The 70,836-nt window shown below is 42.9% G+C and overlaps 4 protein-coding genes across 4 annotated transcripts; all 4 read right to left on the minus strand.

Moving 5' to 3' along the window:
- Positions 1-389: 389 nt before the first annotated feature.
- LOC307213425 (uncharacterized protein) lies at positions 390-18,063 on the minus strand. The gene is made up of 14 exons (XM_079971302.1): positions 16,381-18,063; positions 15,077-15,222; positions 14,520-14,609; positions 14,277-14,400; positions 13,633-13,727; positions 11,716-11,872; positions 10,136-10,263; positions 8,323-8,566; positions 7,191-7,336; positions 5,445-5,534; positions 5,200-5,323; positions 3,008-3,102; positions 1,685-1,841; positions 390-529 (listed from the first exon to the last, which is right to left on the minus strand). The coding sequence occupies exons 1-14, from the start codon at positions 16,580-16,582 to the stop codon at positions 399-401; spliced, it is 1,929 nt and encodes a 642-aa protein (XP_079827428.1). The 5' UTR covers positions 16,583-18,063; the 3' UTR covers positions 390-398.
- A 6,203-nt stretch (positions 18,064-24,266) lies between these two features.
- On the minus strand, positions 24,267-36,627 carry LOC307213454 (sulfotransferase 6B1-like). Its single transcript, XM_079971375.1, has 7 exons — positions 35,987-36,627; positions 31,865-32,010; positions 31,242-31,331; positions 30,115-30,241; positions 28,138-28,232; positions 27,519-27,675; positions 24,267-24,576 (listed from the first exon to the last, which is right to left on the minus strand). The coding sequence occupies exons 1-7, from the start codon at positions 36,180-36,182 to the stop codon at positions 24,446-24,448; spliced, it is 942 nt and encodes a 313-aa protein (XP_079827501.1). The 5' UTR covers positions 36,183-36,627; the 3' UTR covers positions 24,267-24,445.
- A 3,932-nt stretch (positions 36,628-40,559) lies between these two features.
- LOC307213455 (sulfotransferase 6B1-like) lies at positions 40,560-50,758 on the minus strand. Its single transcript, XM_079971376.1, has 8 exons — positions 50,423-50,758; positions 49,514-49,758; positions 47,988-48,124; positions 46,919-47,008; positions 44,438-44,564; positions 42,570-42,664; positions 41,452-41,608; positions 40,560-40,940 (listed from the first exon to the last, which is right to left on the minus strand). The coding sequence occupies exons 2-8, from the start codon at positions 49,713-49,715 to the stop codon at positions 40,813-40,815; spliced, it is 936 nt and encodes a 311-aa protein (XP_079827502.1). The 5' UTR covers positions 49,716-49,758; positions 50,423-50,758; the 3' UTR covers positions 40,560-40,812.
- A 9,282-nt stretch (positions 50,759-60,040) lies between these two features.
- On the minus strand, positions 60,041-68,507 carry LOC307212817 (sulfotransferase 6B1-like). The gene is made up of 7 exons (XM_079970247.1): positions 68,215-68,507; positions 67,050-67,183; positions 66,489-66,578; positions 65,527-65,653; positions 62,779-62,873; positions 61,598-61,754; positions 60,041-60,587 (listed from the first exon to the last, which is right to left on the minus strand). Exons 1-7 carry the CDS (start codon positions 68,414-68,416, stop codon positions 60,457-60,459), a joined length of 936 nt encoding a protein of 311 aa, XP_079826373.1. The 5' UTR covers positions 68,417-68,507; the 3' UTR covers positions 60,041-60,456.
- Positions 68,508-70,836: the final 2,329 nt, after the last annotated feature.

The following is a 70,836-nucleotide window of genomic DNA, read 5'->3' on the forward strand; positions in this document are numbered from 1 at the left end:
AACTTCTTTGGACTCCCTCACGTCTCCCACTCCCACTTGCATCATTGTGAAACTTTTTCCAGCAATTTATCAATTTGTTTACGTTCTTAAATCTCATTCCTTTAATTTAATCTAATAATTCTCCAAAAGGTTTATATTTTCCTCAATCTCACTCATCATCCAGATTACGTCTAGTTTAGTGGTGCTCAATTATTTATGATCTGGCGTCCTTCTTAACATTCAACCAAATTACAGTGTTTTTGTAAATAAATCCTAAATTTCTTCCAGTCTTCTTCAACCCTCTCCTCTACCAGGTCTCGGATTCTGCCGGTCATCTCAGCCAGTTCCATATAGTCTATCAGTTGCATCTGCCATTCTTCCAGTGTGGGTAGGCAGCCCTTCAAATATAGGTTGCCTCCTCAGATCTTGCAGTAAACCTCATACTTCATCTTTGCTCCTAGTTTGCTTTTGGCTAAACACTCTTCAAACTTTCTGTCCATTTCTTGGTTCTGAGATTCTGAGAACAGGCTTTTCCAGTCACCGACAGATCCTGCAAATGTTTAAGATAAATGAATAGTTGTAACATATTTTCAGAAGGTATTTTATTAAGCTGGGGTCTCTTCAGTGGGGTGGATTTGCAGCAATGGCTTCGCAGATGCAGTGTCACTGCGACTTGCTTGAAAAGGGAGCAGATGGCCAAGAGGGGCAGCAAAATTATGGCAGTGTGATGGCAGTCTTTTACGAAGGAACTTTTCATTGCAGCTAAGTCAAATTTAACTTTAAAAGAGGATAGTGGATTGGTTCTCACTTCACAATAGGGTAGACAATTATGCAATGTCAAAAAAAAAAAGTGGATTTGCATACATTTGAATAGAAATACATCTCACCAGATTGAGGAATACCCCAAGTGACTTGCCAAACTTGGACTGGACAGCCCTCAATCAGAGGACACCTTTAGCTAGAGAACGACTAGGAACAGCTCTTAAAAATAGATAACTGTCTTCTGTAAGGTAGGACTCATGGGCATCCTATTCCACAATCTCCAACCATCTCTTGTGGGATGTATGTCCAAGTGATATTTGAAAAATCACCACCTGTTTCTCTTTTAAAATGTATTATCCAATTTATCCACTTCTGACACCAAAGTAGGAGACACAAAAGACAGGACTGCCTGATGGTGTGAGGGGGACCTTGGTATAGTTCCTTCTGATGGATCCCTCCCATGCCAAGTCCCCCATATAACATGGGTGCCCTCTTAGCTCTTGGAAGCAGGGGGCAGAATCAAATCTTTGTGGGAAATCTAAGTGGTGGCTCCCAGTTGCTCAGTGCTGTCCACTACTGGGGGGGGTATGTGGACAGGAGAGTCCAGAGCAAGCATTAGAAAGGGGTCCCAATGGGGCATGAGGAAGTTCCCAAGTTTGCTACATGTTGATACCAGAGACATGATGATGTTAGCTTTTTCTCCAGCATAATCCTCAACAATTTCTGAGCTGATTTTATTCAATCAAACATGGATTCCTTTTCCTTGCCTTGAAATCACAGGTCTGGACTGAAAATTAAACCTTGCAACCCTTTGTGGCATCCCTACCTTTAAGAAGGTTACGCAAAAAATAACTTGATAAGTAACTGTAGATAGTTGTGATCACTTAGCAGGCAACTATTGGTGAAGAATCTTATTAACTCCCACCATACTCTAGAAATTTACCTTTGCGGAAAAGAACATCTCCAAATGCTCCATGAGTTTCAGCAGATTTTTGCTTCATAGCTTTGAAGCTGCCTTTTTCTGCAACACTTTTAATTTCTTCTTCAGTCAGGGAAAACCCAAAGAATTTAGCTATTTTTTGCAATCCTGATTGTAGATCCTTTTGTTTTTTCATAAACAAGAGAGAGCATATTGCATATGTCAAAAACATTACATCTATAGTGGAGCAAAAGTAATGTGTTTGTTAAGTTAACCTATTATCTACTACTCAGTAGTCCAAAGATTTCACTACCCTTTTGTCAATCTCATTTAAATACCTATTTAGGCATATGGACATATGAAGCTATATGTTTAAATTAGGATTGTTGGATTATTATTTTTGTATGTCAGCTGGCAATGTTTTTCCCTTTCTTTTGTTATATTTTAAAATAACATTACTTAAAAATATAAAAATAAAAATGATGTTTTAACACTACGCTGAAGGTGGAAACCAATGTCATATAAAAAGAAACTCACTCAAGTGGGTTTTTCAGCTGTGATATCAGCCCTGCTTCCTCCTGGCCTTGTAATAGTGACAGGTGTAGAGTGACCTAGGTATCCGTTGAGAGGTATTCTAGCCTAATACATGCTTTTGCTTTCAAAACTCTGTCCAAAAGAAACCATCTCTTTGGCTTAGCTTCCAGCGTAGGCCACAAGCCTACACAACAACTGTGTTATGAGCATTTCAGGAAACAGTCAGGCATGAAATGGCATGTCCGTGTTCGGATTCCTGCTCCGTGTTTGTAGTCATGGGATTGTTGTCCATCATGTGACGGTGTATGTTTTCATTCCACAGAGTGGGAAGTGACGGAGACAGAATGTTTTGGTATTACTGTGTTCCAGAAAGTGGGACTATTGTCCTTGTTTTCTCTCTCTTTGCTATCTGATGAGAAAGAGGAAGGAGCTAAGTCAGAATGCTCCGAGTGTATTATATGTAAATAAACGTAGATTAGCCAAAGTGCTGTGCTACTGAGTTCTGTTAAGCAAACTGCAAATACTCTGCAGATCCCTAAGTGTGCTGATGCTTCTTGGTATCAGTCACTGTGATGTTCAGGCTGAAGAAAGCTTTGGAAGCTCTCGAACGACAGACCAGGAGGGAGAGAACATGCCAGTTGGGCATGTGTCTCTACCAGGGTCCTACACGAGAGTAGGACGATCCTAACAGTCCGTACGCACTCATCACAGACAGGACATTCACGTATAAAGTGTCCTTGTGCATTTATCTCTTCGACCACATTTCACAAAGAAACCTAGTTTTGATATCCCTGGGGCTAATGTTAACCTCACCTCCTTAAGTTCTTCGTAACATATGCCCATGACATTTTCATCATCAATGTACTTGTCCCATTCTGAGACATGGTCAAAGTAGGAGCCCCAACACACTGGATAAAAAGGAGAAGAAAGCTGCATGATATCAACAATTTAAAGCTTATCATTATAAGCAAATTCAGCTATACAAAATAGAATTGCTGGGGGAAGCAGCACTGTTTTCCACAACAAACACATTGAAGTAGAAATTATACAAATTAGAGGAGCATTTCATCAGTTTTTCCTTTCTGTGTGTGGGTTTAAGAGGTTCCTAGCGGTTTCCTTTTGGTGCGCAGAAGCTAGTAGCTTTATTTTTCAACTTTTTTCCCAAATAACCCAGACACAGCATTTTATGTCATTCTGAGTGGAAAGAATGTGTGACACATCGGTATCCTACCGGAGTAAGCTCGCCAAAACATCTTCACCATTTTTGTGGCATCATCCCTGGTTTCTTCCATGCCCAGAGCCCCCTAGAATTCACACATACACCTTAGATCCTTAACGCAAAAACTATCTGAGATCTTTAAGCTCACCACTAGCATACACACATAAACTCATGTGCATACAAACATGTGGGAACTCTCATTGGACTGGCATTCCCATTCATGGGGACATGGATGTTTTAAGAAGGCATGTACATGATGGCTGTCATGGTCTGGCTGGATGCACAGGAGTGGTGAGAGACACCAGCTGGGGAATCCCAAAGGGAACCTCCAAGTGATGACAGCTCAGAGCCCAGGGAATTGGTGGTGGGACAATGATGAGTTGTCAGAGGGAGAAGAGGGAGCAGGCTGGGAAGAGGGGGTGTCAGAAGCTGAAGAGGGGAAAGGGTTTAGTGAGCAGGAAGAGGCTGGGGCAGAGAGCAGTCCAGAATCAGAGACAGAAGTGGAGACTGGAGAGGAGAGGCGTCAAGAGGCAAAGATCAGGCAGGCTGCTGAAGAATCCAGGGGGTCTTCCCCTCCTGCTGCAACTAGGTACCCCCCTGGTCTCCCAGAACCCGTAGGGGTATGAAGAGGGCAGAGTAGAGGCAGGCAAGGTGATGGAGCCTCAGATTGCTTGGAAAGGAATTGGGGGAGGAGTAGTCTTAAGCAGATGCGGGAGGCGGGGGGACCTTTAGTCCTTGCAACTGCCTCATTTGGGCAAGATCTAATGGGAGGAATTGCTGTGCTCACTAGACCTGAGCTGTTTTGTCTCTTTGAATAAAGAGTTAACTTCACCGACACATTGTGAGTTATTGCTGACCTGCTCTCGATTCCTGCCCTGACAATATAGGATTTTAAAGGTTGAAACCAGCACATTGAAATTAGCTTAGCGCAGCTCATGTAGGTCTAGGGTCTGGATACTGATGTCCAGCGCCGAGGGCCTTCGAGAAGTGAAGTTACAGGGAACCAGGCAGAGGGCTTTCTCGGTTGTGGCGCCCACCCTGTGGAACGCCTGCCCATCAGATGTCAAAGAAATAAACAACTATCTGTCTTTTAGAAGACATCTGAAGGCAGCCCTGTTTAGGGACGCTTTTTATATTTGATGAATTATTGTATTTAATATTTTGCTGGAAAATGCCCAGAGTGGCTGGGGAAATCCAGCCAGATTGGCAGTGTATAAATAAATTATTATTATTATTATTATTATTATTATTATTATTATTATTATTATTATCAGGTTACATGTGGCCAAAGGTTAGCATCCAACAGAAGTTATGCCGCTAGATTCTGGAGTGATTGATGTTGCCGGTCCATCTTCAAAGGCAGAACCAGGTAAAAGCACACTAGAGTAGTCAAGCAGTTATCATACATTGGAGCCAACTCCTAGGGGCCGAGGTCTCCCTTCGCCCTCCCCCCATAAAATATTTGAGGCGGCCAGCTCCCACCCAAAGTTGATGGACATTTCCATTCAAATTGTGTCTGTGTGCTACTTCCTGAGATTGATTATGTGGGGCAGGGCTTACCTGCCCCTCCTGATATTTTATTCAAGTTGGCACCCTTCTTTCCATAGCATTCTTGACTGAGTCTAGGTCCTAAGTCTCTGGGAAAGGATGAAGCTGGCATATTAACCAGAGCAGACAGTACACACGCTCGGCTTCTGCTGCCACCTTGATATCGAAATGGGGTGCTGGATCCAGAACCTCTTCCCGTATATTATTTTTGACATTTGCTGTAAAATAAAAAGGATACCTTGTCCATTCATAAAATCTGTGAAATATGCATCCCATGTTGCATTAGGAAAGCCAGGAAAATTATTGTAGAAATGAAAATAAGACACCACTGTATCTTTGGGATTCCGAGTCAGCACCAGTATCTGAAACACAAAGATATAAATCACGCTTTAAGATTGTGCTCTTAATGCTCTGAAATAACATTTAAGTGAATGCTGTAGTAACGCAGTCTTAGCTGAAAGACTATAAGATGCATGTACTCACCTTGGCTTTACTTTTGAAAATAGATTTGGGTAGTAAATGAGGAGGGAGATGAGTTACTATCATCCTTCTGGAAGGTAATTTCGTCATCCTCTTAAATAAGATAGGAAATAAACACTGTGGTCAATTTTGAATTTAGTCAGTTCATTTCTTCGTTACATTGTAGTATGGATTGCAATGGAAACACTTCCTTCGAGATTTTTCACTAGATCTATTTTTATTTTATTTATTTAATCCCTAGCCTGCTTGGTTCATATATGTCTACATAACACACAAAGCACTCTTCCCAATTCTGATTTTCAAACACAGCTACCACTGTTCTGGGAAACATTTTTTGAATATGTGTCATGTAAATAAAACTCTTTGATTGTGTGCACAGTTATCAGTATTTTACAGTTAATTTTTTAAAAACCTGGTGTTAAAGAATGATGGATAAACTGCCAACTGACCAGGAAAAAGGAAAAAGAAACATGATGATGAGCTAGATTTCTGGCACTGGCAGATTTCTCAACTTACATAACAGTTTATTTGTGCTGCTGTTAGTACAAATGACACAGTGAAATCAACATCTGCAAGGGAAAGTGCATCTCCAATCTAAACCAAACAAAAATTGCAAACCCCCTTCCATGACTTCGGGTGAGGTTGTACCTCCCTGGTACATGTTATTATTATGCCCCATGTCTTCAATCTACTCTTAGGCTAAAAAGAATAACAGTCAGAGATGGGAATACATGCGACTGCACCATGAAATGACATGAAACAAGTTCAGAAAATAAATACATAAATAAACTTGCTTCAGAGACACTGTGTCCATCAGGCCATGAATACTTTGGCTTGGCCATCTATGCCCCTCAGGCTGACGCTACATAATCACCTGGCCAACTGCTACCAAGCCGCAGCTTCTTATACAGTGGTACCTCAGGATGCGAACGGGATCCGTTCCGGAGCCCCGTTCGCATCCCGAACAGAACGCAAGATGCGACAGCGCGTCTGTACGTGTGCGGGTCACGTTTCGCCGCTTCCGCACATGCGCGTGATGGCATTTTGACCAGAAGTAACACGCTCCATTACTTCCGGGTCACCGCATAGTGCAACCTGAAAACGCTAAACCTGAAGCGTATTTATCCTGAGGTATGACTGTAGTTAAAAATAGGGGAGAAGACAGAAACTGGCCACCTCATCAAAATATTACTCCCCTCATCCCAAAGTGATGCAATTCCCCCCCACCCCACCCCCCACACAAATATAAGCAAAATCTCCATGGAAGGTTTTCCCCAAACACCAAAATGTGCTAGGGAAAGCATTAAGGCAGATCCCCACTGTACATTTAAAGTATGTTCAACGCGCATTTGTAACAGAGCTCACAGAGCTACAATTCCCAGCAAACAAACAGTTCCCAACTGTAACAAACTATAGTTTTCAGGATTCTTTGAGGGAAGTTAAATGTGTGGTGTGGCTCTGCAGTAAGTTGAACAGATAAGTTGAACACCCTATTGATTGGAAAGAGTGTGTGCTGCTGGTTGACATGAGCTCATCATATATGGACGAAGGCCACTGTTATTTCCCTCTAGCACAGGAATCCAAATGTCTGCTCCTTGGGTGACAGAGATCTTCACGCCATTCAAGGGGGTCTGATGCTTCCTAAACTCATTTTTTAAAAGAGTGGTTCTCCTAGAGAATGAGCACTATCTGTCTGCTTTTCAGAGACTAATTAATGTCAGTGATGGTGCTGATTGCTGATGAACTAACCTTGATGGCGTCTAGATCCTCAAACTCAAGACGTGGAGGCACTGCCAATTCCTCTTCAATCACCATTCTTCTTCTTTTTTCCTCTTCTGTATATTTCCCAGCCCTGAATTCCAAGTCATGCAGCATGGTTTCAAGCCAGTTTGTACCTGGATGAGATGCAAAATGTCTGGGGCATGTGCTTCATGCTTCTTTTTAATAACTTGCTCATGGAAATCCCTGCTGCTCAAGGGCACTGTCCTCAAATAAAGAATTTGTCCAAAATGTATAAGTTATGATTAAATTGGCATTTAAAAGACGAAATTGTTAAGGATGTAAGGATATAATGGTAAAATGGGCCCAAGACTTCAGATATACAATAGAATTGGAGAAATGAGAAAATCTTTGGAAATATGATATCAAAGTTACAGCCTGCTATTTAAAGAAAGAAAACTTTTTTAAAATGATGTATAGGTGGTACCTCACTCCATCAAAATTGGTGAAAATGAACAAAAAAAATCAGTAGTAAGTACGGGAGATGTAACTATAAGGATGGGAATCTATTCCACACGTGTCTTTAGAAAGCATTCCAGACCCACCCCCCTCCCAGAACCTGGTGAGCCTTGAAAGTAGGAGAGCAGAGGGCTCAGAAGCAAAGAGCCCTCAGCACCACTCGTAGAATAGATGACGAATGAGGAAGTGGGAGAGAAGGAGAGGAGAGATTTACTCGGGGCAACGCCATTATTCCAAGAGGCTGCATTTTCAAGCCTCTCTCTGTAAATGTTGAATAAAAGGCAGATGGTAAGAACTTTTCCTTGTCTTATCCATTCCTGACAACCTGCCACAGGGGTTGGTTCCTCTGCCTCCTGACAGTAATGGAATTAGTAATGGTCAGACATGAATGTGTAGTCTGGGGGTGAAGCCAAATCAGACAGTTCTCCATTTTTTGGTGTATCAATAGGGAGAGTCATACTGTATAAGTACTTCTCCTATGACTCTTTCCTCATCATGGTTAGGCTATTATATTCCTTGGCTATATGTAACTGCACCTATGTAATTTGTTTTTCATACTGAATATGTTCCACGTATGGTTATGTTCTTCATATACTACCTTTCATAAGACATTTTTGTTAGGGTGGAAAAGATGGCTACTTACCTGTTTTAGGATATCCTACCAGGATCACATCATCCGTTCTGGCTTCAAAGGTTTCAAGAGCTTGGAAATTTTCTAGCTTGCAAACAGCAAGAGGATACAAAATCCCTTTATAGGTAAATAGCTTATCTTCTGGAGCTAGCTTGTCACCATCAACCAAAAACTTGTCCAGAATTTCAATACGTTTCCTGTTCGTGTTCATCTTTGTATCTGATGGATGGACACTTGATGAAGACTGAGATTTGAGCTATTCTGCCTGAACAGATTAATACTTATGTTGATCAGAAAAAGTTAATATATTACCAAGATTACGATTCATATCTGGTGATGCAGTTCACAGTGTAAAGTTACTGTTTAACCAAGATGCCTGTAAAGTACCTCTAGCCTTACATTTCCCATTCCATGTTCACAGCTGTCCTTGACATTTGGGCTTCTGATTCTTTCAGAAGTCATCAGCATCAAGAATAGTTTTGCTGGATCAGTTCAAAAGCCATCTTACCTAGCATCAGGTTCTCACAGAAATTGGTTTAGTGTCTTCAGAAAATAGTCATTGTGTGTGTGAAGCAGGCGAGAGAGACTCATTAGTAAGTGTGGTAAACAATGAAAAGTGCCAGTAAGTTGTACAGCAGCCATAATACCATGTATATGTCCGTTGATTGAAATTATAGCAGTGCAAATAAATGATTTTAGACCACCACTTCCAATGGTTTGTAAAATAGTGTTATTTTCCAAGAGCATTTTACAAGAAGATAAACAATGAGCCATACACAGTTGATAACCTTCATCCCATATCAGCTAGTTTCTTCTGCTTTTGTCTTAAGAGAGCTATTTATTTCTCTGGCTAAGTTTTCTTAAACTATTGCACACAGTAGTATGAACTACTGTGGCCACACCCTTGCGTAAAAGCTTTGCTTTAAATGCCTTATCTTGGCGTTCTGAGACCAAATGCCACCCTTCAAAGTTTAGCACCTCAAGCTCTGAGAATGAGGAAGTGAGTAGGAAGGAGTTAGCACCAATTAAACTGAGCTGACTGCAGCTTCTGGGAGCTTATGACTAGAGCCTGTGACCAGGACTCATAAACAGGGGAATTTGTGAGGATGTTGAGCAGGGAAGGCCCTTGGTGCTGTCTCATGGTATGCATAGACCCAAGAGACATGGGAGATGAGGAAGCTGCTGCAGTGACCTGCAACACCTGTACCATGTTTGTCTTCCTCCCAGAGAACATGCAAAAGTACACTTGTGGCAACTGGAAACTGGTTGCCTTGTTGGAAGAGAAGGTATAGCAACTTGAGGCCCACCTAGCCCTACTTTGAGCTACAGAGCAAGAATTTTTGAATAGAGTTGAGTGGACCATGCTGGACTAGTAACACAGGTGGGGTGCCCCTAGAGAGGAAGAAGATTGCCCACTGCAAGTGATGAACCCCTGGAGGAACATGACACACAGAAGAAGGGCTGTCAGGAGCCATGCTGCATCACTGGAGCTGCAAAATGGATTCCACACGCTCACCTCACAGTTTCAACTGGGAGCTGCTTTGCAAAATTCAGTTAAATGCAAAATCTGAAGGATAACCAATTTTTATACAATAGTCCATGCACAGAGATCAAGTCAGTTTGAATTAAGATCCACAAAGAACAAATTCCTCAAGCATCCATTATTTAATCAGGTCAACCTGATTAAATATCAAAACTGCTGGAATTGCAAGACACAGGAAACATTATGGCTTCCTCAATGTTCTGTACAAGTACACAAAGCTAATAGTATTTCAGGAGAGCATGGAGGAGGCAGGCCGGCCTTTGAATCTAGGTTGTGTCATCAGCTCTTGCAGTAAACCTCATACTTCATCTTTGCTCCAAGTTTGCTTTTGGCTAAACACTCCTTAAATCTTCTATCAACTTCTTGGCTCTGAGATTCAGAGAACAGGCTTTTCCAGTCACCAACAGATCCTGCAAACATTTAAGATAAATGACTAGTTTTAACATATATTCAGAAGGTATTTTATTAAACTGGGGTCTCTTCAGTGGGGTGGATTTGCAGTGTCATGGCCACTTGCTGGAAAGGGAAAGGGAACGCCAAGACAGCAATGAAGTCAATACTGTGTGATGGCAGCAATAGGTGTTCTGCTGTTGCTCCTGTGCAGCCCCACCCTTGCCACTTGCTTAGCCTTCCCTTCCCCTGAATAGCAGCAGTGGCTCCACTGTTGGAAGGCTGTGGTTTCACCTCTGTTCCACTGAGCCTGCTGCTCCTGTTTACTCCTTTGGAATTTGTTAGCTAAAGGAGGTAACTGACCTTAACAGAAAGGAACCATAATTGTTTGCTCCTCAGCCAAACATCACACAGCTGCTGTTAGGATTTACTATGAAACATGCACTCACCGTGCAAAAGTCTCTCACACAGGAGCTGTTAATTACAACTAAGTCAAAATTAACTTTAAAAGAGGTCAGTGCATTGTCAGTGCTTGACAATAGGGTAGACAGTTATGCAATGTCAAAAAAAAGTGGATTTGCATACATTTAAATAAAAATACTTATCACCAGATTGGGAAATATACCAAGTGACTTGTGTGCTCTTTAAACAAACCTTGGACTGGACAGCCCTCAAACAGAGGACACCTTTAGCTAGAGAATGACTAGGAACAGCTCTTAAAAATAGATCACTGTCTTCTGTAAGGTAGGACTCATGGGCATCCTGTTCCACAATCTCCAACCATCTCTTGTGGGATGTATGTCCAAGTGATATTTGAAAAATCACCACCTGTTTCTCTTTTAAAATGTATTATCCAATTTATCCACTTCTGACACCAAAGTAGGAGACACAAAAGACAGGACTGCCTGATGGTGTGAAGGGGACCTTAGTATAGTTCCTTCTGATGGATCCCTCCCATGCCAAGTCCCCCATATAACATGGGTGCCCTCTTAGCTCTTGGAAACAGGGGGCAGAATCAAATCATTGTGGGAAATCTAAGTGGTGGCTCCCAGTTGCTTTGCGCTGTCTACTACTGGGGGAAAAATATGTGAACAGGAGAGTCCAGAGCAGGCATTAGAAGGGGGGCCACAATGGGGCATCCCCAGGATGCTGCATGTTGATACCAGAGACATGGTGATGGGAGCTATTTCTCCATCACAAACCTCAACAACCTCTGGGCTGATTTTATAGAATCAAATACAGATTCCTATTCCCATACCCTGTGTTCTTGAATGATAAATAAAAATCCAGAAGAACTTGGATGCCTTGAAATCACAGGTCTGGACTGAAAATTAAACCCTTTGTGGCATCCCTACCTTTAAGAAGGTTACGCAAAAAATAACTTGATAAGTAACTATACATAGTTGTGATCACTTAGCAGGCAACTATTGGTGAATAACCTTATCAACCCCCACCCCACCTTAGAAATTTACCTTTGCGGAAAAGAACATCTCCAAATGTTCCATGAGTTTCAGTGGATTTTTGCTTCATAGCTTTGAAACTGCAATTTTCTACAACACTTTTAATTTCTTCTTCGTTCACGGAAAAACCGAAGAATTTAGCGACTTTTTGCAATCCTAAATTTGGATCCTTTCCCCCAGAAAACAAGAGATAACATGTCAAAACAGTATATTCAGTCCTTTCATTTTAGCTGTACGCAACAGTACATAGTACTGCCACCTTTGGGGAGGGGGAGGTGGCACGAGGGCTCTTGGAAGCATTTGTCCAGCTTAGGACAAGGAGGCACAATGCTCTGACAGGATCCTGGAGGCCTGCTGTCTCCTTCCGAAAGTCAGGCAGGGGAGGCTTCTTCACCCAAGCAGCAGCACCCTGGTAGGTGGGTGGGTGGACAAGGGAGCATCAAGCAGCTACTCCACCCTCACCGCCCAGACTTGGCATCAGGCCATGCCCCCCACTCTGGCTCCTCCCCCTGCTTGCTGGTGAGTACTGACACTTTTTTCAGTAAAAAAGCACTGATTGCATCTATAAGTGGGACAAAAGTAATGTGTCTGTTAAATTAACTTAGTACCATCTACTACTACAGGTCTGATGGGTGGGGTATAAATAAATTATTATTATTATTACTACTACTACTACTACTACCCTTTTGTCAATCTGATTTAAATACCTATTTAGGCATATGGACATATACAGTTATATGCTTCAATTAGGATCGATGGGTTAATTTTTATTGAACATGTTGGCTGGCTTTCCCCCCTTTCTTTTTGTTATATGCCCATAAAATAATTTAAAAATATAAAAGTTCTAACTCTACACTGAAGATGGAGACCACCCCAAAGAATTCAGCTTTTCTTCTTCTTCTTCTTCTTCTTCTTCTTCTTCTTCTTCTTCTTCTTCTTCTTGCAATCCTGAATGTTGATCTTCCCCCCACCCCAGAAAAAAAAAAAATCCAAGAGATAACATATTGCATATGTCAAAACATTACATCTATAGTGTGGCAAAATTAATGTGTCTCAACATCATCTACTACTCAGTAGTCCAAAGATTTCACTACCCTTTTGTCAATCTCATTTAAATACCTATTTAGGCATATGGACATATGAAGCTATATGTTTAAATTAGGATTGATGGATTACTATTTTTTTGTGTCAGCTGGCAATGTTTTTTCCCTTTCTTTTTGTTATATTTTGAAATAACATTACTCAAAACTCTGGCCAGAAGAAATCATCTCTTTGGCTTAGCTGCCAGCGTAGGCCACAAGCCTACACAACACTGTGTTATGAGCATTTCAGGAAACGGTCAGGCATGAAATGGCATGTCTGTGTTCGGATTCCTGCTCTGTGTTTGCAGTCATGGGATTGTTGTCTATCACATGACGGCGTATGTTTTCATTCCACAGAGTGGGAAGTGACGGAGACAGAATGTTTTGGTATTACTGTGTTCCGGAAAGTGGGGCTATTGTCCTTGTTCTTTCTCTCTTTGCTATCTGATGAGAAAGAGGAAGGAGCTAAGTCAGAATGCTCCGAGTGTATTATATGTAAATAAACGTAGATTAGCCAAAGTGCTGTGCTACTGAGTTCTGTTAAGCAAACTGCAAATACTCTGCAGATCCCTAAGTGTGCTGATGCTTCTTGGTATCAGTCACTGTGATGTTCAGGCTGAAGAAAGCTTTGGAAGCTCCTGAACGACAGACAGGAGGGAGAGAACATGCCAGTTGGGCATGTGTCTCTACCAGGGTCCTACACGAGAGTAGGATGATCCTAACAGTCCATACACACTCATCACACACAGGACATTCACGTATAAAGTGTCCTTGTGCATTTATCTCTTCGACCACATTTCACAAAGAAACCTAGTTTTGATATCCCTGGGGCTAATGTTAACCTCACCTCCTTAAGTTCTTCATAACATATGCCCATGACATTTTCATCATCAATGTACTTGTCCCATTCTGAGACATGGTCAAAGTAGGAGCCCCAACACACTGGATAAAAAGGAGAAGAAAGCTGCATGATATCAACAATTTAACACTTAACAGACTCTCTGTTAGCGTACTCACATAAACTCACCTGCATACACACATGTGGAAATGCTCATTGTATCTGCTTTCCCATGCATGTGGACACTGATGTTTTAGGAATGCATGTGCCTGCATGTAGGTTTTTAAATGTTGAAACCAGCACTTTGAAATTAGCCTAGATACAAATTGGGAAACAGCACAGCTCATGAAGGTCCACTATCACGAGTCGTGCTGCTAGATTCTGGACAGATGGACGATACTGGCCCATCTTCAAAGGCATCCCCAGCTAAAGCACATTACAGTAGTCAAGTCAACAGGTTGGCATAGCATTCATGGCAGTGTCTAGGTCCAAAGTCCCTAGGAAAGGATTCAGTGGGCATATTAACCAAAGGTTAACACTCCCAGCTTCTGCTGCCACCTGGACATCAGAATGGGGGGGGGGGGGCAGATGCAGGACCTCTTCCCATCCTCTGAACTACACTTGCATGGTTTTTTTTTTCAAAATAAGGATACCTTTTCCATTCATAAAATCTGTGAAATATGCATCCCATGTTGAATTAGGAAGGACAGAAAGGTTATTATTAAAATGAAAATAAGACACCATTGTATCCTTTGGATTCCGAATCAGCACCAGTATCTGAAACACAAAGATAAATCACGCTTTAAGAATGTGCTCATAATACTCTGAAATAACATTTAAGTGAATGCTGCTGTAAAGGAATCATAGCTGAAAGAATATAAGATGTATGTACTCACCTTGGCTTTACTTTTGAAAATAGATTTGGGTAGCAAATGAGGAGGGAGATGAGTTACTATGATCCTTCTCGAAGGTAATTTCATCATCCTCTTAAATAAGATAGGAAATAAGCACTGTGGTCAATCCATTCCTTTCTTCACTACCTTGTAAATTGCATGTAACAGAAACATTTCATTCTAGATCTTTCATTGGAGTATATTTTCTCTATTTATTTAATTCCTTGCCTGCTCAGTTCCTATGTGTTGACAACATACAAAGGGCCCTTCACAAATTATCGCTTCCAGGCATAGCTACCATTTCTCTGGAGAAAATTGAATATGCGTCATGTGATAAATACAACTCTTTTATTGTGTGCACAGTCACCCACATGTTTTTATATTTCCTGTAAGGTGCCCAGAGTACCTGAGGAATCCTAGCATGATGGGTGCATAATAATAATAATAATAATAATAATAATAATAATAATAGGTGTTTTTTAAAAAACCAACAACTGTGCTTAAAATGCTTTTCAGAGATGAAATAAAGTCAGTGATGTGCTAATTGCTGATGAACTAACCTTGAATGCATCTAGATTTCCAAACTCAAGGCGTGAAGGCACTGATAATTCCTCTCCAATAGCCTTTCTTCTTTCCTTTTCCTCTTCTGTATATTTCCCAGCTCTGATTTCCAAGCCGCTGAGCATGGTTTCAAGCCAATTTGTACCTGAAGCAGATGACTTATGTCTTATGTATGTACTTGAGACTGGCACACATGACCACTCTGGCTTCGTGCTGCTTTTAAATATTTTGCTCATGAAAATCCCTGCTGCTCAAGGACACTGCCCACAAATGTCCCCTGGTATCCTTTACTGGTGACTTCTCACCAATGAGAACTGCATGGGCAGAAAACCTCAGGGGATTGTGGTTATACAGGTAATATCCATGTGTCGCCCCTACTGACTGACAGATGGGGACTACAGCACTATGACTTAGGGATGGGTGAATTGGTCGGTTTTGGTTTCTCTCAAAGCTTGAGATCTTTCTGAACTTTTGGTGTTCTGGATTAATTGGACTTGTTGAGATGCCAGAATGTTGAAGTAATTGGTTTTATTTCTGAAGGAACCAATGCATTAGGAATTCAGCAATGTTCTCATTTTTTCTTTCTGAATATTGCAGATATGTGCTTCAGTTCATTGGTCATCCTGCTCCCTTCACATTACATGATAATTGATACTGATAAGTTGATATATGAATAAATTGACATTGAGGACATCTCAAAAAAGCAAACTTAATGTAATTGCACATACAATTCTGTCAAGACTCTTTTTGAATGGACATCTGGGCACAGTAACAGCCCCACAGAAAATAAATTGTGCTGTAGTTGCATGTACAAGCACAACAACTTTGCTTTTGTTGAAGTGTTTTATCAAACTACATGTGCACATTGCTGTCATCAGGGTGTGGGAGAGGGGAGAAGTAAATGATCTAAAGATGTGGAGAACAGAGCCGTGAAGTCCATGCATCAATTCTGAATTTTGGACATTCTATTATAAATGAACTTTTAATCCTGACTTTATTTTGACTAGATCAATAATGGAATTATCAATGATCAAACATGAATGTGTAATCTGGGGGTGAAGTCAAATCAGACAGTTCTCCATTTTTTTGAGTATATAAACAGGGAGAGTCATATAAGTACTCCTCCCATGACTCCTTCCTCATCGTGATTGGGCTATATAGATTCATCGTAAAATCTTGGCTATATGTAACTGCACCTTTATAAATTGTTTTTTATACTGAATATGTTCCATGTATGGTTATGTTCTTCATATACTGCCTTTCATAAGACATTTTTGTTAGGGTAGAAAATATGGCTACTCACCTGTTTTAGGATATCCTACCAAGATCACATCTTCCATTCTGGCATCAAAGGTTTCAAGAGCTTGGAAATTTTCTAGCTTGCAAACAGCAAGAGGATACAAAATCCCTTTATAGGTAAATAGCTTATCTTCTGGAGCTAGCTTGTCACCCTCAGCCAACAACTTGTCCAGAATTTCAATCCCATGTTTACTTCTCATGGCCATCTTTGTGTCTGATGGGATGGGCACTTCAAGAAAACTAATATTTTCTGTATTCTGCCCAAACAGAACAAAGTTAATAGATTACCACAGTTGCAATTTGTATCTGCTGAGGCATTCAGAATGTAAAGTTACTCTTTAACCAAGATTGCTAGAAGATGTCTAGAAAACATCTCTAGCTTTTGTATTCCCATTGCATGTTAACATAAGATTACCAGACGTCCCCGTTTCCTGGGGACAGTCCCCGGATTTAAAATTCAGTCCCCATATAAAATCCATTTTGTTGCTCAACCCCCTTTACAACTGTGCTTTGGGGCCCTGCAGATTTCTGTTCTTTCTCTTGAGCTACTTAATATTGACATTGCTGTTGGGAAACCTTTGCAGCTCGAGGGTCACATTCCTGCAAGATTCCAGGAGCCACATGCCAGTGCGGGGCAGGATGAGAGGCCAAAGTAGACAGAGCAATGAATGCAAATTTTTACCTTTCTAAAGTAGGTACACCCACACGTAGCCCACTTTAGCATTTATCCAGGTAAGCCAGAGTCATTATCAGAATCTAGCCAGATAGAAACCCTCATGAAGAGTATGAAACATGGCCTGTGAGGGGGGTCGTTTGAGGAGAGGAGTGTGTTGCTTGGGAGGGAAATGTCCTGGAGAGATTCCCAAGGGCCAGATAAAGAGGCTTCGGGGCCATATTTGGCCTGTGGACCTGAGGTTCCCCACCCCTGATCTACAGGGAACTCCCAGGAGAGGTCATCTAGAGATGTGGGTGGAGATATCACCAGTATATGGGTGACACTCAGCTTTCCCTCTCTTTTCTGTCAGATGCAGGGGAGGCTGTGGGTGTCCTGAATCAATGCTTGGGCATGGCAATGGGCTGGATGAAGGTGAATAGACTCAATCCAGGCAAGATGACGGTGCTGTAGGTGGGTGATTCATACACCCAGCTGAATGGGGTTCAACCTGTTCTGAATAGGGTTGGCATTCCATCTAAAGAATCAGGTTCATATCCTGGGGTCAGTTACTGATCCAGCTTTGTCATTAGTGGTTAAAGGGACCTCTGTGGTTTCTTTCTATCAGCTTCAGCTGAAATGCCAACAGCAACCATACCTAGGTTGAGATAGCTTGGCCACTGTCACCTCCTATTCAGACTATTGTGACATGGTATATGGCAGGTGGCTTTAAGGACAGCCCAGATTCTGCAGAATAACTAATGGAACTGGGCAGTTGGATCATATTGCACTACTGCTTTGGTCGACCAATTTAAGGTGATGGTTATTATCCTTTTAACCTGACTTGGGACCAGGTTACTTGAAAGATCAGCTTCTACCATATATACCCCCCTACCAGTCATGGCATGGCTATACATTATCTCCTGTAAGAGAGGCAGCATACCTCAGAAAAGCAGTTGCTGGGAAACAAAAATACCTAACAAGCTGTTCTCTCTACAGGGCAGTAGGAACACTAGTGAAATTGTATTGTGAGTACAAGCAACTGGAGTGTTGTTTTCTAGCAGCGTTTTACAAGAAGATAAACCATAAGGCAGCACAAAGAGTAATATGAAATTGAAGACTTTTATTCCATATCAGGTGGTGTCTTCTGCTGCTGTCTCAAGAGAGCTATCTATTTATCTGACGAGGTTTGCTTAAACTTTTACACACTAGGAAGGTATGAACTTTTGGTTCCACACCCTTACACAAAAACTTTGTTTTAAATGCTTTAACTTGGTTTTCCCGGAACTTAAACCCCACCCTTTGACATCTGGCGCCCCAGGGCCTATGAAACATAAGAGCTCTTGCCTCTCTAGTCTGCTGTGTGGTTTCCCACAGAAGCCTCTGAAGCCCCCATGGGAAGCCCACCAGCAACCACAGGAAGGCAACAGCCCTCTTCTGCTCTTGTTTGCCAGCAAATGGGATTCAAATGCTGCCCCTGACCGTGGAGGTAGAGTGGTAGTCATTTTGACTAGTAGCCTTATTCTCTATGAATTTGTCTAATAGCCTGAATTCTTGCCATCTCCACATCTGGTTAGTGTGAGAATGTTGAGGAAGGTAGGAGAGGATATATTGATTAAATATTATCCCTCCTCACTCACGCTACTTAAGCAAACAGCAGAGCACATTCCATTGCAGATTGCTGGAAGCAAGTTGATGATTTGTTAGAATCCTTTAAATTAAGCAATGTAGTCTGGCTTGTCTGGTCTGGCTTGTTCCTGGTAAGTTTCCCCTTTATTTCCCTTTTAAAATAATAATAATAATAATAATAATAATAATAATAATAATAACAACAACAACAACAACAACAACAACAACAACAACAACAACAACACAACAGTCTTCTTTAAAAGTAAGAGTAAAGTTGACTTACATTCAGTTCACAGCAGTAATCTAAAGGTAGGCTTTATCTTGTGCTTACATTTACATTTGTGTAGAAAAGAAGTCTGAGCTGGGCTGCAGACTTTCTGTCCTCTGTAAGGAAGAGCCAGAAGAGGAGGTCCACGCCCATCTACCTGGTCACACACAAGGGGAAGAGGCTCCAGAGCAGGTATGACAGGAACTGGAGCCACATTCCCCTGCGTGTCCACTCTAGGCAAAAGGAAAATGTTGCATTTGACTGCTTCAGTGATGATACATCCCACAGTTAGGTACTGTGCAGATTCCAGCAAACTGCTTTCACCAAGACTTCTGGGACAAAGCGATAGAACCTCCATTTCTGAATATGTGAAATCCAGTAGTTATTCATATCTGTCTCCATTCCAGATACATCCAGTCCAGATAAATTTAACTTTTAAATTTGTCATATGCAAAACATAATTTGCTCAAAAAAGTAGTCTTCAAAATCATTATACCAAATTTAAAAATGGAAATTAAAATTCTTAAACATTTTCCAGTTTAGGAAGTCTTTCTTCTTTCTGTTCTAGTAATTAGGTCAGGCATCCCGAATGTTTGAGGCCCTCCAGAGGTTTTGGGACTACAACTCCCATCATCCCTAGCTAACAGGACCAATGGTCAGGGATGATGGGAATTGTAGTCCCAAAACAACTGGAGCGTCGAGTTTGGGGGTGCCTGAATTAGGTGAATGATACCACACAAGTCTGCTCACCCCTCTTTGTGCGACAGTGTTACAGGGTGGCAGAGGCTTCACAGGGGCCCCGACGAGGGAACTGAAACAGTGGTGCCCTACTTGGTAGATGGTGGGGGCTTAAGCCCCCTCCGCCTATCAGGAACTGGATCCTAGCCTGCACCCAGCTTTGGTGAATGGGGATGCAGGCTGGGGACTTGGGCTGAGCCAGGGGGCAGAGTCGACAAAGCAGGTAGGCTTCCATCGGATCCACCCATTGGCCATTTAAGCAGCCCGCACCTGGGGCACTACCTGTTTGTTCCTTCGCTGGGTTTTCTTCCCTGCCCACCCTCCCTCAGTTTCAGCTGATAGTCAATGACTTTGCTGTGGCTATGGTAGTCGCTGTTCTTTATGGGGCCAGGTAGGAATTTGCCCACCGGGCTAATTGGCACCGACCTGGTGGGTTTGCTTACCTCATAGCAATTGTCACAACCAGTTTGGCATTGGGTCAATCCTTTGTTTTGGATGGAGGGGAGGTTGTAGTCTCTGCCTGCCCCTCCAAATTCTGGGGTATCCCGTTAAAGGGATCCAGGGGGAGTGGCCATGTCTGTGTGCCCAGGCAGGGTCAGGGCTGAAGGCACTCCCCCAGACAGCAGTCCCCATGGGTGTCACCCTTGTTGGAAATTCCATTCCACCCTTTGCTGCAGATACAGTGGTACCTCACAAGACGAAATTAATTCGTTCTGCGAGTTTTTTCGTCTTGAGATTTTTTTCGTCTTGCGAAGCACGGATTTTGGAAAAGCTTCAAAAATCACCTGTCAGAGCTGCCTCCAGGTCCCAGCTCACAGAGGACCAACGCTAGGCTGTAGTTATGTACAAAAGTCTTCATTGAGATTCAGTCTCCATTTTAAAGCCGCAGTGTGCAGCTCTACGTCCCGACCTTAGACCGGCGAAGTCCCGTCTGAGTCTCCTCCCCCTCCACACCAGTTTAAGACTCTCGCTTTGCTCCACCTCTTCCTAAGTTCCTTTCTCCTCTGGGCCCTCCTGCCCGCTAGGGTCTCATCCTTCCTGGACTCCTCTGACGCTGACCCTGACGATTCTTGCCCCTCCTTCCGGCGGGCTTTAGGACCTGGTTCCCTATCCGGGCTACCTTCTGTGCCGCTCGCCTGTACCTTTGAACTTGGCGCGCGCGCCCAGCCTGCAACTTTCCTCTTAACCGTTAACTCGCTCTCCGATGGAGGCGTGGTCAACCCTGACTCATCTTCTCTCGCTGGTGGTGCATATGTGGGCTCTGACACCTGGGACTCCTCCCCCCCACTACGCTGTGGTGGGGAAGCTGTTCCTGATTTCCAACTGCTGCTCTGGGAGTCCCCGCTGGCCCCTTGCTTCTGGGGTGTCCCCCTTGGGTCGCCCCTTGCCCTGCCCATCGGCGCCCCCTTCTGTGAATCTTCTGATTTGCTGGAGAGGCTCATGGAATCTATCGGGCTGCTGTCATATTCTCCTATGCTGCCCTCGGATTGCTCCCCCTCGCTTTCCATCTCCTCTCCTCCCTGCGCTCCCGCTGAGTCCCTGACATCCATCCCCCCCTCGAAGCCCCCCCTTCCCCCCTCCCCCTCTTCTGGCGTGGGTTCCGGGTGCTCCAATGCTGTGGGGGTGCATGCCGGATACCGGTCTTCCCCCCTGGCATGCTGCCCGTCCGTGACGGTTACATCGACGTCACTCTCCTCCGCTTCCATCTCGTTGCCGGCGTGCTCGAACCCAGGATCCTCCCCCAACCCGTCCATGCCCCCTTGTTCCCCCATTTCCTCTGGGTAGTCTGCGTGCCAGGGCCCTCTGAGCAGTCTCCTGCGCCACTCCTCCTCGGGTTGAGTGTCCCACCAATAAGAGCGTTCCGCACCCAAGTCTGAGACCGACCCCTCCGGCGAGGTAGTCTCTGGAACCGTCTCCTCAGCCGAGGAGAACCCCTGAAACGTACTGGCTGAGAGTGTGGGGGTGAAAAGATATTCGTCAAAATAATCCTCCGGCATGGGCCTGTGTGGGAAGAGTGCGTGGAACTCGTCTTTGAGGTAGTGCTCCTCCACCGCATAGTACGGCACCCAGCTGTTGGCGCTGGCCGGGGCACCTTCCCTTGCGATGAGATATTCGACTCCCTCTTCCCCCCATCTCGAGTCCAAAATCTCCGTCACCTCGTTGAGTGGCCCCGCCCTCGGCGACCCCCCTGTGATTTCGTCTTTCACAGCCCCGTTGAGCCCCTCCCAGAACAGGTCCCTGACGGACGCTGAGTCTTTTTCCCATCCCAGCGCGTTGACCAATGCAAAAAAGCGGGAATGATATTGCCTTACAGTGGCTCTGCCTTGTTTCAAACCGTGAATCTCTTTTCTAGCGACATCCACATCTATCTCCGATAAAAAACAATCGTCCATCGCCTTAATGAAGGCTTTAGCGTTTTGGAGGGCTGGATCATTATCTCTCCACAGATTGCGCAACCACGCTTTAGCTTCTCCATGGAGATGCGTTAGTATGAAGCCTACTTTCTCCTGCTCATCTCTAAAGTCCTTCTCCAGCAACTTTAGCGCAAAAACTACGTCTGCTCTGAAGTTAGGATATTGCTGCAGACTCCCATCGAAATGCGACACCAGGCTCCCCCCTCTCTTCCCGAGCCCGATCCCTTCTGATTTGGCTGCCGGTGGCCCCTGTTTAGTCAACATTTCCAACCTGTTTTGCAGATCCTTGCAGACAGCATCTGATTCCTCTTCTCTCCTCCTTGCCGCTCGTATTTCTGCGTTAAGTTGTACCACGGCATCTTGCAAAGCTGCCAGTCGTTCTTCTGTAGTCATCTTGTGCTGCTTTTGTGAGCTCGCGAAGCACCAATCTTCGCCCCTCGCTGCGTCCTCTCACGTTGCGAGGTTCTTTGAAATTGGAGACGGGACTTACTGTCAGAGCTGCCTCCAGGTCCCAGCTCACAGAGGACCAACGCTAGGCTGTAGTTATGTACAAAAGTCTTCATTGAGATTCAGTCTCCATTTTAAAGGCGCAGCGTGCAGCTCTACGTCCCGACCTTAGACCGGCGAAGTCCCGTCTGAGTCTCCTCCCCCTCCACACCAGTTTAAGACTCTCGCTTTGCTCCACCTCTTCCTCAGTTCCTTTCTCCTCTGGGCCCTCCTGCCCGCTAGGGTCTCATCCTTCCTGGACTCCTCTGACGCTGACCCTGACGATTCTTGCCCCTCCTTCCGGCGGGCTTTAGGACCTGGTTCCCTATCCGGGCTACCTTCTGTGCCGCTCGCCTGTACCTTTGAACTTGGCGCGCGCGCCCAGCCTGCAACTTTCCTCTTAACTGTTAACTCGCTCTCCGATGGAGGCGTGGTCAACCCTGACTCATCTTCTCTCGCTGGTGGTGCATATGTGGGCTCTGACACCTGGGACTCCTCCCCCCCACTACGCTCTGGTGGGGAAGCTGTTCCTGATTTCCAACTGCTGCTCTGGGAGTCCCCGCTGGCCCCTTGCTTCTGGGGTGTCCCCCTTGGGTCGCCCCTTGCCCTGCCCATCGGCGCCCCCTTCTGTGAATCTTCCGATTCGCTGGAGAGGCTCATGGAATCTATCGGGCTGCTGTCATATTCTCCTACGCTGCCCTCGGATTGCTCCCCCTCGCTTTCCATCTCCTCTCCTCGCTGCGCTCCCGCTGAGTCCCTGACATCACCAAAGTCTTCAAAAACCTCAAAAAAGGCTACCACACCGCGTGCTATGAGTTGCTCCTCAAAGTCAAGTCGCAACTGCACCCCCCTGAATGCATGATTTCAAGAAAAAGGAAACAAACTTGCTTGGCAGGGGGTTGGACTCGATGGCCCTTGTGGTCTCTTCCAACTCTATGATTCTAAGACGTTTCCGTCTTGCGAAGCAAGCCCATAGGGAAATCCGTCTTGCGAAGCAACTCAAAAAACGAAAAATTCTTTCGTCTTGCGAGTTTTTCGTCTTACGAGGCATTTGTCTTGCGAGGTACCACTGTATGTGGATTGTTACATGTCACATGTCTGTTTACATTCCAGCACAGATTGCTTGCATGAGTGGAACCTCCGCTCTATATTGCTTTTGTTTTTCTCTTTCTCCGAGAAGACGGCAAAGAGAGAGGCCATGTTTTCCTTTGTCCTGATTTATGTAGAATAAATGTGTAGCTTAGTATTGTATCCATGCATCAAGCCTGATCTGTTGTGCAGTTTACACTGCTGAGTAATGTGTTCTCAAGCATACGCTGCAGCTTGAGTCACAGACACATGCTGGAGGAGGAGGATGATGGATCTCCACAGCGGCAAGGCTGAGAGGGGAGCCACTCTGGCTGGGGCCAAGCCTGCTGGCTTTTCAACCCCCAATTCTGAGAACCCTATTTGATGTAAGTCTTAGGAACCCCCATCTGGATTGACTACACCTCACTTCCAGCCAGCCGGCCAGAAGTATTTTGATTGTCCCATGCCCAAGCCAAACCTCTTTCATTTGTATTCAATAATGTTGTGGCCTGTTTTGACCCCCCCAAAACCAGCCTCATTGGACTCTTATTTGCATGGGTTGGGGGATGGGAACCTGACGCCTGGTCCTGCAAGTACAGTTTCAGTTCAGAAATAATAAAAACTGTTGGAAATAGTTGACACTTTGAAAAAAGAAATTTTAATAAATTTTACTATGAAAAATTTATCCATTTTATTATGGGCATGGAGGGGGGCATATACCAGAAAGACGTGCCTTTAACAAAACCAACCCAAACATGTCTTCCTTTATGGACAAAACTGAAGGCATGAGAGAACTGTAGCACCATTGCCCTCCTTAGCTCTTGCAATATAGGTCGTACTTCAGCATCTTTCCAAGCTTAGTTTTTCCTGCAGCCTCCTCAAATTTTCTATCCATTTCTTCATTCTGGCTCTCAGAGAAGACACTCTTCCAGTCACCTACTATGCCTGCAAATATAAAGCATAATAAAGATTATAGTACAAGAGAGAGAGATTTATTGTGCCATGAGCTTTTGGTGACTGGAGTCACTTTATCAGACACATGGAAGTGTTATCTTAAATGAAACCCCGCTTTTAATTCTCCACAACTACCGCCAGATGGGCCCCCGAAACTGGACCTTTTCAGGTGCCTAAAACGTAAAGCAACTCCCCAAGTCAGGTTCACTTGGCCCCTTTGCTGCTTGTTACAGCAAAAGCCCTCTTCTGATGTCTAAGACACACACACATGGGCTAAAAGTCAGGAGGGGACAAGGGTGCACAGGAAAACAAAGTCCCTGGTGTCCCCACCTGTAGCAGGGAAAATTTGAAGGGGGATTGTTAATATGTTTTGGTAAACACACTTAGCATCTTCTTTGGGACTGGGATCCCCTGGGATCAGGAAGTTGGGCAGGAATACTGCATTGGAGAGTGCATGCATGCTCCTGTCTCCTGTGGATTTTCAGCCCACACACATCTGGGTGAATGCCTGAATAGGGCTGTAGAATATTTCATTTCAGTGAGCTTTTGTGGGTTGCCATCTTGCAATATGTGCTTACTTATTTTAGAGCTCCAAAGAATGTTGCACTGAGTGGTATGAAACTGAGTGGTAAGAATGAATACAACAATTACAGCCTGGGATTGTTTCAGACTGATTATGGTTTTATGGACACCTCGTTGTTGGTAGTGATGGTTTGCTGTTGTTGTTGTTTTGCTGAAATCCACCATTAATGTTTTGTTGAGAGGGTGCCCTTCAGAGGCAAAAATATATTATGATAAATATATTTGGCTCAGGACCGCAATACCTCAAGAACCACCTCTCCTTACATGAACCAACCCAGACCCTGCACTCATCATCTAAGGGCCTTCTTTGTGTGCCCTCTCCATGAAAAGTCTGTGGAGTGGCAACACTAGAACAAGCCTTTTCTGCAGTGGTTCTCCACAGGGAGGTTCAGCGGGCACCTTCATTATATACCTTTAGGCGCTAGGCAAAAACTTTCCACTTAAACCAGACCCAGTCACTCCGACATCAATACCAGGGAGGATTCTGGAGCAGATCATTAAGCAAACAGTCTGTGAGCATCTAGAAAGGAATACTGTGATCACCAATAGTCAGCATGGATTTCTGAAAAATAAGTCATGTCAGACTAACCTGATCTCGTTTTTTGACAGAATTACAAGCCTGGTAGATGAAGGGAACGCAGTGGATGTAGCCTACCTTGATTTCAGCAAGGCATTTGACAAGGTGCCCCATGATAAAGAAGCTCGTAAAATGCACAAACTTGACATGAGCCAACAGTGTGACGCGGCAGCTAAAAAAGCCAATGCAATTCTGGGCTGCATCAATAGGAGTATTGCATCTACATCAAGGGAAGTAATAGTGCCACTGTATTCTGCTCTGGTCAGACCTCACCTGGACTACTGTGTCCAGTTCTGGGCACCACAGTTCAAGAAGGACACTGACAAACTAGAACTAGAACGTGTCCAGAGGAGGGCAACCAAAATGGTCAAAGGCCTGGAAGCGATGCCTTATGAAGAACGGCTAAGGGAGCTGGGCATGTTTAGCCTGGAGAAGAGGAGGTTAAGGGGTGATATGATAGCCATGTTCAAATATATAAAAGGATGTCACATAGAGGAGGGAGAAAGGTTGTTTTCTGCTGCTCCAGAGAAGCTGACACGGAGCAATGGTTCCAAACTACAAGAAAAAAGATTCCACCTAAACATTAGGAAGAACTTCCTTACAGTAAGAGCTGTTCGACAGTGGAATTTGCTGCCAAGGAGTGTGGTGGAGTCTCCTTCTTTGGAGGTCTTTAAGCAGAGGCTTGACAACCATATGTCAGGAGTGCTCTGATGGTGTTTCCTGCTTGGCAGGGGGTTGGACTCGATGGCCCTTGTGGTCTCTTCCAACTCTATGATTCTATGATTCTATAAACCAGACCTTGAGCTGATTGACATCCAATGCCTTTTTAAATGTGTTGTGGGTGGGAGGATTCTTATTTTTATTCCCATTTTCATTATGTATTTTGTGTTTTTTATATTGTAAATCTATGGATGAAGGGCAGTGTACAAATTTAATAAATTATTGTTATCATTATGGTTATGATCATTAAAATGCTATAGCATTTAACGTAATAAAAATATCTAAACAGCTTATATTGTAAATGATGAAAACAGAACATCCAACATTCACTAAATATGTGGATGAATTCATGTGGAAAAACTGTAAGCAGAGCCCTGAAATCCAAGAGGAAAGGTAGGTTTGTGGCATATTCATGAAAACAACAGATTCTAGGCTACTTTCTACCTGATGTAACTGAAGCATTACGGAGGTGTGGTTTCTCTCCCTCAATAGAGCATCACTGAAACATACAATCCTGATCTACATACTAGAGTGGTACAATCCAATCATAAGACTGTGATACATTTATAGATTTACTCTAAAACATTCCACTTATAGGCTTACGTCTCATACTGCACAATGTTTCTGGAAGAAAACGTACTAGAGAAGCAAGGTATATACTGTTGATGATAGTAATTTAACATATTAGAACAGGGATCGGCAAACCACGGTCTGCGGGTTGGATTCGGCCCAAGGGGGTCATTAAACTGGCCCCCGACCCTTGCCACCCACTCAGTCAGTCCCTGCGTGGAGCTAAACCGGGGCAGTGCACTGTTTAGCTCCACACAGGGACTGACTTCTGGGACGCAGCCACGGCTTCCTATTGGCTGCAGGAAACTCCTACAGCCAATAGGAAGCCATTGACACCTCCTCGTCCTCCCCCGCCATGGCTCCGAAAGCCAGCGAGGAAAGAGCAGCGGGCATGTGTACATGTGCACGAGTGCACACGCTCCTGTGCGCAGGCGATCTGGCCCACCGGCGGAAAAGTTTGCAGACCCCTGTATAAGAATGTTACCTTTACGGAAAAGAGTGTTGCCCATTTCCCCATGGGTTTCATTGGATTTTTCTTTCATGCTGTTGAAACTGGTCTTCTCCATAATGGACTGAATATCTTGTTCCGTCACAGAAAAATTAAAGAATTCAGCTATTTTTTTTATTCCCAGAGTTGTGTTCTGGATAAAGAAAACAAGGGTGTCACAAGTGAAAAATACTGTGACCTCATGAAACTTTTCCAGATCCCCAGTTCCTGTTTTCGTTCTGCGTTCCACACAAGAGTTGCAACCAGCACATAACTTTCTTCAATCCTGCTCAGTTGTTCTTTGACTACTAAACAATATGTTTTGTAACAGAAAAATATGTGGCCTTATTATTGTTTCCAGATGTGTCTTTCCTTGCAAGCTGTAATTGTTTGGAACTGTCTATGAAGAAATAGTCCTCAGTGACTTCCAGAAATCCAGTCAAAATAAGATTTAACAAATCCAGAAGTTGTATTTTGAAAGAAAACATTCATGAGCTGTTTACCAGTCAAAGAGGGTAGAGATGAGCAGAAACCATGATTTAAATCCGGTTTCAATTTCCTTCACACACTCTCCATTAGAAATGCTTTAAAAATAATTTTTAAAAGTGTTATTTACCTCTTTTAGTTCCTCATAGGTAATAAACATAATATTTTTGTCATCCAGATACTTGTTCCATTCAACGATATGATTAAAATAAAGGCCGTAGGGAACTAGTAAGAAGAAAGCAGAACATTTTATTCATGTAACAAATCTCTGATAAGACAATGATAAAGGCTTTTATGTAAAATCTGAATTCATTTTCCACAAGTAACATTTGCTTATGCAAGCTAATGTTTGGAAAGGTAGCATATGAAAATGTTTTTCAAAATGTATTCCATGGATCTTGTTGTTGATGGTCCTATGTTATGTCTTTTACGCCAAATCCGTAATTCTACCGAGGGAAGACTAGCCTCTAGGCCAGTGGTAGCCAAACTTGGCCCTCCAGCTGTTTTTGGGCTACAGCTCCCATCATCCCTAGCTAACAGGACCAATGGTCAGGGATGTTGGGAATTGTAGTCCCAAAACAGCTGGAGGGCCAAGTTTGGCCACCACTACTCTAGGCGTTTGGTATACAGGGTGGTACAGAGAAAATTTGCCTTTAAAACTTTGATTGGACAGCTTCCGTAGATCCAAGGTCCAAATCTGAGCCCCATATAATAACTGTGTGAGGGGTTTAGCTTGGAACACTTCCAGGACCGATGGTATATGTTTACCACCTTTTGTGTAGAACAAACATGTCAGAATTTTGGCATTTTGGGACGCTTTTTCTTTTGCACATTTCTGGTGTGCTCCCCATGACCCCATAAATTGGAAAATAAGGCCAAGATATTTGAAGACTTTGACCTGTTCAATTAGCTGATTGTCCATGCGCCATCTATGGGCCTTATGTAGTTTCTTGAGAAAACCATGTCTTTAGTTTTCTTGTAAATCACAGCCAGCTGTTCTCTCTGTTATGTCTTTTACAATGATTCATGAGGTTAATTAAGTAATAATAGTTTTCAAATGCTCTTCACTTATGTGCCTGTGCATTGTGTGCACCAATATTTATTATATGCGCTAGTTCAAATGTAATTCTTTTCACTTTATTCACTTTTCTGGAAAGTATAGACCACCACACATAGCTTAGACCACTTTGGCTTTTTGCCTCTGGTGACTGCTTGCACACAAATCACAGGTTGTCTGGACTTGTTCTCCAAAACTTAAATTCTGTATGTAAGCCAGTCAGCAAAGGTATGTTGTATAAAAATTCATTTATTGTTTATGATGCCACGCAAGATTTCTGGTGCTTTTTAAAAAAAATGCATTTGCAAAATTGAAAATCTAAAACTGCTCTACTAAAGATTTGTGAAACTCCAAACAGTTTACAGCAGTGTTTCCCAACCAGGCGCTATATGGCCCCCTGCCCCCCCCCCGGATATTCCAAGGGGGGCACAGGTGGAAATTACGTAATGAGGATGCACAGAGGGAAGTGAAAAAGAAAAGTGTGTGTGTATCCTGATTGGCTGGCTGGCTATCTGCTTGCCCAATCACAAGCAGGTAAGCGGGCAGTCCATCGGGGGCCACCTAGTACTTCTTTTTGCCCCATGCATTTTCTTGGAGCAGTCCTGGTTTGTTTACAGAAAGAGAGGACAATCATGATTGCACCTGTTCTGACCCCTGCTTGAAACCTCCTTCCTTGGAGGTTTCAAAGCAGAGGTTGGATAGCCATCTGTCATGCATGCTTTAGCTAAGTTTCCTACATTGCAGGGGGTTGCAGTAGAAAGATGACCCTTGTCGTTCCTTCCAGCTCTATGATTTTTCCCCTTCAGTAAAATTTCATTAAGTTCCTTTCATTTTATGTAATTGTATTTTGTATAAATTTAAAATAAAACATGTTCTATTTAGAAACGAAACATTTCCACAGGAAGGAAACAAGGTTGGAAGGGGGCCACGGTCAGAGAAAAGTTGGGAAACACTGATTTAGAGCAACATGACCTTTTCTTCTTCTTACAAATTCATATTTCTGTTGTACCTAGTCTAGAATTTAACAGGCTGAATGGAAGAGGCACATACCTATTCCATTCATAAATTCTGAGAAGAACTCATCCCAGGTTTTCTGATCAGGGATGATGCTCATGCCTTTGGAAAAATGGAAGTAGGATACAGCCGTGTCTTTCGGATTTCGAAACAAAACCAGGATCTTCAAAACAGAAAGAGGCAGAACAGGTATGCAAAACTAGGGGGACAAAGTTCATATCCATAACACCAAAAACATAAATCATCTAAACTTTTTATTTAATCCATAGTATGAAAATATTCATGTATTTGGCCATGAATTAATATGACGAAGTTTAGAGAAAGAGTATAAAGCAAGGGGACAAACCCCTTAAAAATAATAATAATGAGATGAGCTCCTAGCTCATTGTTAGAAATTGTTCGCTGAACATGGAAGTCAATTCCTCAGAATCCCAGGTAAAAATTGTACAGGATTACAGCATCAGGGTGGAATCCAATGTAGCCCCAAAGCCACTGTTCCATCAGCTCAAGGATTTCTGTTTGTGCAACAGAAGGCCTCACCCTCTCCTTTCCTTGTACTCCCCCTTAAACTACTCTGAAGTTTCCCCCAACCCTTTGGAGCAGATTTGGAGAGGACATGGGGCATGTACAGAGAGAGGCAAAGACTTTTTGAACAAGTGTAAATCCTTTGGCTGATGGGACTCCTTAGCAGAAAGCCATCCTTAGGATGGCAAAAGCCTCTGCTTGAGACCCTGATAAACTTCTGCCATGCAGAATGCAACCATTCAGTGGCTGGGCATGATGCTAATGTATTCTTTAGCATTATTTTTTGAAAGCTGCAGCAAACCTTAGACTCATGGGCTGCACCTCTGCTCTCTCCTCCCTCTTATACAAGGAGACTGAAAACTTCTGCCCTTGGTTTTGAATAAAACAGTTTTTCATTGTAAAAATGAAAGAAACAAACCTAAAGTTTATTCTGACCAGAATCTGAAACAAGAGTTTGTTCATTGCCATATTTTGGTATGTAAGCCAATTTGATGAATTTTTCATGAAAAGTGGTATATAAATATTCTAAATGGATGGATGGATGGATGGATGGATGGATGGATGGATAGATGGATGGATGGATGGATGGATGAATGGATGGATGGATGGATTGAGGAAACTTTAAGCAGTGAACTTACCTTTGCCTTTTTTTGGAAAATAGATTTGGGAATCTTTTGAGGAATGAGATGTGTTTTTATCACTCTTCTGGAAGGTAACTTCTTCAACCTCTTTAGTAACATGTTAGAAAAAAGAGAAATGTTAACATTCCTTTGTGTGAAAAATAGCATGGTGGTTTGATTGTACTATAGGAATAATCCACAGCAAGTTTGACACATTGAGAGCTGCTTCACATAACTCTGAATGTAACCATTTCTCTGCAGAAGTAAGTCTTATTGAATTCATTGGAGTTCACTCCCTGGTAAATTGGGTTAGGGTTGCAGCCTTAAATATTAGGAAGCCAGACAAGGCACAGCTGAAGTCACTTGTTTTTGTCTCTGGCTTGTTCAAGCTCATCCAAACAAAAATGCCCAGAAGAGGTTCTGAGTTGAGCTTTGGCACTGAGTTGAGCTTCGGCACGGAGAAACTGAATTCAAAGCAGGGAAGCCAGCCACACCAATGTGTTCTCTCTACCCACCCCAATGGCACTAACTCATCAAACTGACTGCATATTTCTGGAGGGCAGTAGGTTGGAGAAGACCATGTGGTATCTCTCATGTCATTCAAATGCATCAAGCTATGCACTATTCTCGCCAATACTGACCTCAAACTTCCCAGGATCTCCAAATTCAAGGTATGGCAGTAATTTTAATTCTTTCTCTATTTGCTGCCTCCGCTTCATTTCTTCTTCATTGTATTTTCCAGATGCGGCTTCCAACTCTTTTAAAATCTGACCAACCCAGTTAGTACCTGAAGGAATGCCAAAGGACTGTTAGAAATCACAGAAAGAGACTCCTCATACCTGCTATAACATAGGCCTTGCATCACTACTGCACAGCCAAAGGATCTTCAGAGATTCATAACCATGGAATTTGAATGTAGTTGTGGTGTTAAAGAATAGTAAAGGTTAAGGGACCCCTGACCATTAGGTCCAGTCCCAGACAACTCTGGGGTTGAGGCGCTCATCTCACTTTATTGGCCAAGGGAGCCGGCATACAGCTTCCGGGTCATGTGGCCAGCATGACTAAGCCACTTCTGGCAAACCAGAGCAGCGCACGGAAACGCCGTTTACCTTCCCGCCGGTACGGTACCTATTTATCTACTTGCACTTTGACGTGCTTTCAAACTGCTAGGTTGGTAGGAGCAGGGACCGAGCAACAGGAGCTCACCCCATCGTGGGGATTCGAACTGCCGACCTTCTGATCGGCAAGTCCTAGGCTCTGTGGTTTAACCCACAGTGCCACCCACGTACAATCAAATTGAATGTTACGGGAGACTCCAAAAGGGGTAGGTTGTTTTGTTTTGCAGATTAATACAACATAGCAGGTGGCGCTATGGGGACGTGTGTGGCACTGTGGTCTAAACCACTGAGCCTCTTGGGCTTGCCAATCAGAAGGTCAGCTGTTCGAATCCCTGCAGTGGGGTGAGCTCCTGTTGCTCAATCCCAGCTCCTGCCAAGCACGCCAAAAAGTGCAAGTAGACAAATAGGTACTGCTCCAGCAGGAAGGTAAATGGAGTTTCCGTGCGCTGCTCTGGTTTCGGTATTCCATTGTGCTAGAAGCGGCTTAGTTATGCTGGCCACATGACCCAGAAAAACTGTCGGCTCCCTCGGCCTGTAAAGCGAGATGAGCACCACAATCCCAGAGTCGTATGCGACTGGACTTAACTGTCAGGGGTCCTTCACCTTTACCTTTTACAACATAGATAAGACCATATGTGTGCGGTGGTTTGCATTGGGGGTTTTTTTGTGTTTTTTTGCAGGGGAGATAATGAGGCTGACTGGTTCTTTCCCCTAGACCTAACTTAAGAATGATGTCCATTAACCTCTCCCAATTCAGATCAGGGTCCCCTCTGTAATAAACAAAATCTGCCCTTATTCCCTTATGGGGGACACAAAAGCCCTTATAGAGTCCGTTGTAGGTTCTCCATCAGTAGGAGAAAATAACAGAGGCCAACCAGAGAATATTGAGAAGGAAAGCAGCTAGTAAGCCTGATCTTTATTGAACTGTTGCAACAGAGTGCCTTCCTCACACGCAGGTAAGGAGGAGGACCCAGAACCAAGGTGTGCCTGCCCTTATATAGACATTTTAAATTGCCTTCCTTGGAGCTCAAGACCACCCCTCCATACATCATACATACATCACAGAAAAGGTGGTCTACAACAAAAATTTTAATGTTGTTGTTTTTCCTGTCTGCCAGGTTATCTGATAATGCCTTATCTGATTGCCTTTCCTGGTAGTCTGGCCATTCCTTTGAGATGGTGATTACCCACTTCCTGAGACAATGGGAAGGTTCCCTCACCCCCTCTCTCTTTGCAGAGAAAACATTTGGTCAGTTTGGGAGTCAAAATGGTATCAGGGCGGTCTTCCTGTGCTGCTCCAGACATGTGGTCCACATATCTATGTATGTGCTTGGTTGGTACATTTATGAACATTTTATATATATATGAGACCTTAATTTTTTTTATTTCAGTCCCCCCCCCCTTTGGGGCTTAATTTTTTTATTTCACCACTGTCACTCTGTTCCTTTGAATTCTGCCTTTATAGATCTATGTTTTCTCATATATCTCTGTTTCTCTAGGTCCATGGGCTTTGCAAGAAGTAAAGTTGTGATGGAGCTGAGCAGGGGAGAATGATTTTATTGTATTGAACCCTTCAGGATTTTGTCTATACACCAATAAAAGGTTTGAGATTGAGAATGAAAAACAAAACAAAACAATGCTACACTTGCCAATAGTGTGATGCCCATGAGAGGACACCCCATTTGTGGAACAGTCTCCCCTCACATATCTTGTTGATGCCAACTCTGAGGGGTTTTAGGTGCCTTGTAAAATATATTTTTATTTATTTAGGCATTTTGTTAGCCAACTGTGAACAGGGGTGTAATGAAGCAGGGTGGATTTGATTTAAATCACTAGTCAGTAAGACTTGATTTAAATCTTTTTTATTTATTTTTACAGAAAGACTGATTCTTGCTGGTATAATCTTAATATTTACAACCAGATGAAGGTTTCATTTTTGGAATAATAAATTTTCAGAGTAGTTTTTACAGTTATATCAAAAATTACTGATTTGGTTGTACTATTAGAAATACATAGACAGTTAATTATGAAATTATTGTGAGGTTTAATAAGTTAACTGTTTATATTTGGACAACATTTCTGCTGTACTTTATGGGAAGAAGAAAAACAATCATTTCCTTAATAACAATTTAAACAATTTATTTAACTAAAGCAATAATATGATAGCATATGTATCCATGTTTGTTAACTGATGTGGTTAAACTTTTTTAAAAAAAGAAAAACTTAGACTGAGTTTTAGCACACATGAAAAACTTAAATCCTTATTTCCTGATGAATAGCCTTTGGACTATAACGTAACTTAAATAGAAAACTATTTTTAGAAAGATTTTTCCTCCAAAAGCATTTTACAGTCATACCTCAGGATAAATACACTTCAGGATAAGTATTTTCAGGTTGCACTCCACGGCAACCCGGAAGTAACGGAGCGTGCTACTTCTGGGTTTTGCTGCTCACGCATGCGCAGTCAAAATGACGTCACACGCATGCGCGGAAGTGGCAAAACACGACCCACGCATGCGCAGAGGCGCAGTCACATCTTACATTCTGTTCAGGATGCGAACGGGGCTCCGGAACAGATCCCGTTCACATCCTGAGGTACCACTGCATTTTAAAAATCCAATTTAAATTTAAAAATCCAATTTAAATATAAAAAAATCCAATTAATTTTTTAAAAAATCTGATTTTTTTTAAAAAAAAAAACCATTGATTTTTATCCACCCTGTAATGAAATGTAACAGGGTGTAACACGGGGCGAGGTTCTGCATGCTCTGCCAACATGTGAGAGGGCCAGGAACAGAACCCCCACGCAAAATGGTCGCTGCCTATATATGTGTAAATAAACCATATACCCTCATGACACCACACCACATTCTCTGCTGTGCCTCATTCCAAAACAAACACGAACCCTGGGTAAGCGCCTGGAACCCCTGGAATCTCGCACTGCTCAGAGATTGGGGTGCAACAGTATGCATGCAAGGACATGATTGGGATGGATAATGCCCCCCCCCCACACACACACACCTGTAATGCTTATAGAATTTGGCATTTTTATTTCCATGCTTATTAATGCATATCATTTAACATGTAGGAGGTTTTTAAAATCATAAATGGCAAAATCTCATTTTGCAGGCCCTGTATTTCTCCCCACCCCCCACCCCTTCTCTTAAATCATGGGTAGGCAAACTAAGGCCCAGGGCCAGATGCAGCCCAATCGCCTTCTCAATCCGGTCCATGGACGGTCTGGGAATCAGCGTGTTTTTACATGAGCAGAATGCGTCCTTTTATTTCAAATGCATCTCTGGGTTATTTGTGGGGCATAGGAATTCGTTCTCCCCCCCCCAAAAAAAGTCTGCCCCCCCCCCACAAGGTCTGAGGGACAGTGGACCAGCCCCCTGCTGAAAAAGTTTGCTGACCGCTGTCTTAATACAAGTGTTTTGTCTTTTTCTTTTGAGGCACTTTCACCAAGAGAGCTCACTAAATGTTTCACAACTAGGTTTCTGCTGATTAAAAAAAGGATGTGGTGTTAATTATAATGAGAACCTTAATATTATAATATAAATGCTTTATTATTATTATTATTATTATTATTATTATTCTCTCTCACTCACACACTCCAAGTATTTCTTGCAAGACAAGCATACTCACCAGTTTTGGCGTATCCCACTAATACCACATCATCACTCCGAGCTTCAAACGTGTCAAGAATTTTCATTGTGTCGGGACAACAGACTATGCTAGGATATAAACCCCCATCATGCATAAACAACTGGTCTTCAGGAGCAGCCTTTCCAGCTTCTTCCAACTTCTTGTCCATAATTTCCTTCAATCCTTCCTGAGACATGATTGTGCAGGATAGGAGACTAGCGCACAGGTAGACTGAGATCTCAGCCAATAGTGAAATAAAAAAATATAATTATAGAGCCATCGTCTAGTCACGTGCTAAAGAATAAGTTGCCGTGCCTTCCTTGAAGAAGAGAACTGGTTACAGATTAACTCTGAGTTGGTGTTTGGAGCGCAAGAAAGGACTCTGACCTTTTTCTTCCAGCCTGCACGGCATTTAGTGAGGGTGCGGCCAATTTGTGCTGAGCCAGGACACTAAGAAATGTTTGTTTCTGAGAGAGAAAATTGGCCAGAGGGAGAGGGAGGAGGGGTGCATTCCCTGGAAACACGCAAATAGAAGAAGGCAGTTTTCCTTGCTTCCACCCACGAGGAGGAGTAAGAAGTTAATTTCTAAGCTGAGATTTCAACATCTGGAACTCCAAATTGGACAGAAGCACGCACATTACTGGGAGTGGAACTGCTTACAATAAACTCGTACTCATGCAATCCATTTATTTTCATTATGCTGGGCAGAATCCTGCCCTCAACTTTCTGGATAATGCAAGAGGAGCTGTTTCCCCTCCCCCTGCCTTTTTCTCAGGATGCTTTTTTTCTCAGGATGATGATGAAATTTCAGCAGAAATTTACTTTACTTAAGGGGTGTGTGAGAGTGAGTGTCTTCTTCCATTATACTGTTCTAGATTAGGGACACACACACACACACACCGAAACCCTAGAAATTAATAAATGCTAGGATTTTGATTATTTGGGATGTGAAGGGAGAAATACCGGTACCAGTTGCAGAGGAATTCCACATGGAATGCCACATTTGGCCTATGGGTCTGAGGTTCCCCACCCCTGATCTATAGGGAACTCCCAGGAGAGGTCATCTGGAGATGTGGGTGGAGATACCACCATGATGTGGTCTACTCTTGGCTTTCCCTCTGCTTTCCATCAGCTGCAGGGGAGGCTGTGGGTGTGCTGAAGCAATGCTTGAGCATGGCAGTGGGCTGGATAAGGGTGAATAGACTTGAACCAGATAAGATGAAGGTGCTTTCAGTAGGTTACTCTTAGACCCAAGTTCTCCATAGAGGTTGTGCTCCTTCTAAAGGATCAGGTTCACAGTCTGGGGTCAGTTATTGATCCAGCATTGTCACTGGAGTTCAAGAGGCCTTTGCAGTTTCTTTCTTTCAAGTTCAGCAACCATACCTGATGGAGATAGTTGGGTCATAGTCACCCATTCTCTGGAAACCTCCCATTCAGACTATTGCAATGTTTTGCTGTGTGTCATTCTGCCTTTAAAAAGAGAAACAGCCCAGATTTTGCTGTTGATCCAAAATAGGGCCACAAGATAACTTACTGCAACTATGCAGTTGGATCATATTACTGTGGTACCTCGGGTTAAAAACTTAATTCGTTCTGGAGGTCTGTTCTTAATCTGAAACTGTTCTTAACCTGAGACACCACTTTAGCTAATGGAGCCTCCCCCTGCCGCCGCACAATTTGTGTTCTCATCCTGAAGCAAAGTTCTTAACCCAAGGTACTATTTCTAGGTTAGCGGAGTCCGTAACTTGAAGAGTATGTATCCTGAAGTGTCTGTAACCTGAGGTACCACTGTACACCACTCCTTTGTCAGGTAGACTGGCTCCTTGTCCATATATTTGTATTTTTATGTTGCGAATTGCCCTGTGATCTTCGGATGAAGAGTGGTATACAAATTTAATGAATAAATAAGGACCCAGTTAAAGGGTTAGGACCCTTTAAGGCAGGGGTTGGCAAACTTTACCTCGCCTGGGCCAGTTCACTCCGCAGAGATTGCTCTGTGGGCCGGAACGCGTCTGCGCATGTGCAGGCGCGATTTCCAGCGTTTGCATCTGTGCAGATGCGATTTTTGGCATCTATGCATGTGCAGACACGATTTCTGGTGCCACGGAAGCAAGTCCCCGCTCTGCGCTGCGCCAGTTTAGTGCAGCACGTGGGGACTCGCCAAGCAGGCAACTTGGTTCAGGGGTGGCTCGTAGTCAATGGGCTGCAGGTTGCCGACCCCTGCTTTAAGGTCTTTGTGGCCTGTGATCATGTTACTTGAAAGATCACTTTCTTTCATGTATGGCTACTAGTCATGAATGGCCACAGTGGTACCTTAGTTCCCAAACAGCTTAGTTGTCAAACAAATCGGCTCCCGTATGCCACAAACCCAGAAGTAAGTGTTTTGGTTTGGTTTGCGAATGTTTTTCGTATGTTCTGGAAGCACCTGCAGCCAATCAGAAGCTGCACCTTGGTTTTCAAATGGTTTCAGGAGTCGAATGGAGTCCCGGAATGGATTAAGTTCAAGAACCAAGGTACCACTGTATATTATATCCAGTAAGAGAGGTAGCATACTGTAACTCAAAATAGCAATTGCTGGGAAACAGTACTACCTGACCATTTTCTCCCCTTAGAGGGTGGTAGAAACATAGGTCAAAGTGTTGCTGTGAGCACAGGTAACTGGGGCAATATGTCCCGAGAGCATTTTACAAGAGGGTAAACAATGAGAGTGCAAAGGGTAGCACGGAATAAGGCAATTGATGACCTTCACCCCATAAGCAAGCTTGTTTCAGAGCTATCTGATTGCCTTCACTGGATTTTTCTTAAACTATGGCATACTAGGAGTGTATGAACAGCTGTGACCAGACCCTTACATAAAAGCATGCTTTAATTATGCTGGAAGCTGCCCGGTGAGGGTGGGGCCAGAGTCTGACTAGGTTTGCTTAAACTTTTACACACTAGGAGGGTATGAACCTCTGGGACCACACCCTTACATGAAAGCTTTGCTTTAAATGCTTTACCTTGGTGTTCCTGGAACTCAAACCCTACCCTTTGAGGTTTGGAGCCCCAGGGCCTATGAAACATAAGAAGAGCTCTTGTCTCTCTAGTCCGGAATGTGGTTTCCCACAATGGCCTCTGAAGCCCCCATGGGAAGCCCAGCAGCAGCCCTCTTCTGCTCTTGTTCGCCAGCAAATGAGATTCCAGTGTTGCCCTTGATCCTGGTAACCATTGTGACTAAGAGCCTTGTTCTCTATTAACTTGTCTGATGTCCTTTTAAAGCCAACTGAATTCTTGCCATCACCACATCTTGTGGTAGGACATTCCATCATAGCTGTCAACTTGTCCCTTTTCTTGCGAAGAATCCTATTCGGAATAAGGGAATTTCCCTTTAAAAAAGGGAAACTATGCATTTCATAGTTGGACAATGTCCAATGTAAAGAGGTGGGAGCTGGATGGGATTAACCTGATTCAGCTCTGCCTGCCTGGATGCTCTTGGCAACACCAATGCAGGCCAGAGGGTCAGGAGAAGGCATTGTCATAGTTCATAGAACTAGTTCTCACACTAGGAGCCACACTAAAGGACTTGCCTGGTGCCGTGGAGACAGGCTGGAGATGCTTTTGGTATATCACCCACCCTCCTGCCCAGTGAGCTCCCTGATGGAGGCTGTCTCTGGTGCCGTGTTGGAAGAACCCAAGACTGTGCTATGAATGACTCAGGGTTACCTCAGAAGTTCAAAGCCTCCTGTGGTCATTATGGGACTGTCTCAGAGCAGAGCATACCATTGACTATAATCTGAAAAGCATAATGTGATTGTTTAAGAGGCACTGTAGACTTAGATTAAAAAAAGGCATTCCCTGATCAGTAATGTTGCCGGCACACAGAACTAATGGATTGGCTTGCATATGTAGTAATGTTTTACTGTTTTCAGATAGATCTACTGTCTTTTGCCATTCTTTTGCAATGTTCTGTTCTGTACTGCTTTTGATTTTTTTGAAATCTAAAACAGTATATAAATATTTTTAATTAAATAAAATGAATAAGTGAAACAAAAGATCCTGTAGTAGTTCTTTGAATATTAGGGGTTGTGATCTCCAGGGTGACCCATGCAAAAGGTTCACAGGATCAGAGCAGGGCAGGCTTTACAGGCTATCCCCCTTGCAACTTCTGATGATGGGATTTTGACAAGTGTGTAAGAGAGAGAGGCAACTCACCTGTCAATCATGTGATACTGCAATGCCATAATGTGACTGGCAAGCAGATTGCCCCACCCACATCACAAAGCTAGCCCAGAAGGTGAGAACCAAACAGATTCCTCAACTGTGGTCTAAGGGGGGGGGAGGGGTGTTTGGCAAAGTCTAGTTTTGTGGAGGTTGGCAAAAGGTGGGGGGAGTTTGGCAAGTGGATAGGTGGGGTTGGTGAGCAACACAAGCAGAGCCACAACCCCTAGTATAAACATTTTTGGATAATGCATCTATTTGACAGTTTAGTGTAATAATCTAAAATGCATAACCAGGCTAGTCTACCTGAGGAAAAATTAGTGAAACGGAAAAAGTGTGTTTCTACACTAACAAAAGACTAATCAAATAAAATATATCATTTTACAAAGTTTATATCTTTGAAAGAACAATCTGGCATCGATCTGATTAGGATTAATTATAGGATGAGTACATGTACGGTATATATTGAAAGTTTTCACCAAAAAAGCTGGTATAATTTCTCTTGCCCTTTCGTATAGATATAATGTTGATGAATTCATTCCAAAAACCTGGATTTCTTGCTGTCCTTGAAATTCAGAGGATCATTTATGAATCCTCTCCTAGTAGTTACATCTGTTCTTCAGTCTTCATTATTTACAATAGACATCGTATTTTATATTTGATCCCACCTTGGTCCCTGCTAATCTTTCTTTAAATATTCTGTCCATTTCCTGACTATTTTCTTGACTGAAAAGTGTCTTCCAGTCACTTACACCACCTGAAAACAAGGAAATATAAAATTATATATATATACTTCCACAAGCAACCATGATTTTCTATTTGTTGACCAGAAATCACATATTTGCAGTTGCAGGTAAGCATTAGTAAGTCCAAAGCATTACTGGAACTACTAAAGCATATTAACTACTTTTGTGAATAAGTAATTTTATTATTTTTACCCCGCCCTTCTGGCTGGGCCTCCTCAGCCACTCTGGGTGCCCTCCAGCACACACAAAAACATAATAAAATGTCAAACATTAAAAATGATGAGTAACACAATTCCTACCCTTCGTGGTGCTGCCATTTTGTTACTTTTTCAGTTATTATTATTTTTAGACATTTCACTATCTTTTTCTGCATTCTAAATAAAATACAGATCCCCTGAAGAATTTTGGGGTGCTTCCCCTGAAATCTTGTTTTTTATGCAATGCATAAAAGCTATTTATTCGTAGCCTTGGGTGATTTTTCCAAAGCTGGAAGAAGAGTATAGGTTGCTTTATAGCATTTACCTTTACGGAAAAGAACATCACCAAATTCTCCATGGGTTGATTTGGAATTGCCTTTCATAGCTTTGAAAGTGCTCCTTTCTGCAACACCAAGACAGTCTTCGTCACTTAGGTTCAGTTCAAAGAATTCAGCTATTTTTTTGGCTCCTGCAGCTGTGTTCTGCAAAGGGAAAAAGGAAAAGCAATGTGTGTGATACTCTGATTGGATGTTTGATGAAGTAAGTTAATCAAACTTACTTACATAAATTCATACATCCAACAAATAAATCCAGCTTGCTTAGGGAAAGTCACAATGCAACACACTTTACTTCCATTTGCAGTAAAGGACCCCTGGACGGTTAAGTCCAGTCAAAGGAGACTATCGTGTTGCGGCGCTCATCTCGCCACTGACCTAATCCCATAGGGCTCGTCTTATGTTCTTACTATCTACACTGTCTAAGCTCACATAATGGTGTTTCTGGGGATAGAGCCTGGGGCCGTCTACAAGGAAAGCAGACATTTTATCACTAAACAATGGCCTTTCCCTATACATACAGTTCATGTATTTTCATGTATTTGTATTACAGAAGTGCCTGCTGGGGTTCTTGTTCTTTATAGCCTGGTGTGGCGACTCAAATCCAAGTTCTCCAGTTATATATCAAAACACTGCCTGTAACATCTTCTGCAGGTATGAACCTCGGTTCAGTTGAACTAGGTTCAGCTCAAAGGGGCCTCTTCCAACCTGAAATGGGGTCGTGCAAGAGATATTTGAGGACTCTGCTTATTTCACTTATGGAAGCAAACCCTTGTGTGCTGCTTGGAACATTGTTGTCCTCCTGCTTTTGCATTGCTCTGAATTTTGTGATGCAGTTTTTGGCTTTAATAATGTATATTAGGCTGTCAAAAATGGGCGGAAATGTTAGGAAAAATCCAAATGTATGGCAACCCATGTAGGAAGTGTAGTTTTGGTGAATTTCCTTAAAAATAGCTCAAAAACTCAACAGCTTTGGCCAAAAGAAAAGGGGGGAAAGCTCAACAGCTTTGCTAGGGTTTCCATATTTCACTTTTTGAAATATGGCAACCCTCTTTTAGCTGAACACTTGCCTGAACTACAAGGTATATCTGAACATGATTAACCTTACCTCTTTCAGCTCTTCATATGTTATTGGCATGACATTTTCTTTATCAATGAATTTGTTCCACACGCAAAGATATTCAATATAGGAACCCCAGGGCACTGGCAAAAATCAGATCATACAGCAATGGTGAGAGCAAGATTTATACACAATAATCTTGTAGTAAGTCCCATTGAACCCAATGGGGCATACTAGGCATGCATAGGGTTGAACTCACACACTTACTGTTAAGAATAAGTATAGAATTCGTATAACAATCTTCATTTTCCACAAACACCATGGCTAAGCTCAGGAATAAATGTTAGACTTACTCTATGCCCCTCAAATTGGAAATGTGCCATGCAGGATTGTTCCACACACCATCATGAGGGAGAGAAGAGGATACACTGGGATGTAGCCTTCACAATGGCTGACTGTCATGGACAGTAGTGGTGGGGTTGCTTACCTGACCTCCCACCAGCTGAGTTGCTGCTGCTTACCGGGAAGGAGTGGGATGAGATGGTGCAAAAGCAAAAGATTGCCTTCATCAGTATTTTTGCACCAGACTGAGCTTACTGCAGCCTTGACCTTCTCCTCTCCCACCTGTACGCAGCAGTGGTGACTTAGCCAGCAGAAGGTCAAGAGAATACCTGAGGACTACCATTGCCCAGTATGTCCCTATCCAGAAGTCCTGATTAACTGGGGGAAAGGGAAGTTTGGCACTAGGAAGCAGCCGTGCGAAGCTGGGCACAACATTGGGGGGGCAGTCACATGTGCATGACATCACATGCGATCGTGGGAGGGGGAGCAGGAATGGCGAAAACATCCTCCAAGCCTCCTGCCCCACGGGAGGCAGGGGATGGTGGCCCCCTCGATATTGGGAGAGGTGAGTCCCAGGCCTCAAAATATTGAGGGGGCTGAAGCCCTTTGTGCCCCATATACCCCATATACACAGCGGTCCTGCTAGAAAGCAATATTAATCCTTCAGCTGCAAGGAGCATGCCTGCCCAATGTTCTGTGAACTGATCATGAAAATACAAATATGTATTTTTGATGTGGAATGAAATGTTCCTCCCTTTTGCGTCAACTCTCACCCCCAAACCCTGGGCCTTAATAGTATCAAAAGTCTGAGAAGCACTGGAATCAACATATGGTAATGTTGGTACTCCATGGTTCTCATTTAACTGAATCTCAAAAAACAAATTTATGATGGTATAGTATTAGGACTGTCCAGCTGATGGACTTGTCAAGGAGGCATTCAGTCTGAACTGCCTGTACAAGTCAATGCAATGACAATAAAGATTCTTATGCAAATCAGATCTCTAGATATCTAAGCAGCAAGTCTGACACTTCCTAAGAAGTGTACATGTAACACCATAGTTTAGTGTTACATACAGGAGCTTTTGACTCATGTGTTTCCCCTTCCTACTACTCTTCAGTTCTCAAGGAGATTGGAAACATCTGCTTCCATTTTCAACTAAATGTCATTTGTTGTTATGTTCAATTTGGGAATTGTGATTGGTGTTAACTATTTTTTATCGGATGAAGGTAGGATCATTATCCACTGTCAGATGATGCTTGAATGAAATGAAATGTTTTTTTTAAAAAATGGCTTTACAATATAATCCCTTCAAATTCAACATTGGATGACTTTAGAGAAGACATAAAATCAATAGGTTGTATCCAACAAAGTCATCCAATTTGTGCAAGGACTTCCTCTCCCTTTCCTCTTCCTACATACCCCACACTCCCCAAATCTGCTTGGGAGGGTTGGGGATCTCCCAGAACAGATTTGGAGGATGGCACACGAACAACTTTGTTAGATGCAAACCATTGTGCTGTTCATATTATATGCATTATTATAATTGACATAGATAGGAAAAGGGAATGTCTACTTTGTCCTTCCATTAAAGCTCGGAAGTAATCTTCAAATTTATCATAAGGGGGATATGGAGCGAAGGTGTTCGAGAAATGGAAAAAAGATGCAGCAACATCCTTTGGATTCCGAATGAGCAGCAGTATCTAGAAAACGAAAACATGAGAATGATAAGTATGAGATGATGGAATTGCACTATCTACAATGCACCATATTTCTCATAAATCAATGTCAGGGACTGGACTGAGGAGGAAGAGTGGTGGAGACCACTCCCCAACCTGACCCTCCCAGGGAGGAGGAAGAGGAAGACGGTATAGCTTTACAACAGTGATTTGTGGGAGGTCACTGCTCAGAGGCAGAAGAGAGGAAAAGTTGGGAAATAATTGGCCATGAGGAGCAGGCAGAACCAGAGCAGCAGCTGGCAGACACGTTGTCACTAGAAAGCATTACATGCCCACCATCTCCTAGAACCTGGTGAGCTTTAAAAGTAGGAGAGCAAAGAGCTCAAAGACAGAGGGCATGTAGCAACATCCACAGAGGAGATGATGATGGTGACGAATGAGGAAGTGGGAGAGACGGGGAGGGTGGAGATTCATTCGGGACAACACCATTATCCAAGAGGCTGAGTTCTATAGCTTCTCTCTGTAATGTTTGAAATAAAAAAGGGCGGTAAGAAACTTTTCCTTATCTTTATACTTTATATCCCTGGGCAACCAGCCGGGAGCCCTGACAATCAATTAACACACCACATGTTATCACTGCAATCTAATGCACTGGGAGTGAGACCCATTGCAGTCATTGTGATGTCTGAATACAAATTGATAGACTGGGCTGCATAGCACATAATTGACAAGAATGTAGGAAGGACACTGTAGGATCCCACAATGGCCCATCTAGTCCCATATGCTGTTCTTACAGTGGCCAACCAGATGCCTGTGGGAGGGCCACAAACTGGACATGGGTGCAACATTCTTGTGTTCCTCAGCAACTAGTGCTCAGAGGCATAACACTCTCACAGCCATCATGACTAGTAACCATGACTTGTCTCATCTTCCATGAATTTGTCTAACCTCTTTAGACGAGAAGCTTTCACCCCCCAGGACTGGCTGTCATCCACATTCATTTTATTTGGTAAAAGCTACCTTCTTTCCTGCTGCTTTTAGCTACTGATTTACAAGTACAAACATGTCCTGTTGCTACTATAGGATTTTCTATGCCGGGGCAAATTGGACCAAGTCACGCTACACAAAAGGCGGCCAGAAAACACACCTTCAAATCTCACACTGTGGGACAATTGTTGCATTATACTTAAGGGACGTGGGTGGCGCTGTGGGTTAAACCACACAGCCTAGGACTTGCCAATCAGAAGGTCAGCGGTTTGAATCCCCGTGGCGGGGTGAGCTCCCATTGCTCCGTCCCTGCTCCTGCCAACCTAGCAGTTTGAAAGCACGTCAAAGTGCAAGTAGATAAATAGGTACCTCTCCAGCGGGAAGGGACAGCGTATCTGTGCGCTGCTCTGGTTCGCCAGAAGCAGCTTAGTCATGCTGGCCACATGACTCGGAAGCTGTACGCCGGCTCCCTCGGCCAATAAAGCAAGATGAGCACTGCAACCCCAGAGTCATCCGCAATTGGACCTAATGGTCAGGGGTCCCTTTACTTTTACCTTTACTTAAGCGGAACAAGGGACAGAGTAGAATGTCAGCACCAGGATTAAAGCAATAAACCAGCCCATTGCAGTTCTGGCAGGACTTATTTCACCAGCTTTGATGGGCCATTGTTGATGGGAACAGGCCTGGGTCTATTTCCCACACCAGCCTGGGAGCTGGCATAGCAAAATTAGAATTTGAACTTTCTCCCATACCACTCTTCTGCTCCGGCTGGTGCAAGTAACAGGATTGTAGATGCAGTTGTGGCTATGATGCTCTGTTATATCTGATTTTGTTTAATTTTTTAAAAGTGCTTGTTTGTATATTGGATTCTTACAACATATAATGACATTGTGCACACATATAGTAAAATATCCCTCCCTAACCCAGAAGACAGAGTCTAGGCATACATGCAAAAAAGAGAGTTAAGTTCCTATCCTGGACAACCATTTGTATAGAAAACAATAAACAAGTCAGGTTAACTAAAAGATTACATAATGTGAGGAGAGTCCTCTGTGTTCATCTGAGCTATATGCATAATAAAGCTACACCAATCAGTTACAAAAGAGTCTTTATGCTTCGCCCTTGTGCCAATGTTATTTTATTAGTGAAATTTTCCACAAGTGCTATTCTACATGCTTTACTGTACCAATTTGTCAGAAAAACACCCTCTAAGTTCTTCCAGTCTTTCAAGCCTGGCTGCTGGTAAAAAAGAAAGCTTATTAGAGGTTTGAGCTGTAAGTTAACATCTACCTTGAAAAGCACTTGACTTGTTTGCTTACAGTTATGAGCTGGTTCAAGGCTGATCTACATACGAGTACCACTTAAAATATTTTTGTGATAACAGTACTTACTTTGGCTTTATTCTTGAAGACAGATTTTGGAAGCTTATCAGGGCGGAGATGAGTAAACATCACTCTCCTGGAGGGATAGCCGTTCATCCTCTTCCAGAGGCCAAATTAATAGGCATGAAATGGAAAACAGATGATTCATTTTTTTAAAAAGACAACTTAAAAATATATATAATCAGTTCTACTATTTGCCAACAGCAAAACTGATTGGGCAATCCAAGCTTTGTGCATGACTTGAAAACACTTCCAAGAACTTCAACATAGAAATTGAAGCTGAGCTGAAAATGTGCAGAGAACCCTTCTTTTGGGCAGCTTCTTTTAAAACTTGTTGTTGTTGTTATTGTTCCTGCTGCCACATCTAGAGTAGTAGCAGCAATGGAACTCTCCTTAGTGACCACTAAGCCTCTAGATGGTGGCTGCCATTTTGACTCCCAGAATGTCCAAAACTGGATACTATTCTGGGGCATTTTGGGAGGGGGAGCCTTCCATTGGGGGCCACAATGCTATGCCCCTTCAAAAGCACATGCTTTTTAAAAAAACCACAAGCTTCTTAGGAGGGGTAAGTTTTTCCTACCACAAAATTTGTCCTTAGCTGCACTGGTGTCAGTGCAATGAGTCAATGCCCTTTTCATGGAAGTGATCAGGGAAAACTTTGCCCAGGACTCGCCAGTGTGGTGTAGTGGTTAAGAGTCACGTAATCTGGGGAACCGGGTTCGTTTCCCCGCTCCTCCACATGCAGCTGCTGGGTGACCTTGGGCCAGACACATTTCTCTGAAGTCTCTCAGCCCCACTCACCTCACAGAGTGTTTGTTGTGGGGGAGGAAGGGAAAGGAGAATGTTAGCCGCTTTGAGACTCCTTAAAGGGAGTGAAAGGCGGGGTATCAAATCCAAACTCTTCTTCTTCTTCTTCCTTAGGAAGGTCCACATTAAACTTTAAGAACTATTCTACCAGGGTAGTGACACTCATGGTGGCATTGGTGACAAATGTGACAATGGGAGGGGGGGGGTTATGTCTGGGCAATCCAATGATGTCTGAGCAATCCTGGTTTCATTACAAACAAAGAGTACTAACATGATACTTTTCAAGATCTCCAATTTCAATATACGGAAATTCCGCAAGTAGCAATTTTTCATTCAGTTTCTCCGGTTCATGTTTCTTTGCAGATGTGACTACTAAATCTGTAACTATTTGGCCAACCCAGTTGGTACCTAGGAAAACACAGAGAGGGGAATGAAATGCTTTTTTTTCAGACTGCCAACAAATGCATAATAATCGGAGAACTGATTAATTCATGAACAAGAAGAATAGTGAGTTTCAAGAAACTGATAGAAGACATTCTTTCCCAATTTTTTTATCATAATTGTTTTCTCTCCTCAAAAAGCAAAATTACTTTGCCAGAAAACAAAGGAAAAAGGAGATCTTTAAAGACTGCAATAGAATATTCACTAACATACAATCATACTTAAGGTGCGTGTGTTATATAAACAGAAAGACTTATTCACATATACTTGTGAGTGTCACCTAGCTGTTTATTTACCTTCCTGTTTATTTCATTAGTCTACCAAGACAGAGCAGTCTCTAGGCAACCTTGATGGTAAATGTCAGGGAACTGCCATCGGAGCCAAGGGTGATGGTAAGGCTCCCCAATGACGCTGGAGAGGGAACCAGCAAGGAGAGAGGGAGAGCTTCCGCTGGGGAAGGAAATAGACGTGACGCCAGGGAGGAAGGGGAGGCTGAGGGAGCTTCGGAGGGAAGGCTCCGGGACTGTTCCAGCGAGACCAGCGGGGAGAGCACAGGACCTCCCCTTGGGACGCCCACTCTGCGCAGAAAGCTTCCGCGCAGGGAAGCTAGGCAGCGACTTGGTGTCAAAGAACTTTTATGTTGGAGAAAATTCAGGAAACGCCCACTGACGGATTCTGCTGGTGATTGAGACAGTCATGGAATACTGACTGTCCAGTCAGGGGAAAGTTTTAACCAAACTACTCAGCTTGGAGCAGTTTGCGCCTTATGCACAAGCAACCCCAATCCCCATTACAGTAAAGTTTTAAAATATTGTTTAAAATAGGCCTTAAATCAAATTTAAGAACAAATCAAGACAGAAGACAACAGCAGAAAACTAACTAATCTGAGTGATGCTAACATTAAGTCTTATCCCATCAACTGCCTGGGAGAAGAGGAAGACCTCCCTACATCTAATCAGGGTCCCTTGGTGGTTATATCAGCTAAAGACAAGTGTCCTATCAAAACAACCTGTCTCTTTTGAACTCTCTCCCCACATTAACAAGTCTACATTTGTAGCATATCCCTTTGTCATCAAAGTTCTGCAGCCAAAAATATTCAGAAGATTAGAACTGAGGTTTGTTGTTGTTCTTGAGAACCATAATTTTTTTCTGTCTTTAGGTCTTTGCAAATTATGGTATTATACTGCCATTGATTCAAGAATTTTTTTATTTTTTTAAAAAAAATTATTATTATTTTTTATTTTTTATTTTTTATTTTCTTTATTTTTTATTTTTTTATATTTTTTTTGCATACTATCATTCCAGTCTCCACTATCACTTTGACTTTAACCAATGTTATCATGGCCACACACTCACCGGATTTGCAGTATCCTGCTAGAAACACATCATCACTTCTTGCCTCAAAAGATTCAAGAGCTTTGAACTGCTCTGGGCTGCAAAGAGCTGTGGGGTACACAACTCCGTCATAAGTAAATAGCATTTCCTCTCGAGTCATCTTTTCACCATCTTCCATTGCTTTTTCCAGAATGTCAATGAACTTCTGTCTAATGTAAGGCATTTTTCAAAGGTCTCTTCTTCTTTCTCTTCTGGAAGTGGAGTGACTGTAAAGGAAGGCAGAGACTTTGGCTTACACACTTGAGTTACTATAAAGGTAAAGGGACCCCTGACCATTAGGTCCAGTCGTGACCGACTCTGGGGTTGCGGCGCTCATCTCACTTTACTGGCCAAGGGAGCCGGCATACAGCTTCTGGGTCATGTGGCCAGCATTACTAAGCCACTTCTGGGGAACCAGAGCAGCGCACGGAAACGCCGTTTACCTTCCCACAGGAGCGGTGCCTATTTATCTACTTGCGCTTTGATGTGCTTTCGTACCACTAGGTTGGCAGGAGCAGAGACCGAGCAATGGGAGCTCACCCCATCACAGGGATTCAAACCGCCGACCTTCTGATCAGCAAGTCCTAGGCTCTGTGGTTTAACCCACAGCGCCACCCACGTCCCTTGAGTTACTATAGGTGTTGCTTTTTTTAGGACAGCTTGCAAAAAGTAATCAAAGCCATCATTTTTTTAAGAAAGCATATAAAACAAACAAAAATAAAAGCAGGACCAGTTAAATTTTAAGTTTTGTCTTTTGTGTTGAAAAAGAAGACCCTCAACCCTCAGCATTTTTAACAGAATATAGATTGAAATAATGTAATTGTTTTAGTCATTTAAAAGTTAGCATAAGCATGGCCAAAGGTGCTTCTTTGGGGGGGGGGAGTCTCTTACCTGACCCCAGATTTTTCCCTTCTGTGATCTGAGGAGCTCCAGTTAGGTTGAGCTGTGGACCAAACTGAGCAAATATCTCCTTCCCAATCCCATGAAGCCTTTATACTCATCTCAAGTCTCTCCGTCATCCTGCCCTCCTTTTCATCCCACCCTCCTTTATTCATGTATTTCTGGGTTGTTATGAAATCGCTGCAGATTTTGCAGTATGATCAAGTCCAAAGTACAGGTCACTCCAGGTTGTGGGAGAATGTCCAGTTTCCATCAAATATTACTCAAGGGGTCAACTGGCTGCAGTTATCAGGCTTACTTGTTGCCTTGCTTCTTCAATATGTTGCAGCCTACAGGGAGCCCGAGAAAAAATGAGAAAGCAGCATGATCAGCCTTGAAAATGTGCCCAAACCAGTTATTCCCATTTGGCTCTGCTCTCCTTCCCCTTTTATTTTTGCATTCCACAATGCTTGCCTCCTCCTTTTCTCTTTCTCTTTTAGGATTTTTTGATCCTTACTTTTTCCATTTTCTTTAACTTTTTTCACTGACTGCGTTTCTCAGATAGCTACTGCTAGAGATCCGTTCCTTTCTTTTTCCACCACATGACCACAAGCGCCTCTTCTATATTTGTGGAAATTTTTTGAGCTATGGTTACTAAATAAAATCAGAAAGCCACTCTGCACATGCTTTGGTACCTTGGATTTGCAAAATCACCCACTGACTTTCCTTGGACCCTATTCTTCATTTGCCATGGTCTGCACCCCTTTTAGCACCAGGAGAAACCATCTGATATTCAAGAAGTAGAGGACATTCAGTAATGAGGATCATCTCATAGATTGCTCATAGAATGGTGCATAGATATTGCTTGTGCTTACAATTTCCTGCCACCAAATAATATTTGTTGTTGTTTAGTTGTTTAGTCGTGTCTGACTCTTCGTGACCCCATGGACCAGAGCATGTTAGGCACTCCTGTCTTCCACTGCCTCCTGCAGTTTGGTCAAGCTCATGTTGGTAGCTTCGAGAACACTGTCCAACCATATCATCTTCTGTTGTCCCCTACTCCTTGTGCCCTCAATCTTTCCCAACATCAGGGTCTTTTCCAGGGAGTCTTCTCTTCTCATGAGGTGGCCAAAGTACTGGAGCCTCAGCTTCATGATCTGTCCTTCCAGTGAGCACTCAGGGCTGATTTCTTTAAGAATGGATAGGTTTGATCTTCTTGCATTCCATGGGATTCTCAAGAATCTCCTCCAGCACCATAATTCAAAAGCATCAATTCTTCGGCGATCAGCCTCCTTATGGTCCAGCTCTCACTTCCATACATCACTACTGGAAAAACCATAGCTTTAACTATATACGGACCTTTGTCGGCAAGGTGATGTCTCTGCTTTTTAAGATGCTGTCTAGGTTTGTCATTGCTTTTCTCCCAAGAAGCAGGCGTCTTTTAATTTCGTGGCTGCTGTCACCATCTGCAGTGATCATGGAGCCCAAGAAAGTAAAATCTCTCACTTCCTCCCTTTCTTCCCCTTCTATTTGCCAGGAGATGATGGAACCAGTGGCCATGATCTTAGATTTTTTGATGTTGAGCTTCAGACCATATTTTGCGCTCTCCTCTTTCACCCTCATTAAAAGATTCTTTAATTCCTCCTCACTTTCTGCCATCAAGGTTGTGTCATCTGCATATCTGAGGTTGTTGATATTTCTTCTGGCAACCTTACCGTATTTTTCGCTCTATAACACACACCCGACCATAACACGCACGTAGTTTTTAGAGGAGGAAAATCCGTAGGCATGCCACCCGTAGGCATTCCCTCCATAACACGCACAGACATTTCCCCTTACTTTTTAGGAGGAAAAAAGTGAGTGTTATGGTGCAAAAAATACGGTAATTCCGGCTCGGGATTTATCCAGCCCAGCCTTTCGCATGATGAATTCTGCATATAAGTTAAATAAGCAGGGAGACAATATACAGCCTTGTCGTACTCCTTTCCCAATTTTGAACCAATCAATTGTTCCATATCCAGTTCTAACTGTAGCTTCTTGTCCCACATAGAGATTTCTCAGGAGACAGATGAGGTGATCAGGCACTCCTATTTCTTTAAGAACTTGCCATAGTTTGCTGTGGTCGACACAGTCAAATGCTTTTGCGTAGCAGAAGTAGATGTTTTTCTGGAACTCTCTAGCTTTCTCCATAATCCAGCGCATGTTTGCAATTTGGTCTCTGGTTCCTCTGCCCCTTTGAATTCCAGCTTGCACTTCTGGGAACCAAATAATATATCCATCCACAAAACCAGGCCAACACAGATCAACCTTTCACACAATCCAGATTCCAACAGTGGCATATGGAGAAAGCAAGCACTAAAAGTGTATGAATCAAGTAGCTGTTCTCAACAGCAGCCTACATATCAAGTCACACAAGTAGCATACATATATGTAGGAAAGTACAGTCGTACCTTGGTTCTCAAACAGCTTAGTTCCCAAATGTTTTGGCTCCCGAATGATCGAAACCCAGAAGTGAGAGTTCTGGTTTTCGAACTATTTTTGGAAGCCAAATGTCCGACGGGGCTTCCACAGCTTCCGATTGGCTACAGGAGCCTCCTTCAGCCAATCAGAAACTGTGCTTTGGTTTCGGAAGTCGAACTTCTGGAACACATTCTGTTCGAAACCCAAGGTACGACTGTATTAGGAAAGGAAGTTTTTATAAGCAGTTTAGGCTGCAGACCTATAAGCACTTACCTGATGGAAATAAGCCCCAATGAAAACAACTGGGTTGACTTTTAAGTGGGCATGTATAGCAGGGGTAGTCAAGATGGTGCCCTTCAGTTGTTGTTGGGCAATTGTCCTTGCTGGCTTGGCTGATGCACATTGGAGCCTAACAAGATCTGGGTTGGCAACTGTGAAAAGGGCACATTCTGTGCTAAAGATCATTAGGAAAGGAATTGAAAAGAAAACTGCCAACATCATAATGCAACCGCATTTGTATTACTGTTTGTACAGTTCTGGTTGCCTCAGTTAAAAAAGGATTATTGTAGAGTTGTGAAAGGTGCAGAAAACAACCACAAGTGATTCCCTATGAATAAAGATTGCAGTGCTTGGAACTTTTTAGTTTAGAGAAAATATGAGTAAGAAATGACATGATGGAAGTTTACAAACCTATGCATGGAGAGCACCACAGTAATACTCATGTTGAGATACATCTAAGGCCCTTCTAATTCTGTTTCCCATTTTACAAATGGGAAGCACAGAGGTGGAAAGTCTCTAGTCTAGCAGCTACTGCACACTGAGGCCGACATCTTCGCTGGGTCGACATCTTCATCCAGCTATCTACTATGACCCCAAGGTCTTCCTTCTGGTCCATCACCCCTAGTTCATACCCCATGAGTGCAAGGGTGAAATTAAGGTCTTTTGTTCCAACATGCGTCACTTTACACTTGTTTACGTTGAACTGCATTTGGCGTTCTACTGCCCATTCACTCAGTTTGGTGGGGTCTTTTCAGAGCTCTTGATAATCTCTTTTTGTTTTAACAACCTTGAACAATTCAGTGTCATCAGCAAACTTGATGTTTTCCCACTCTTTGGGGGAGGGGAACAGAAAGCATTCAGAAAGGTCACTCTGACCTCTGCAGTCTACATGCAGGAATCTATTCCTGTCTCAGCAATATTTTGCTGTAGTGGTGGCACTTTTCAACAATGGCAGAGGCAGTATGTGCAAGGCAAGGAGAATTTGAGGAGCCTGCACCAAAGGAGATGTAGGGGTGCCGCACATCTCCCACAAGGCATAGGTAGCTCACCTCTGCATCATATCAATGCACAATGCTGCAAGAGGCTGAGGTTTGAGTGTGCACTGCAAATCCCATCCCAGTCTCCAGCTTCTTATCTTCCATTGTCTAGTTCATGATAGACAAAGCAAACCTGCTTGGCCTTGGATTGAGGGTGCAGAGATTATAGAGGCAGTGTAGTATAGTGGTTAGAGTGTCAGACTAGGACCTGAGAGACCAGATTTCAAATCCCTGCTTGGCCATGCAGCTCACTGGGCAACCTTGGGCTGGTCACTGTTTTTCTCCCTAACCTTACCTCTCAGGGTTGTGGGGGGGGGGGGGTTAAATGAAGTAGAGCATAGCCATGGATGCCACATTGGACTCACTGGAGGAAAAATTGAGCTTTAATTACAATAAATAAATATTCACACCAGCAACAGGTTCAAATGACAAAGTCAGCAGAAGCTTTTGTGCTCTGAGTGGTTACTGGAAAACTCAACACAAACACATAATTTCTTAAGTAAACAACTTTATTTTTAAAAATGTAGATTTTTCTAAGCCTCTGAAGTTTCACAACATTCAAGTAGTATATAAATCTTGCGAAACAACTAACTAAATAAGCATTAAGTGCAGAGAAGGAAGGGATTAAGTGGCTGATTTAGAACAAAACATGATTTTAAAGGGGAAGTTTCACTCCCTGAACAAAACCTGGGCATTCCCTGTCCAACTGCTATGCCTGATATGCCCTTTCACCACCTGTAAATAAAAAAACCTGTTATTCTGGAGATAATGAGGGTAGGGCAAATACTATAAATTATGTTAATCCCATTGTTTGCTCTTGCATTCACTGGGATTTTATCTTCTTTCAGAAATAGTCATGTGTGGTGGTTTTGAGTCAGACAGAATGAGAGATGGGAACTTTTTTCGATTTGCCCCCACTCCAAACCCATGGTCCTGATCTGACCCCCCCCCCCCCCCGCACCTGCAGTGTCTATGGATGGTTGAAAGTTGGCACTGAAGTGAATGGGAATGCTTTTTCTCATGCAAGTTGCAGGTGCAAAGGAGCTGATCTGGATCAGGACTGTAGCAAGGGCAAAGGGGGAAAACTCTGGCTAACTCTGAAACTGCTCCCCCAAGGAATAGCCCCATTGATTCTGAGCGACCAGTTTCAGTCTGGCTTGCAGACAGCAGTCTTAAACAGTCTTCAGAGACTAGGCCTTGCTCCCCAAACCCTCATAACTATGGGCCTGGGCAAGCTAGAACCATGGTTAGGCAAAGAATTGTGGACATAGAGAGACAACAGGACTGTACAAGGGTCCCCGATTATAAAATCATAGAAAACGGGAGATACGTAGCTGCTCCAGCAACATATCTCTATTTCCTCACATCCAGAAACACAAGAAGGGCTTTCACTCTTGCTAGAAGCTCAGCTTTGCCCTCACCGGTTCCGGAAGGCTCCTATGGAAGAGTCCTGTACGCACAGAGACTTTGCACCTTCCCATTAGGGGAAATAGGAAGCCCCGAACATATATATTTTTAGATGTCCTTTTTATGTTGAGATTCGTAGAGACACCATTGATCCTTTGCTGAAAAGGCTTGCGATCTTTCAGACAAGTCTAAACTTAATTCTCTCCTCTTAGGCAAAGATCACAAGACGACCTGGCTGGTAGCCAGATTCTGTGCCCAGATTTGTAGGCACAGATCATCCTCTAGAATAAATAGGGAAATGCTGAAGTCTCCCTTTGGGGTGCCTCAGGGTCAATTTTTATGGAAGCCCAAATCTTAGTTGTATGAGTGTATGTATGTATCTCAATTTTAACTCATGAGCTATTGCTGCAATCTGCTCCGATTGTATATTTTATCTTTATGAACGCTGTTTTTATTGTGTTATGCGAGCTGGTCTTTGACGGTAATAAATTATCTAAATTATCCCTACCACCATCCCCAAACCAGGGCCCCAATCCAAATGAGGGCCCCTATGCTGGTGTCAGGGACTGAACTGCAGAGGAATGGTGGAGGCTGCCCCCCACCCCACCCCCGTAGCCCAACAGCTGGCTATTTGGGAGAGAGAAATCATGCACTGCAAGTGACGCCATTAAGAACATGTGCAGCTTGGCCTTTCGTCTCCAATGCTATGGAATTCCCTCCACTCAGACAAGGGAGCCCCTAGAAATAAAGACACTGGAGCCATAAATCACATTTCTATTAAACATACCAGCATTTTGGGTTATATCCAATGCTATTTTTCTAGAAAAAAAGGTGCCGGATCTCACCATGAGCGCCTCCCTTGTTCTCTTATAATGGCAATGACTCCCACGTGAGAGGTGCCAGAACTGAGTTCCAGTGAGTTTCAGCTGGAAAAAAGCCCTGGTTAAATTGTAATTTGGGGAGTTGGATCCAAATGAGTAAATACGTGCACCTTGGTTTCCTTGACTTCATTTTGTCATTTATTATTTTACTTATTGTATTTATATATTGTTCTTCCCTCTAAAGGAGCCTAAGACACGATGTAATCAAAACAGCACGATTTACAACACACCACAAGCACAGCTGGATTCAAAACAGGTTTATCTGCTTAAAGTTCAGGGGAACAAATGTCAAGGAATGGCTAGATGAGGAAGAGTGATGGGAGCCGCCCACCCAAGAGCCCCCCAGGGAGGACACAAAAGATAACGACTTAGATCCCGGATCCTGGTGGTGGAACACTAAAGATCAGTTTGCAGAAGGGACTAGCTGGGAGGTGCTAGAAGCAGGGAGTTTGAGTGATTGGGGGGGGGGGACAGAAGGAGGACCTTCCAGGACAGGCTTAGAGGCTGAGAGTCACAGTGTGAGTGCAGACTCAGAAAGAGAAAAATCAGAGGCTACACAGCATCAGGACAGTCCCAGTCTGCTGGTTCTCCTCCCCCTCTGACACCCCGCTTAAGGAGAATCCTGCAAGTTGCTGAGCAACAGACCAGGCACCCTCCTCGCTCTCCCCCTTGACGCAGCCTTCGTCTGCTTGTGAGGGATCCAGAATGAAAGGCTAGAGGGGGAATGGCGGAGCTAGTAGTCAGTTTCAGCAACATCTCAGCTGGATTAAGACAAACCAGAGGACTCTACTGTGTTGTTATTTTCTATGGATAAAAAGTTAATTGCATTCCCCCTCTCCCATGTATGTGCCTGCCCTGTGGTTGACCTGGCTTGCTTGACAGCTCCTTGACAGCAAATATGTTTTCAGTAGGCATGCTTAATCATGGGTCAAGTTACAATCTAATATCCAAAATCAACAAAAGTTCTATTGTAATTCCGCTGCATTGTACACCTTCATGGGTATATAGTTGTGCCTGTAAATTCAGTTTGCTTTGGAGGTTTTTACACAAATTGCCAGCACTGGAGAGGAGAGCCATTCAGAAGCCAAGTGTGGACTGCTTGAATTCATTACACATATACCAGGCTTCCTCAACCTCAGCCCTCCAGATGTTTTGAGACTACAATTCCCAGCATCCCTGACCACTGGTCCTGCTAGCTAGGGATCATGGGAGTTGTAGGCCAAAAACATCTGGAGGGCCGAGGAAGCCTGACATACACTATGTTGTGGTTCTGAGCTGCATTAAACCCTCTCCCTGCACTCCCACCCTCATATGTGGCAACTTGCATTTGTTAAAACAACTTTGATCCATTTTAATGGGATTTTGTTTCCTTTGCAAATTGTGGGTGTGGCTCTCCCAATTTGGGTCAGTGTACAGTGAAAGGAAGGGATGTGGGTGGCGCTGTGGGTTAAACCACAGAGCCTAGGACTTGCCGATCAGAAGGTAGGCGGTTCGAATCCCTGCGACGGGGTGAGCTCCCGTTGCTCAGTCCCAGTTCCTGCCAACCTAGCAGTTCGAAAGCACGTCAAAGTGCAAGTAGATAAATAGGTACTTGCAGTGACAATTTGTGTAATTAAAAAAACAACACATCAAACAAATCTGTACTTACTGCACAGTATTGACATCTAGTTCACCTCTCAGTGAGCTTTTATTTGAGATACTGGGTCATTTAATTTGTTTGCCAGTCCTAGAATGACCAAATCAAACATGTTTGATCTTTGTACCTGTTGCATCACTGTTAAATGGTTTGGAAGATTAATGGATCTGTGAGCATATAATAAATGAATAAATAGCTCTTCAGAAGAGGAAAGTACACATTATGGGCCAATGCCTATAATAAAACCTTGACAACGGATTCTATATATCAAAATGAAAGCACAGTCATAGGCCTTTAAATACCCCTATGTTCTAAGAGATAAGGGCACCATAGTTTCTCTTGCCCGTTCTCCAGCTTGCTGCAGTTGACCAGGACTCCAAGTATGCCATACAGCACAGGGATACCATGGAGGTGTGGAAAAAAGTAAGACCCAGATAGGAATGCTTGAATCTGTCAGTTTCCATTTCTTTCAGTTTCCCATTTTTCCAATCTTCAAATCAAGTCATTTCAGTACATAATTACTACTTTTTAAAATTCCTCTTAAAAATTAATCAGCAGTTTTGTGTGCATCTATCCAAACATACACATTTTTGTATGCACTTTTGACTTTGTACACATTTTTGCAAGGAATTTTCCCTAATATAATGCATTTCCATTTGATATTTTAACCAATCTCTTCATGTTTATGCACACTTTCCCCCAACAGACAGCTTTGTGTTTTGGCTACATGTTTTTTGGGAGACTGAATTTTTTATAGGTTAAACTGTGAAAGTCAGATGGATCCTAAAAACATATACCTCAAGGGTCAAAAGCCAGGGTAAAGAGTTGCAACTGCAGCATTCTCTGAAAGCTGTCTAATGCAGATGCCAGATGCATGCCTGGAGAGATTTTCCTCAAGGGCACCTCAATATTCCTTGTGACTTTCATGCAAACCAGCAGAAGATCTAGCAGGACAAACATTTTAAAATGTTTCAACTGTAAAGTGCCTGGCACAAAAACAAAACAAAACCCTTGGTCCTATTTGACTGAAATTTTGATGCCCTGCCCTCAATCCCTGCAGATTTCATACAGTTATGTTCAGAACTGTAAACACTATAGGCTCCCTAGGACTTTGCCAGAGCCATAGCTAGGTGATCTTGTATCCCTAGCAGAACCATCCAGATTGAGCCCCACAGACAAATTACCGTAGTTCTTCTTTCTGCCTCTCCTCCAACCCCCCCTCCATTTATGAGGCAATAATCAATATTTATTTATTTATAAATATTTATGCACATATTTTAAAGTCAATTGGGGGGGGGCCTCGTCTGCGCCCCCAGTGGTGGCCTTCCTCACCACCCCCTAGCGACGGCCTTGGAGTTTGCCATTCAGATCACTGGAAAACACAAGCAAATCTTCATTCATTCATGAAATAACCTCATAAAGCAGGAATGAAACGAAACAACATATGCTCACAAAGTAACAAAAGATAGTTCACACATTACACTTAAAAGGGTACACCTCACATGTACAAGTGTTTGTGTGAAAGAGTGCACACTTCTTGACTTGTATAGCAGTGTTACAAAAGCAGTGGCAAGAGTCCATGGGGTCCCAGGCACACACATAGGGTCTGTGGCCCTTTGGAGAATAGAAGACACGGTGGAGACTCTTGTGCTTTAAGAAATATGGTTTATTCACCTATTTACACCTTCAGTCTACATGGAGAGAGTCCAGATCTTACGGCATAGTCATTCCAAGACGCAGCAGCATAAGCTGCCTGAAGCCAGCACACTCCAAAGACGGATCTCAGCCCTTTCTTCCTTCTTCTTTCTCCCAGCAACCTTTACTCAAAACCTCTCTCTTCCTGTCCCCTCAAACACACCCCATCACCTTGGTAACAGCTCACTCCCCAGGCTAAAGGATTCTTCTCCTCAATGATCCATCAACTAGGTTTGTTTGCGTAAGCCAGCCCAGGAATTCCTTTGCAGCTTGCATTCTCCTTTCATATCACAATTAACCAAAACCCTATCATTTATTAACTTCCAGGGTTTGCCCTAAATCTATAACAATATGTTCACAAAGTAACAAAAGACAGTTCACACATTACACTGAAAAAGGTACAGCCTCACATGTACAAATGTTTGTGTGAAAGAGTGCACACTTCTTGACTTATATAGCTGAACTATTGTGTACACAGGTACAAAGATTGGACACTGTTGAATGCAACTTGTAAATGCCTCTATACAAATAGATAGGAGTTGCACATCTCTACTAGATACAGACATAACATTTTGAGCTTTGGCACTCCCCTCATTATGCTCAGTTTAAACAAGATTAGCTCTAGGATTGAGGGAGTCCTGGGTCAAGACTTCAAGCCTTGCAGTACACCCCATATTTTAACTTTCTTCCCAATTCTGTTCCACCCAAGCGTTCTTCAAATGTTGCATCCATTTTTTGGTTGTGCTCTTCACTGAAATGATTCTTCCAGTCGCTAACACCACCTGAACAGAGTAGAATATCATTAATAATAATATCCTCAACAATACGTTTTGATCAATTGACAACTTTTCCTGCAATTCCAGATTCAGGGTGCTCTAATAACATTTCCCCCCCTATCTATCCACTGGTGTGCTATTGCTTTCAAAAATCAAATATGCTCACTGGTGTGTCTTCCTCAAAGAAAGGGAAGATAAGACTGGGCAATACTCTGAACTAAAGAGAAAATATCTTCTGAGAAAGCCCAGATGGGGCTAGACTAATGATGTAATCTGAGCCCTCATCTGCACTATACATTGAATGCAATATTAAACAGGCATGGCTCCCCTCAAATAATTCTTGCAACTGTAGTTTGTTAAAGTTCATGAGAGTTGTTGGGAGACCCCTACTCCCCTCACAGAGCTTCAAATCCCAGAGTTTCCTGAAGAGAGGGGTTGAACGTTAAACCACTCTGAGACCTATAGCTCTGTGAGGTGAACAGGCTCTCCTAACAACTTCCAGTGCCCTTTACAAACCACAGCTCCCATAATTCTTTGGGGAAGCCAAATAATGGCTTAAATATGTGTTGCAGATGGAGCCTCAATAAATGACTACCACTCCTAATGTCACAATGAGGCGACCAAGCCATTCTGTTCCTTAGATCAGGAGATGTGCTCTTAGTGATGCTTCCAGAGGCCACACTTCCTTAGTTTCACATATGAAACTCATCAACCAACCTTTCATCACCAACTTGCCTTCAACATAAGGGGAATGTTGTGGTCCTCAAAATTCTTCTCCAGCTTGGATTTTAAGCTGAGTCGTAGAACTCCTCCCTCTTTCCCACCCTCTTTCTTATCAGACTGCCACAGCAGTTCCAGTGTTGACAGGGAGAAAGGCCTCCTCTCCCTGACTCTGTCTTTGACTGAAATGCAGCTATATCAACAATCCAGGCACCCAGAGCCCCTGGACATGCAATTATATGGTTGCAGCTATTTTTAAACTCTAGCAGAACATTAACATTGTCTATGAAGCTTACCTTTGCGGAAAAGAATATCACCAAATGCGCCATGGGTTTTTCCAGCGTTTTCCTTCATAGCTTTGAAACTGCTTCTGTCCACAACCCCTTGAATCTTGTCATCAGTTAGTTGCAAGTCAAAGAATTCACTTATCCGTTTCACTCCCAAAGGTCTATTCTGAAGTAAGGAAAGTAAAATATGCAACGTTAAGTATTAATTGTTTCTGGAGGAATTGTCAAAAATGCAATCATTATGGGATCTACAATGGAGAAGCATGGAGGGTACAGTTCTGCGGTTTCTTGGAAGGCTTTGCCAGGAACCATAGGATGTAAGAACTACCAAGGCACTTTGTGGAAGGAGGGATAGAAGGAAAGAAGGGCCAGTAGCTCAACAGCAGAGAATCTGTCCCAAGTTCAATCCTGGGAATCACCAGGTAGGGCTGAGAAATGCTCCTTGGCTGAAACCCTGGAGAGGCACTGTCAGTCAGCATTTTTAGGGTGGGGTGACTGGTGTGGTCACACTGGGTGCCACGCTGCAGGGGGCACCACAACAATGGGGTAGAATGATTGGATTAAAAAATGCTGCAGAATGAAGAGTGAGAAGCGGGGTCACCAAATTTTAGTATCACGCAGGGCACCGCTGGAATTTGAGAGCCCAAAGTTTTCCACTGAACAATCATCCGACACAATATAAGGCAGCTTGCTGTGGTTTGAAGGCCTTTACTAGTCATTCGATCACATATCACTCAAAGATTATAATTACTGTACTTTATGCAAGATACTTCTCTATAAAGAAAGACGCATACATTTTGATGTAATACAAGTGTTTTGACTGGTTCGTGTACAGTGGAACCTCAGGTTACATACCATCCTCCTTATGAACACTTCGGGTAACGAGACTCGCTAACCCGGAAGTAGGTGCTTCTGGTAGCAAACTTTGCGCCAGGATGCGAGCGGAAGTGCTGTGGTGGTGGCACGGCAGCAGTGGGAGGCCCCATTAGTGAAAGCGTGCCTCATGTTAAGAACAGTTTCAGGTTAAGAATGGACCTCCAGAATGGATTAAGTTCGTAACCGGAGGTCCCACTGTATTCCAGTTGAGCCTACCATTAGGCATCGTTTTCTTGACTGGATTCTGCTGGCCAGGATTCAGCAGTGCCCTTTGCCAAAAGTGCAGGGCATCCTCCACACAGCAAAGCACTTACCTCCTTCAGCTCCTCATACGTGATTGCCATGACATTTGCGTCGTCAGTGTGCTTATTCCATTCAAAAACAAAGTCAAAATAAGAGCCCCAGACCACTGCAAGGAAAGATAGAAATACAAGGCTGGTTAGTTGAGGATCAAAATATTCCTGTGAATTCTGAATATAATGAGGCTTTGCTAGTCAGGTGTAGATATTATATCATTCAGGTAAAGGTATCCTTGACCACTAGGTCCAGTCGCAGATGACTCTGGCGTTGCAGCGCTCATCTCGCCCTATAGGCTGAGGGAGCCGGCGTTTGTCCGCAGATAGCATCCGGGTCATGTGGCCAGCATGACTAAGCCACTTCTGGTGAACCAGAGCAGCGCACAAAAACGCCATTTACCTTCCCACCGGAGCGGTACCTATTTATCTACTTGCACTTTGACGTGCTTTTGAACTGTTAGGTGGGCAGGAGCAGGGACCAAGCAACAGGAGCTCACCCCATCGTGGAGATTTGAACCAACCTTCTGATCAGCAAGTCCTAGGCTCTGTGGTTTAGACCACAGCGCCACCCGCTATCATTAGGCACAGCAAATCAATCCCTTCTTCATAGCTCCATACACAGAGGAAACTGACCCCCTTTTGCCATCTGAGGTGAAAAGGGTATGTGTTGCCATGCGACCCTGCCCCTGCGCCACCCTGGGAAGCCAAAAAGGCAATGCCCTGAACAGTGGCAGAAGAGACACTGGTTTCTGGTGAGCTCTTATGAAATCTCACTTGAAATCAGCACCACTTCTCCAGAGGTGCCGTGGTGGAGTGGGGCACCTGCGGGGTGCCACCTCTTTGGCTTCTGTTTCACCCTGTCTCATGGGGGGGGGCGGGGTCAGCCCTGTCCATACACCTTTTTTCTTCTATTTACCCCTGCCCAGAGACAGCATGCAATTTGAAACCATGGACAAACTAGGTTTTCCCCTAGATGCTTCTTAATATATGTGGAGAATCTACAGGCCTGGCATTTCCTAACCAAGGGCCATGAGAGAGAGATGCCCTCTTACCCTGGTCTGGAAGGAGGGGCATCATTTAGATCAGCCTGTATATCTGGCCCTCAGAACCTTTCAAACACCACACTTTTCCAGAGCCGCACGTCTTTCTCCTCAAGCTATACACCCATCTCTGGTCCTGCTTCACACCCTCCTTGAATATCATTGTCTGACTGGAATATGTACACCAGCTCAGCCCACACATTTTACTTGTCTGGATAGAGAACAAAGGGGTATGTTTGTATAGCGATCAGTTTACTGTACAAAGGTAGAATTTACATTTCTCACTCTAGCCTCTGGTCTCTCCAAACACTGGCTTGTGACCCCTGTAAGGCTGACCTTGAGATAAAATAGATTCCCAGCCTCTACTTTCTGAACTTCTGGAATTAAAGACAATGACTGGTGGCTGTAATGGGCATGGGGTCAAACGAAGTATGAATCCTATCTCTGTTTCTTTCCTTTAAAAAAATACTGTAACATAATGAGCATGACTAATAACCCAAAGGTGCAGTAGCAGAGTATTACATACCCTCCAACATTTCTCCAATGAAAATGGGGACGTACCATTCCATAATGATAATTTTACTATTTATACCCCACACATCTTACTGAGTAGCCCCAGCCACTCTGGGCAGCTTCCAACATATATAAAAACATAATAAAACACTAAACATTTTTTTAAAGCTTTCCTATACAGGATTGCCTTCAGATGGCTCATGGGTCAGATAATTCCATACCCTTCAACATTTTTCCAATGAAATAGGCATGTCCTAAAGAAAAATAGGACATTCCGGGATAAAATCAGAAACCGGGACAGCTTCTCTCAATCAGAGATGTTCCTGGAAAATAGAGACACTTGGAGAGTCTGATATTGATACAAAATGTTCCTTTTCAACCAGGCCTTGGGCTGATTAACATCTTATACCCCTTTTAAATGTGTCTGTGAGAAATGGTGGTGGGGAGGGAAGTTTAATATGTTTATTGGTTTGTGTTTTTTGTTCTTGTTTTTTCATGTATTTTGTGTTTTTATATTGTATTTTTATGTTGTGAACTGCCCTGAAATCTACAGATGATGGGTGATATACAAATTTAATAATAACAATAATAATAATCACCATATATAATAATCACCATATACAAAGCAAGCAAGTACACAGACAATAAGAGGAAGAAGTGGTAACACACCAATATGAATCAAGACATCCATATTCATATTTCCTGAGGGGGCATTGATGGTGAATAGTGGTCATCTAAGTTAAAAGCATAAGAAATAAAACCCAACCCAATGACGCAAAAGTGTTCTGGATTTTGTGGGCCAAATTTGGCCTGCCAAGTCTTTCTTTTTCACCTCTGAGGCTATTTTAGTCAAGCCATGCCCTGTTGACTTAAGGGCAGGTAAAGGTGAGGTTTAGCCAAAAGGGACTTCGCATTTCCAAGTCCCACAACAACCGATTGTGACATCAGATGGCTGAGTAGGTGTCCCGCTCACTTGCCCAACCTGGTCCACAGGGTGTTGTGGGCCAGGTTTAGCAACCAGGCTGTGGTCCAGGTTGTGGACCAGAGTTGTCCCACCAGGTCAAAAAGCTCCCTTATCCCTAGACTAAATTGATCAAACTGTGCTATTGATCCAAATTAATGCAGTCATTCTGATGGGCCTACAGTGCTTTTCTTTGCATAGTTATCTACAGATAAATCTCAATGCATTCAGTTGGGAAATGAGGGAACATACTTTGTCCATTCATAAAAGCTGTAAAGAAGTCATCCCAGGTATTGTAAGAGGGAAGAGGAGATAACCGATTGACAAAATGGTAAAACGAGGTGGCCACATCTTTTGGATTTCTAATGAGCAGCAGTATCTATAAGTAAAAAACAATATTTATAATGTTTACAAAGCTGGTTTTAACAAAACTGTTGTAATAAAAATATTATTTGCTTGCTTATTTGTTGGCATATGCATGCTGCCCCATAACTCTTACAAGACATATTGTGGCTTATAATACATAATACGAAGGAGAAGGAGAAGACCTAATGTAAATACAAAATAAATAAAGCCATAAATAAAAATCTACATGTATACAACAAAAACAAACCTCATTCAAAATTAGAAATAAACACTTAAAAAACAAAAGCCCAGGTTACCTAAGTTATTAAATGAAGTCCTGGATGAATGGAAAGGTTTTCACCTAGCACTGAAAAAGTTAGTGCCAAGCAAACCAAAACTGGCTGTCACAAGAACAACTCATAACATGCCATTGAAACTCTAAAATGGACAATGAGCCACTAGAGAGCTTAGTAAATCTAGCGTGGTCTTATTTCAAAAAGTGAATCTCCTGACAGAAAAATTTGCAAAATCACAAAGAAATTGCACGTTTCCCCCCAGACATTTTGCCAGTTTCCATGCAGACACTGCTTGCTGCTGCAGTGTTCCAGATATGTCCGTGAATTTCCTGATTTACTGAATAAAAAAATTCCTTCCAGTAGCACCTTAGAGACCAACTAAGTTTGTTATTGGTATGAGCTCATACCAATAACACAAAAGCTCATACCAATAACAAATTTAGTTGGCCTCTAAGGTGCTACTGGAAGGAATTTTTTAATTTTGTTTCGGCTACGGCAGACCAACACGGCTACCTACCTGTAACTGATTTACTAAATCAGCCCAAGTTCTCCACACCATGAAGACTCACTCACCTTGGCTTTTTTCTTGAAGACCGATGCAGGAAGATTTTGAGGGGTGAGGTGTGTAAATATGACTCTTCGAGAGGGTAAATCTGCCATTCTCTTTGGTAAATTGTATGGGGCAGAGAGACAGTAAAGAAAGTTTAGCATTTCAAACAGAAAGTTAAACAGAGCTTTGAAAATCAACAATGAAGTGCAACCATATATATATATATATATATATGCTCAGGAGTGAGCCCCATTGAGTTCAGGGGTGTGTACAGGATTGCTTCCTAAAAGTTGTTGATAGAGAAGATGATCAAGAAAAATAATTTAAGGGCATTTGGGATAGCTTTTCTCAACAACTGTGTGAAGAAAAGGCTCGAAAATGGTACAGAGTATAGTTGCAAATGGTTCAGCATCTTTCTGGAATGAAAGAACATCTTTCTAGGTTGATATATAAAGTTCATCCCCTGGTACAATGCCATCTTTATCATGTTATATATACAATACAAGCTGTCACTAATAAAAGAGAATTCACTGGAATAAATCAGAGTCCCTTTCCACAGTCTTAGTAAACACATTTTTATCCACCTGGTACTTCTCTGGATCTCCAACTTCAAGATAAGGAAATTCTTCCAGTTCTTCATTATTCAGATTACTTGTCTCTTCATTATTTGCAGATGTTAGTACTAAATCTGTTAGGATCTGACCAACCCAGTTTGTACCTGAAAAGTGGAGAGAAGGAATGTGACGTTTTTACCTCACAGCTACAATGATTAAACAGTTATCAGTGCTAATGTACCAGGGAACTTTTTCTTTTTATGAAAAGTACATAAATATAATGAATGGATTAATAAAATAATTGTAAAAATGGAAACAGTACACATATCACACATGTCTTATTACCACCTCTCAAAACAAACTTTTGTCATTTTGACACCAGGCAAAGACTTTAAAAACAAAAACCCCTGGTGGCATGGATGGATGTGCACTGCAGGTGCAGTAGTGGATATTGTGGTTGTGATTTCCTATGATTATGATCTTTTTTTTCTTTTTTTTAAAAAAAACTGCCATGGCTGTGGCAATATCAGATTAGTATTGTCACACTGAAGGAGTGAAGTTCAGTGGCCCTTTATGCATGAAATCTCCTCATCTACTATTAGTCCTGATTGAAAATAGATATATTGCAGGTACCAGCGTAAGTAGGGGAAGAGCAAGGTGGGTTTTTTGGGGGGAGGGTGACATTTTAATGCTGAAAATGTTGTTGAGGAAGAAGCTAAACCACCCCTTACCAGCACTGCAGTCTAGTTGCCTCTTCCCTCATGGTTACTTTGACATCTGATGGGAGGGGAAACGGCCTCCCATCAGATGTCAAAGAGATAAACAACTACCTGACATTCAGAAGACATCTTAAGGCAGCCCTGTTCAGGGAAGTTTTTAATGTGTGAGATCTTAGTGTATTTTTGGTCTTTGTGGAAGCCGCCCAGAGTGGCTGGGGAAACCCAGCCAGATGGGCGGGGTAAAAATAATAAATTATTATTATGATTATTATGATTATTATTTGATTCCTAATCACAAATCATTTGTCCTGATAGCTGTGACATATTTTGGCCCCGATATCTCTGACATATCAGGGACGGGTCCTTGGACATTTCATTTGAACAGTGTGAGCTATGCCCCCTCCCACCCCTCCCAAACTACCGTTCAGAATTATTCTGAACATGACATCTGTTTATAGCAAGCAAATGATATTTACCAGACTTGGGGTATCCTGCTAGGAAAACGTCATCACTCCTTGCTTCAAAGGACTCAAGAGCTTTGAAGGTCTCAAGGCTGCAAACAGTACTTGGATACAAAAGCCCCTTGTAAGAAAACACTAGCTCTTCGGGAGCCATCGTTTCAGCATCAGCCATTGCCTTATCTATTAAGGCAATAAACTTCTTCCTGTGTGTGGTCATTTTCTCCTCTTAGTTGCCCACAAGTCACTGTGAGTGGAAAGCGCTGTGGAGAGACTGAAAGCCAAAGCCTTCCTTTTAATAAGATCTGTGATCAGAGAGAATCGGATGAAGAACCCTTGCTCTGTCACGCAGCTGTATATAGGGATGTGGCTCTATACAAAGAACTTCCAGTCAGAGTAATTGAAAGTAATCTCATAAACATTGTGTTGGATTAGGCCCAAAAGGGGTTGGGGGGAATTGAAGAACTGAGTACCTTTTTTTTAGCCAAAAGGCCTATCTGATTTCAAAATGTTACACTTTCAAAAATAAGGTGCCATGGAATTACCGCCAATACACTTACGCAATACATAACCTGAAAACAACGCAACTGCACTCTGAAGGGGTATGCATGTAATTTCACATTTCATACAGATGTGCTGTTATTCAAGGACAACATTACTGAGGGGTGAAAGAAGCATTTATGCCAAGAAAATAGAGAGGCATCATTCTTATGTGTAGGGCTTTGCGTTTATCCTATATATTGGGCAGTCAAGGTTGGTCTTCAGGGAACAATATTTGTTCTTTCTAGCAGGAGTTTGTCTCAGTACTGCTACTGACTGTGGGTTATGTTTTGTGTGAACAACACTGACTAATCCTCTGTTTGAATTGTGTGATGGAGCAGTGGCGTAGTGTGGGGGTGCAGGGGGGGCCGGCCGCACCGGGCGCAACATCTGGGGGTTAGGGTTAGGGGGCGCAAATCCATGGGTTAGGGGGCGCAAATTACTTGCCTTGCCCCGGGTGCTGGCAACCCACACTACGCCACTGTGATGGAGTCTGTGGTCAGATCCACAGGATATCCCCATCCCAAAGGAGTTTGACAGCTGCCCTGTAAGATGTTGCCCTCTTCTTAAAGATAATTGTTTGAAAGCCTATTTTGAATCAAGAATTGAAGACCACATTATCTGATACTCTTCTGCATGCTGTTTCTGATTCATTATGGGAGAGTTTTCTAACACAATTATAGCTATAGAAAACAAATAAGCAAAAGAGTGAATAATTCTGGCAGAAAAGAAGACATTTAATACATCCCAGGAACATTTGAGCCTTGTTACATCATTGTGGTATCAAATTATTTCCTGAGAACTGTGAGAGGATGGTGTCATGTTTTGCCAAAGTTCTAGAAGCTGTGTGGAACAGAAATGTGATAGTTAATGGACAGGTATTTCAAAAACATCACAACTTAGGTTCAAAATCAGCCCTCTTATGAAGCAATTTGGAGGCTGTGCACAATTTTAGGATTATAGGCTTTGTCCAAGGAAGTTCTTCCTTTGATTTTTAGTTCACTTGGCCCAGTGAGGTGGCACCTGGCATAAATATTTTGTGCCCACTCCCTGGGGTGGTTTATCAAAAGTGAAATGATAAGCTTCACATAAGACATTTGCTGAAGAACAACTTTTAGGAGCAATTGCTTGATCTAATGGATGACTTTACACCAAAGTGTGGTAAGAGATGGTTGGAACAAGAGCAAGAGAACTCCGCATCATTACCCTGCAGACACAATGAAACACAGCCATTCAAATGTCCATTAAACAAAAGGGTGCCTTGAGAAACCTGCTATATGGAGTCATGTTTATGGAAACTGACAGAAATTGACAGATATATGGGAGAAGAAATCACCCTCATTTTAACATTTGTGATTATATGTAATGCAGCAAGTAATATCTATGGTATTTGGTACACCTGTAACTGTGATATTTTTGGTTGCCCTCCTCTGGACACGTTCCAGTTTGTCAGTGCCCTTCTTGAACTGTGGTGCCCAGAACTGCACACAGTCCACCTGATAAGGGTGCCAGCCCTGCTTGCCCATAGTGTGGTAAGGGACAATGTTCTAATACGATTAACGCTATAGAAATAAACAAAAGAGCAAAGCATTTCTGACACAAAAGTGGCATTTAAAGATCCCATCAACATTTGAGCCTTGTTACATCATCATGGTGTTTAATCCTTTGCTGAGAACTGTGAGAAGGTGGTGTCATGCTTATGAAACCATTACATAACCCATGCAGAAAGGTGATATGTACAGCATGTGCTAAAACATAAAAGAGATGGGCGTGGTGTTTGTTATTAACGCTTCTGCTTTTAACTTGCTTTTAATTTTTTATGATTTTACCATATGTTTTTATATTGTTATAAACCACTGTGATATATTTCTATGATACTGTGGTATATAAATATTTTTTTTATAAATAAAATAAATTGTTAAGTTGTGGGCAAACATATCAGATGACACAGCGATTCTTCCAAAGCAGCTCTTTATTTGTAAGCTGGAACAGAACTGAACCAAGGAGCTCAGTCAGCCTGCTTATATAGAGCTCCAGAACATCGCAACTGTTGCAACTTTCTAAAACTATCCACTCACTGAACGTCACTTTCGATCCTTC

Source organism: Podarcis cretensis (genome assembly GCF_951804945.1).
Source record: "Podarcis cretensis genome assembly, chromosome: 3".
Taxonomy (NCBI): domain Eukaryota; kingdom Metazoa; phylum Chordata; class Lepidosauria; order Squamata; family Lacertidae; genus Podarcis; species Podarcis cretensis.

What these genes read in the sequence shown, in the direction of transcription:
- LOC307213454 (XM_079971375.1), bottom strand. Translation starts at nt 36,182, where the DNA reads ATGTCTCAGGAAGGATTGAAGGAAATTATGGACAAGAAGTTGGAAGAA. An exon ending in AGTGGGATACGCCAAAACTG is followed by an intron (nt 32,011 to 35,986) that starts GTGAGTATGCTT and finishes GCATTCCTTCAG; the next exon opens with GTACTAACTGGGTTGGTCAG. An exon ending in AGAATTTATGAATGGAATAG is followed by an intron (nt 28,233 to 30,114) that starts GTATGTGCCTCT and finishes TCTTCTTACTAG; the next exon opens with TTCCCTACGGCCTTTATTTT.
- LOC307213425 (XM_079971302.1), bottom strand. Translation starts at nt 16,582, where the DNA reads ATGGCCATGAGAAGTAAACATGGGATTGAAATTCTGGACAAGTTGTTG. An exon ending in TTTTCAAAAGTAAAGCCAAG is followed by an intron (nt 14,401 to 14,519) that starts GTGAGTACATAC and finishes TTTGTGTTTCAG; the next exon opens with ATACTGGTGCTGATTCGGAA. An exon ending in GGTAGGATATCCTAAAACAG is followed by an intron (nt 7,337 to 8,322) that starts GTAAGTAGCCAT and finishes CATCTCATCCAG; the next exon opens with GTACAAACTGGCTTGAAACC.
- LOC307213455 (XM_079971376.1), bottom strand. Translation starts at nt 49,715, where the DNA reads ATGCCTTACATTAGACAGAAGTTCATTGACATTCTGGAAAAAGCAATG. An exon ending in AGCAGGATACTGCAAATCCG is followed by an intron (nt 48,125 to 49,513) that starts GTGAGTGTGTGG and finishes GTGTTTTCCTAG; the next exon opens with GTACCAACTGGGTTGGCCAA. An exon ending in TCTTCAAGAATAAAGCCAAA is followed by an intron (nt 44,565 to 46,918) that starts GTAAGTACTGTT and finishes TTCGTTTTCTAG; the next exon opens with ATACTGCTGCTCATTCGGAA.
- LOC307212817 (XM_079970247.1), bottom strand. Translation starts at nt 68,416, where the DNA reads ATGACCACACACAGGAAGAAGTTTATTGCCTTAATAGATAAGGCAATG. An exon ending in GAGATCCAGAGAAGTACCAG is followed by an intron (nt 66,579 to 67,049) that starts GTGGATAAAAAT and finishes AATTTACCAAAG; the next exon opens with AGAATGGCAGATTTACCCTC. An exon ending in TCTTCAAGAAAAAAGCCAAG is followed by an intron (nt 65,654 to 66,488) that starts GTGAGTGAGTCT and finishes TTTTACTTATAG; the next exon opens with ATACTGCTGCTCATTAGAAA.